Source organism: Gallinula chloropus (genome assembly GCF_964237585.1).
Source record: "Gallinula chloropus genome assembly, chromosome: 1".
Taxonomy (NCBI): Eukaryota; Metazoa; Chordata; class Aves; order Gruiformes; family Rallidae; genus Gallinula; species Gallinula chloropus.
This window is the reverse complement of record NC_140085.1, coordinates 67,123,375-67,178,169: the sequence shown is the minus strand read 5'-3', so window position 1 is coordinate 67,178,169 and position 54,795 is coordinate 67,123,375. Positions and strand designations below refer to the sequence as shown.

Genomic DNA, 54,795 nt, shown 5'->3' with positions numbered 1-54,795 from the left:
TGAATTGCATTAACAAGGGAGTGTATAGCCCTCTTCAGAGTCGTTACACAGACAAAACATGGTGTTGCCTAAGGTAAAATGGTATCACAAATTATTTTTTAACTGTATAGTACTTATTAAAACAAGAATCCAATAAATACATATTTATTAACAACAATCTGCATATAGATCTTTCTGAGTTGTGCAGGGCATCAGCGCCTGCGGCAGGATGGAAGCACGGTGCGTCCTGCGCTCCAGGGCGGTTTGTGGCAGCATCACAAGCCATCGCCTCCCATTCCTACTTCAGTCCTTCTCTTTCTGGTGGGAGCACTCGTGAAAAAGGACAGGTCCCTGAAAAAGGACAGCTCCCTCATGGCATCACAGTTACAGGGTCTCTTTCTACTGAAGTTACTGTCATGAATTGTTTTGTTTTATGCTCTTTTCATAGATTACATGTGGTTGCAGGGGTTGGGTTTTGGTGGGGTTTTTTGCTACAGGGAAATTTATTTATCAATGCAAAGTATTTTATCTGAAGTGGTGCTTCAGGATACTACTACTGGAAGATTTACTAACCTTCCCACCTCCCATCCAATTTGGTTGGTTGGTTGGTTTATTTTCTCTACTTAATACATTTGCAATTTGTGTTCTGGTTTCAATCTTGGCATCTGTCAAGAATTACGTAATTTTCAGTCACATGGCCTTGAGTCCCATCTTAATTTTCTGTGGGGTTCCAGTTCATGAGGGTTGTCCTGCATTTCTCTATATTTTTTTTTTCATTTTTCCTCAGTGAATGTTCCATAAAGGCAATTAGAAATATCTCTGAAAGGGAAATAGTAGAAGTCCTTGACAGTGTGTTTCAAAGCTACTGGGTACCCAACCTGCAGAAAACAGGCCTCGCTGATAGGTGGAGGTTACTTTTTGTGTGTTCTAGGTTCTTAAAGGACACAGCCAAAAGTACCCAAATAGATTTAGGGGCTGCAGTTGTTACAGATTTTTTTCTCTTTCTGTTAGTAGCAAAGAGGTTACCTGTGTTATTCCAGCTGCTTTCAGCCTCAGAAAACTGATTTTTTTCTGAAAATGGCATTCAGAGTTCCCTCCTTGCTTTAACTTTAACCATTGCTACTTAAAATTGTCTGTGCAACAGTGGTGTAATGAGACGTGTTTTGGCTTCAATTCATAAAACCATCAGATAGTTTGTTGGTCTGAGTTTTAGAAACTTCCTGCTTTAGAACTGCATCTTTATTAGTAAAAAAGTACAAGATGGTTAAGAAAGAGTTTACTCTTTGTAATCATGTCAACTTTGCTGCCAACTCATCAGTCACACCTGTGGGTAGGTGCCCTGTCTGATCTAGACATCACCTCTTGCTTCAGAAGAGCAGAGAGTTTTTCCAGCATTGATTTCAGGTATTCCTAGAGCTGGAATCAGCTGTCGTTGCACAGCTGTGAGAGCAGTTGGTGTGCTTTGCCCACAGGGACCCAGGTTGGTTATAGGTGTCATCACAACACTGCAGAATTTCACCAGCCTGAAGCCACTGTGCTCCAAGACTGACACAGAGGCTTGATCTGAGGCAAGCTTAAGAAAACCAGCTAAAAATGGTTAAAATGTAAGGAGACAACTGTGTGAAATTGCTTCAACTATTCATAAAGCAGACAAATGTACCACCAGACTCTTCAATGTCATGAATGCATCTTTTACTTCCTGCTCTGTTTGAGAGTACTGGTAATGCCACAGAAAGAGAGGAGGAAATCACCAGACAAATAGAGCAGCAGAAACCTGCAGTGTCAAAGGACACTACTGTGGACTGGCGGAATAAATCTGTGTGTCTGGGGTGTGCTGGGTTTGGCTGGGGTAGAGTTCATTTTCTTCACAGTAGTTGGTACAGGGCTGTGCTTTGGATTTGTGCTGAAAAGTGTTGGTAACACAGGGATGTTTTCGTTACTGCTGAGCAGCAGCTTACACAGAGCCAAGGGCTTTGCTGCTGCTCACACCACCCCATTGCTGAGTGGGCTGGGGGTGTGCATGGAGTGGACACAGCTGGGACATCTGATCCAACTGATACCCTCAAAGGGATATTCCACACAATACAGAGCATTATTTCAATTATTAAATATTTGAATAAGATACAAAGCAAGAGCAGGACTCGACCTTGGGACCTACAAGGAACATCTAGTCCAGCTGCCTGATCCCTCCAGGGCTGACCGAAAGTTAAAATGTTGTTAAGGGTACTGTCTGAATGACTCTGGAACATTGACAGGACTGGGGCACCAACCACCTCTCTAGGAAGCCTGTTCCAGTTTCTGACCACCCTCTGGGTAAAGAAATGGTTCCTAGTGTCCAGTCTGAACCTTCCCTGGTGCAGCTTTGAGCCATTCCCACACATCCTATCACTGTATCTTAGGGAAAAGAGACCAGTACCTCCTCTACTTCCTCTCAGCAATCTGTAGAGAACAGAGGGGTCGCCCCTCAGCCTTCTCCCAAAACTAGACAAGCCCTAAGTCCTCAGCTGCTCCTCACTGGACATGCATTCTGGACCTTCCACCATCCCTGTTGCCCTTTTCTGGACACATTCAAGGACCATCACATCCTTCTGAAATGGTGGGGCCCAGCACTGCACACAGTACTAAGGGTGAGTCCACACTAGAAATACAATGCAACTGTTGACTCTGCTGGTGATGTAAAGGAATTAGATAGTTCGATTTGAAATAATAAATGCTCTTCCTCAAAATAAGGTTTTATCAGGGTCCTGAAAATATTTTTTTCTTCATCCCGGTTTTCTAGTCTATGTACAAAGGTAAATAGTGACAAACAAACATTAGAAAAAGATGAATTTGAGTCATTTTATAGAATTTTAATTTGGGATAGCTAAATAATCAGTTGTAAGGATTGATGAATATAAATTAATGTCATAGATTATATAGTGTGTGAGTAATTTTTGTGATAAAAGCTGGTGATTAGAGTTTGAAGTGCTTGCTACAAAATATTTATCTACTTTTAAGTTCTTTAAAACAATTTGTTTAGGTTTTGTTTCTGTGTTCAGACTCAGCCCTGCACTGCATTTCAACAAAAGTGATCTAAAACTTGTAAGAGAAACTAACTGTAATACTTCCTTGCCTGGGGATTAGACAAAGTGCAGAAGAGATTCTGAGCAGTTCATGTTCCCAGTGTGGAGGCTGGATCCATTAATCCTGTCCTGAGAGAGGCTTGTCTGAATCATCTCTGAGAGTGATGGAGGGTGCCCAGCTTCCTCAGGTGATCTTCTCCAGAACTTGGATTTGGCAGGGCACACCGTTGGAAAGCTTTTCAGTGGTGGTGATGAGATGAGAGCTTTTTGATGCCTCCTGTAGGCTTGTTACGCTCTCCTACATCTCCAGGTATAAGCTGATCTCTTTAAGCTTGGTGGAGCTGGAGTGTCATTGAAGTCTAGCACTGACATGTTGTCACACTGTTTGAATCTCTCCCTGCAGTGTAATTCATCCTCAAAATGTTGTTAACCAACTTGTGGATATTGTCTTAATACCATTTTACTAGTCTTTTTTCTTTGTGTTTCTCTGTCTCATTCTCCTGCTTCTGGTAACACACCTGGGAAAGCAACAAGTGAGAATATAAAAATTTTGCAGCTGAGAAATTCCTGCAACATAAATGAATAGCAATTTTTAGTGAACAATCAGTTCTGTCCTTAAGCATTATCTTATACAATATGGTATATGCAGAGGATGATACTGAGCACATCTCTACTAAATACAAAAAATCACTACCTACTACTAAATTCTTAGTCAAATCCATATACTACTACCATCATGCCTGATCCATGCCATTCCAAGCCATTACTTTAATGGCTTCATTGATTTTTTTTGCTTGCAGATTCCTTGTCTATTTACTCCTGACATATTTACTTTGTCATATTGCCATCGTAGGACAAAAATCACCATTTCACCTTCTGTCATTTCTGAAAAATTAGAAAAATAATTTACTTTTGATTCTGAAGCTGTCAGCTTGTGAACAGTTCATTATATGATTCAAAAGGTCTGAAACCCAACCCTCATTTCCCTGGTCTGTATTGGTTATTCTCAGATATTCCGTTAATGTGAAATTCTGTACCTTTTGAGTAGCTAAATGATGATGTAACTTAATGCTTTACTCAGATCCAGGGGATTTAAAAAGGGAAACAAACCTTCTCCCATTATTTTTTTAATAGGAACAAGAATGTCCAAATACCATTTTCTGATATAAATTGCATCAGGAATTCCATGCGACTCTGTGGGCTCCTCTTCAATATCACGTCTTTCACATTTGATCCTTTTTGTTGTCTCAGCTTTCTTTTACACAACGAACTGGTAACGTATCAGTGCAAACCACAAAGATGAAAAGAACAGTTACCACTTCCTGTGAGCCTCTGTGCAGAAACCCGCTCTTTGCATTTTAAAACAGTTTGTCCTGCTACTTCAAAGAATTATTGGTCTGTCTCCACTGTGGCACCATTCTCTTGAGAGGAAGCCAACAAGCTGTGAAAAAAACAGATATTTGAATAAAGGCTGCTTCTGCTGTGCTGAATCTTTCACTCCTCAAACACCCAGTATTCACGATGCTTGTGCATGTTTTAAAGAAAGACTTTGAGCAAGCACTCTTCCCCTACATTTGGGATATTGAAAAACTGAAATTTCATTTTCCTAACTTCTTTTTCCCACTGTTTTTTTTTCTTTTAATTTTAATTGGTTTTGAATATAACCCTAATCTCTCAAAAGTTAAATACTAGTTTTCCCTAGCATTGGCTGAATGAGAAAGGACTCTTAGCCTGACTAATTGGCATTGCGTGTTAAGGACAGAATCTACATGTTCCTTTGTGTATTTGAGCTTCTCTCTATTTGATATTCAGGCATCTCACCAAATTTTTTACATAATTACAATCCTTGGGGCCAAGGCAATCATATTTATGGTATCGTTAAAAATTATCGGATTCTGATGAACAAAGGAATCATCTGAAATATGAGACAATAGAACTGATCACGCATGAAAGACAGATGATATTTATCTGCTTGGAGACAGACCATCGTGTAAAGTAGAGCCAAAGGTGACAGATTATTTTTCTGTTTCCCTCCTTGAATAGATGAGAATTATTTCTTGGGTACTTCATGGTTTTTTACTTCCACTAAATCTGTGCAAATCTTCCTTTGATTCTATTATTTTTGCAGGATTCATTAAACTGAAGGATTCCAAAGAGTTATAATCTGGTTGTCCTTCTAGAATTAACTCATAAACCCCATCTCAGCAGGAAAAAAGATATGTGCATGTTTCCTATAATGCAAACAAAAGCTTGTAACTCTGTAGATCAACAATAGAGGGCAGTACGTTAGTTATTATTTCAGTACAGTAGAGCTAAATGGTTACAGTTTCTATTTGCAAAGTGTAGGTGTATCAGAGAGCTGGATGACATATATGAGGACCAGAAGATGTAAGTACAAATAACGCACTACAATGAAATCAGGAAAAAAAATAAACCAAACCAAAAACCAGGCAGTGAGACTGTTAGGTGGCAGTTGCCACTGTAGTTAGCTGTTCCTCAGGTCTGCTGTAGGGTTTTTGAATGTATATAGTATTTTGGCAGAAGACAAAGTAAGGCATTCAGATATCTCTAGGTATAGGTATCAGGTATAGATATCTGAAGGCATTCGGTTATCTGTACTGTACTTGCATCAGCAGTGACTGGTGCTTCTCAGTTATCAAAAGCCTAGCATTTGATTATCCAGTGACAGCGAGTCTTAGAAAAGTGAGATTCCACTCCAATTCCTATATAAAACAAATATGCATTGATGTGAAGATGATTTTATAAATCTTTTCCATATTTGATGTTTGTTGTTCATTGAAAACAACTGTTTTGTAAAATAAGCAATTATCATTTAATAAATAAAATATTCCATTACATTGCAGTACTAGTACCCTCACAGATCTTGCAGATTTAAACACCAAGTAAGTTTTGCTGAACAGGAAAAAAGAAATACTTTATTCTAACTATCTATTTTCCAACTGTCTCTTTTGAATCTAAAACATCTAGTCTAGAAAAATAGATGGGAACTTAGCATTTATCTTCTTACCTTTTGTCAAAGTATGCCGATGACACAATTTTATTCCAATACATTTTCACAAAGAGAGTAATAACATTAGTAGGTATTCCCTGCGTTACTTCATTCAGTTATAAGCTTTAATGCATAGTTCTTTTGCAGAAGTTTGCTGTAATTTTTCTCAAGCAGTTTTACTTACCTCTACTGGGTAAAAATCATATTGATGTAATTTGTGAATGCATTCAAGGTGATTCAGTTTCTCTGGCATCTTTTCATAGGAACAAAGTTACCTATGAGTCAGGAAATGTAAGAAGAGACAGATCTGTTGTCTTTTCTAAGTTGGGAAAAGGGATGCATTCAGCACAACCACAGGCAGAAGACTGTGAAGGGCTCAGAAGTGTCCTGGTTCTGGCCAGGCCAGAGTCAACCTCCCCAAGCAGCCAGCACAGGTGAGCGGAGTCAGCACAGGCTGTTTCCACACCACCTGCCATCACTCCCCCATAAAAGGGGCTGGCTGGGGAGGGGTGTTCCTGCGTGCCTCCAGAGCAGTCTGAGTGTGGTTGGGGTGTTGGGTCAGTCCTTGTATTGTGCAGCACTCTAATCATTTGGTCAGTAAGGTACCCTGTGCTATCAGTGGGTGTGAGTGTAACTGGCTGTTACTGTTTCCCTTTCACGGTGACTTTGTCAGTAACCTGTCCTTATCCCAGCCCAGGGAGGCTCTGTCAGTTTCTCTCAGGGAGCCAGCGAGCAGCATGTGGTGCTCAGCCCCTGCTTGGGGCTGACCTACCACAAGAATTTAGTGATACGGATTTAGTTTAGCACTGATTCAGAATGCCATAGTGCTTTGCCTATATTGAAATTACGTAGCATTTGACAGCTCTTGCCCAGGTCCAGATGGTATTTCATCATTCAAATCCTCCTCCATTCCCTGCTCTCCTCTCACAAGGGCCAGTTGCAATGATGTGCTTACACTTGAAGCAGTGCAGGGAAATCGGTCTTCCTGTGCCTTCAGGCAAGAAGATTGTTAACACTGACTCAGCTCTACAGAGCAAGGACGCAAGCTTTTACTTTTCTTCCCAATGCAATTACAAGAGGGAGAGTATTTCAGTATTAAATGAAAGCCCATTTAAAAACAATAAAGTGGTCAAAGTTTTTAGGCTGTCACAGAATTCCCAGCTGAGAATTATTTGCAAGCTATGAGGCAGTATCTTGCTCTTTTCCTCTTGATGTCTGTCTTTCTCACCTGATATGGCTGCCTCTTAGACCATGAGAAATTAGGAATTCAGAGTATTGATTATTATACTTATAAAAATCCCAGCAAGAGACCACTTTGCTGAGATATTTCTGTGCTCCCAGTTTAAATGTCAGACAGTAACGGCAGTGGCAAAGCACAAAAGAGATGCTGCCAACAGGGTACTTCCATCAGTATTTCAAGGTAGCATAAACCAACAACTGCTGCTGAAAGAGGCACTCAAAATACCTCCCTGACCCCTCCACTTGTCCTTAACCACAGGGAACATTTCTGCCACTCTGTGGTGGCACTGGGACCAGCACTGTTTAGTATCTGTTGGAGACAGGGACAGTGGGATTGGGTGCACCCTCAGCAAGTTTGCAACAGCACCAAGCTGTGTGGTCCAATTGACATGCTGGAGGGAAGGGATACCATCCAGAGGGACTTGATAGGCTTGAGAGGCTGGCCTGTGCAAGCCCCGTGAAGTTCAACAGGGCTAAGTACAAGGTTCTGCACATGGGTTGGAGCAATCCCAAGCACAACTACAGGCTGGACAGAGGATGGACTGAGAGCAGCCCTGAGGAGAAGGACTGAGGGTTTGGTTGGTGTAAAACTCAACATGCACCAGCAATCTGCACTTGCAGCCCAGAAAACCAACTGTATCTTGTGCTGCATCAAAGCCAGCGTGACCAGCAGGTCAAGGGAGGTGGTGTGGTTTTGTCCCTGCAGAGAGAGGGGCACCATGCAGCTGCTCACCCTTTAAGGGCAGGGTGAGGGTGGTGGGAATTGAGTGAGGGGGAAAGAGAGGGAAAAGAAAACCCAAGAACCAAAACCTCACAGGTGGGGATTAGGATGGTTTACTGGGATAGCAGATAGATATAATAATAATAACAGGACTTTATAGCAAAACATACAAGACTGGTGATACACAGTGCAGTTTCTCACCAAACCACACAACTCAGGCTGTAGAGCTCAGAGCCTCCCAAAAACCAGACCATCCTCAAAACTGCGCATCCTAGAGCTGCCTGATCCTGCCCCCACCAGCCCCCCTTTTATGCTGAGCATGATGTAATTGGCATGGAATACCCTCTTTGGCCAGGTCGGGTCACCTGTCCTGGCTGTGTCCCCTCCTTTCTCGTTAGTAGAGCAATATGAAAAACTGAAAAGTCCCTGACTGCTTGGCAACAACTAAAAACTTCAGGGTGCTATCAGTACTGCTCTCATCCTAACTCCCAAACACGGCATTCCACCTGCTGCCAGAAAGAAATTAACTCTATCCTAGAGAAATTAACTCTGTCCTATAACTAGGACAGGAGGTGACTCTTCTCTGGGAAGACGGTACCTGTAGTACTGCATCTGGCTCTGGAGTTCCCAGCACATGAAAGATACCGAGATGTTGGAGTGAGTCCAGAGGAAAGCCACAAAGAGGGATGCAGCACCTCTCCTACAAAAACATGCTCACAGAGTTGGGCTGCTTCAGCCTGGAAATCATAATGTTAGATTTACATAGTCTGTAACCTTTAGAGTTTTAAAATTCTACTGATCCTGGACCACTTCAGTACTCATTGAATTTAGTCATATCTTACATTGAATGCATCAATTTTCTGCAGGATATGATGTATGCTAAAGCTCTGCATCCATATATTTGAAGACCTAGCAGATTCATCATCTTTAATAATATCTGGCGGGGGGTGGGGTGTGGGGGTTGAGCAGTTTTAGGTGGAACTCAAATCCCTTGTAAAGGTTCTTTGGCAGTGTTTACATGGCTGTGCAGAAGTAACTGTGAAGCCACTGCCAGCCGGCAAGCTTTGGAGAAGCAGGCCAGCTGGTATGCTTGAGAGAAAGATCCTGGAGCGAACACTTCTGAACTCATTTTTCTGCCACGTGGATGAGTCTTTGTGCCCTTGTGCCTTGCCTGGCTGCCCACACCCATTCCATCTCCCCTCTGACAGATCCCGGCAGCCAGCACTGGGTGGTCATGATGGCCCAAAGCCTCTTCTTGAAAGGTTGAGGTGTACCTGTAAAGCAGAGAGAGATGAGATAAATTTACTAAGAGCTGGCTGCATTTAAGCTACCTGCAAAGGAACTGTAAATGTGAAGTGGAGAGCTGCCAAAGTTCCTGAGAACATTTAAATCAGCAAGATACAGAAGTAGGACCAAATAGTTTTGAAACCGTCATTTAAAGAAAAATCCTGGTCTGCATGGGATATATTTCCACCTCTAATTTACATGGTTGTATATAGGAAGTCTGACTTTCCTCATTTATCACCTTTGTGCACTTCATCTTCATTAGCCTCAGTGAGGTTGTAATAAAAAGGTGATAAAAGAGTGTATATTCTCTGCTAAACTGTGTACACTCTGGAGCACAAGTGAGTTTGTCTCTGCTGAGATCAGCTCCCACTTCCCCTTTTTTCATTTGCTTTGATTCATCTTTCTTGCCAAAGAAATTTGGAGGCTGATTTTTCCAGCTGCTCCTGCAAGAGCAGGGAGATATGTTATTTAAATGATGTGAAGCATTCTGTCCTCCACACATCACAGCCAGCCTGTTCCTAAGTGGGAACTCTGCCTAACTCCCAAATCTTGATCCATATAATTTTGAGACGTGCAGCCTAGCACGTACTACAGTAGCTCCCCTGTAGACTCTTCATGCTTCCTGTGCACCTCCCTGTAAGGGAATAAGGATTTATGAGCAAATATTGGGTTTGTTGACATGAGATATCGTTTGCTACTCTTCCGATCATGACACTATTCTATACTCCGTGGTTGAGCTTGCAGGGGGTGTCTTTGACACAGGGTAAGAAAATGAGCGTTATCATGTGAAGTGTAAGATGAGGCTGTGGTAACAACAGTAAAAAGACAGGTCAGTACAGCCGTTGTGTGTGAGATAAGCAGTGAGACTGCAATACCACAGTCACAGAACTCTTCAGGTTGGAAGGCACTTCTTGAGATCATCAACTATTCTTTGTACAATAATATATAATGGTTAACAAAATATCTCTCCTTTGAAATCCCCCTAATATTTTCTGTATTTATAATGTATGTGAAGAGAGTACTATTAAAAAGTTTTCGCCAAATAACAGGAAGCTCCATTAGTAAATACTTCTGAAATCCCACTGGGGCGTGATTTCTAGCACATTCCTCCTCTCTAAAGAGAATGTGAGGCAAAATATATGCTTAAAATCCTGTATTTAAATTAACAGTAGCAATACATGTGCCAGGTATGGACTTTCAGACCTTATCTCTAATACAGGATCTTAACACATTAACATCCAGTACGTGTACTGAGGTTGTGTTAGTACCTGGGTCCTGCAAAGGCTGTACGCACTCACCTTTGAAGCACATAGAACTGCTTGCATACTGCAAACTGTGTACTGAAATGTCTTACTGAATCAGTGCTGCAGACTGCTAATTAACATTAATCATGTCTCCCCCTGAGAGGTGTTGCCTTCACCCCGTGTTACTCAAGTCATAGTTGACTGCTCAGCTTGACAACAGCACGTGAAATGCAGTCTGGAGTCTGAAAGCCACTGCTTCCAGCGGTGTCCAGGCACTGAAAAATGCCTCTCTAGGGACCAGTGGTTACCAAACAATGATGCACATCGGTATCAGTGGTGAATCAAGGAGGTCTGCCTGGCTTGCTCTCTCAGCCCCTTTGCCAAATGCCTTTGACACCCCAAGGAGGCTTCAGCAGGGACGATAGTGCTGCTAGTATAGGGGTCAGTTCGTTTCTTGTGCCCCTTCTTCTTCATGCTACAGCACTTCTGTCTGCAGCCATAGCGCTGTGCCTTTACAGAGGCTCAGTGTTGCTGCAGGTCTGGGGAAGGAGGTGTACAGGGACTCCTAAATGAGGCATTGGTAGGGAGGAAATGGGAGTGGACAGCAGTGAAGCACTGCACACCTGCATTTCTCACATGCCCAAGTGCCTACAGCATTTCTGAAAATTGGCTTTTGGCTACTAGAACCTGTGTAGATCAGTGGTGGAGATACCTGTTATAAGGTGGCAAACATTTAGCCACTGATGTAGATGCTGCAGTGGCTGAGAGCACAGTGAGTTTTAACTTCCAGGAAGGTGGTTCAGCTCTCAAGGATCCTGGACATGCCTGGTTGGGCACTCCACACTGGACCATGTTCTGCTCAAACTCACTTTTTACATACCCATTCAATTTTCCACAGGTGCACATCTAATTATGCCCTTGTAGGAGGTATAAGTTAAATTTAGCACAGACTCGGCAACTCTTAATCTGCTATTTTCTGAATGTCAATAATATTTGCTCGTGCAGTACACTGATGTCAAGTCACTGATATGCACTGGAACTTGTTGAGCTCGAAAAGAAGCCAGTGCAGATTCATTTAGCTGCCTCTCATCTCCTCCCAAATCAATTTAACTTTTCCAAGTATCTAAAAACAGAGTCAGTTTTCCCCCTCCTGACACCTCCAAATTAATTTGGCATGTATTGTAACCTACACTAAGAAGACCAGAGTTATTTGGCATCTTTTGATTGTCAGGTTCATCAGTATTGCGTTTGTGAAAGCTAGTGGAGTCATGACAGGTTTCTCGATGCTTAAACGAAACCTCACATTTCCCTTGTTGACTTGCTTAGTTCATAGTGACTGTGAATCAGGATCTGGGGAATGATCCAGCTTCCACTAGGCTTCATAAAAAAGTTACTAAATTTCATACAGTTTCTCCAATTTCCATCACTTTCCTCACCCCTTTCAAGTGCTAAATTTGACTGCTGGAGACAGAACACTTCACTGATGTGAATTGGATCAGGATATGAAGGCAAAGGCAGAACTGGTTCATTAGAGACCTTACAATACAACCCCTTCCATTTATTATTTCTATTGCTCTTATCTCCTGCCATGTGGAACAAACTCTGTGAATCTCTAAAAACTTTCTCAAGATTTAAGATTCTGTGTGTTTTGTAAAAAAAGTTTTGGTATTCAGATTTAATTTTTGTTTCTTTGGTTTTGTTTTTATTAAAACAGTTTTGGGTTTTGACATGTGGGCATTTATGTTTTGTTATCCAGTTGCTCCTGCTTGCCTGCCTGCCTTCCCTCCTCTTCTTCCTGCCTTCCTGCCCGCCTCTTTTTAATTTCCAGAGGAAATAGAAATTGAATAAGGAAAGAATATAATTTCAAAGTCTCTGGGGTCCTGAATCTTTTTTTTTTTGCATTAATACTTCTTAAAATAAGGATAAAATAATAATATTGTTTCTAAAAACGATTTTTTTAACATTAAAAAGATAAGAAATTTAGCTAGTATTAATTCCAGTCTTTTCCAAAAAGCAGATCTGGATTTTTGATTCCAAACCCAATATGGCTTTATTGTCATAAGGCTTGTGTTGCTCTTCTGCTTTTTTCAATTCTTTCTCTCACTTTGAGAAAGATTTTTGTCTGCATTTTTTCTGCTCTCTGTGTAACATGAATTGCTTTATCATTCTAAGAAAAAGGCAAGGAAAATAATGAATCGAGACTAAGTGTTAGCTATTCCCCCATGGAGCCTGTCAGGAGTACAAAAATAGAGTACAGCATGCTGAATAAAAGATCACTGAAGTCTGTTCCCTTAATATTCTCAAATTAAGCTGCTCCTTCTGCAAGCATTTGTTTTGCTGATGGAATATCTAAAAGGCTGCGAGGGCACATAGAGGATTAAAATCTAAGCATTAAGAACTACCTAGAAGCAGTCATTCCAAGATTGCAAGTAGTTTTGAGGGCTGAGAGGAAGCTGTGAGTGAAATGCTCGGGAGGACTCCGCATTCTCACTGAAACTCTGAATTACCTTTGAATTGCCTTCATTAGATGGTTTATGTTTATAGCAGGAGAGCTAAAGCTATGGCTGTGTCTTTGAAAAAGGGGAAAAAAAAAAAGAAGAAAGAAAAGGAAAGCAAATGATGCACCTCGTGGTGCCTCATGGGATGGTTTTGCAATCACGCTGAGCCTAATTGACGAACATGTTGTGCTTGCACTAAGTCCTCAAAGATTTCATAGCACGTCAGCAAAGATGCTACTATTCACAGTTCTGTTTTGGATATTATTTGGCTTGTGTCAATGCTGGGGAACGGTGGTAAAACATCGTGTGATTTGATTCCAGCCAGCTCACCCGTAAAATTCCTCAATCAGCCCATGGTATTATTCACAGAGAGGCACCTGTGTGGCCGGGTTGGATTAGATGAACAGTAGTGTCAGGTTTAAATTACGAGGAGAACTATTTAATGGAGACAGATTTAAAACATGGAGCTTTGTCATTATGGGGAAAGAAAGAAGCAGTGAGAGCTGCTGTGATTTCAGCTTCTTCAATAACTCTTGTTTACAAATGAGAAGAAATAGAAGAATCCACCCTAAGGTAATAGTGGTTGGCATTTGTTTTTATCGTTTGATGTAGAAATGCTTGTATTAGGTTGTGACATACCTGTTGTGGGGAATGGAAAATAACTATTATAAAACAGAAAGAAGACAGTCTGAGCAGTTGTACCATCTACCATCAATTTCATATGATATTTTTGTTGCAGTAATCACCGTTTAAGTTTGTTTGGAGAAGGTGAATGAAAACATTAACATTATTAATGCTGCAAAGTTAAGAACTGTTTAAATTTATGAATTACAGGAGTAGCTTATAGGTTTCTGCATAAATGGTGAACAAATCATTAATTTGTGGAATCCTAGAGTTCTTCAGTTTCTACAAAATACTTTTGATTGACCTTTTTGTTTACATGAGAAGCTTTGTGGTTTATTAAAGCTATATGTGTGTTGTAGGCAGATGGTCTATTATTTTATTTTGGAGGAAAAAAAGGTGTTCTACAGAAATCTCCATGAGTTGTACAAATCCAAAGTCAAAAGTTGTTCCTCTGTAAAAATGTGTGTTTCTAAGTTATAAACCTAACATCTGATCATTTTGTCTAAACTGACCTAGAGGATAATCAACATGAGGGGTTGTTCATTGATGTGCTACCAATTTTATACCAGTATAACTCCACTTCAGTCATGAAATTGTGAAATGATGCCCCTGGTATTCCTCCCCACACAGCATTATTTAGGAAGTTTTGTGAATGTGTAGGTGCATGTCTGAGGTCTATATTTTTGAGGAAGGTATTTAATCGGTGTAGTTAGGAGCTATACAAAGACTGAGAGGCTTTGATTCTTCTGGACTAGCCTCTTCAGCTTCCCAGTTGTCATAGGGCTGACACAGTTGTTTCCCAATGTCTATGTGCAGATTGGTAGAAATAGCAGGAGGTCTTTCTGGAAAGGAAGATCTTGAAAGGCTTTCAGAGCTTGATAGGAAAGTTAAAAATTATTTTCCATCATGAAAATAATCTTATTTGCCCATCATCTTTTTTTTTGCCTGTGGCTTTTCAACAGATCTAGAGGCAAGTTTCATCTGTGCACCCTACTTGATTTAAATCAGCTTGTCTGGGCCATGTCCAATTCCTGCCTCTCATGTGATTCCTCTTCAGTTTGTGAGTCCAGGAATAGCCATATTCTCTGCTCTTGGAATAGTCCTAAGAACAGATTGATGCTTTAGAAAAACCTGTTTGAGCATTGATTTCTAGGCTACTTCTTGTTTGCCTAGTCTATTTCCTAGAAATGATGCTGCTGGATAGGTCCTGGTGGCTTTATGTAGTTAAACAGCTCTTTGGAAAATCCCCATGTACCCAAATTCTATTTGAATTCAGTAGTGGACCCTTGCTCAGATGTTAGGAATTATCTCCAAGGCTATGGCAGTTATAGCCTTAGGTAGAAAATGCCTTTATTTCCTTCTACATAAAATTGCGTTCCTGATTCTTATGTAGCTTCTCAGTCCCTTTACAACTGAACAGCAATATTAATGTGTTTTTCTTGTTTGTTGTGAGAAAGAGCAGATCCTAGCCATGGTATGAATTGTTAATAAACTTTTAAAAGCCCACTTCCTGGCAAATAATTTAAATGTTAAAAACTTGACTTCATCATATCCAAAGCTCTTGTGCTCTTCTGGGGAAGACACATTCTCAAGAAGTCAAAAACTGTGCTACTGGCTTTTCCCTTTCCAGCAGACTTGGAGTACTTGGTTCATCTGGTGCTCTCTCTGCTCAAGTAAATGTATGCAAAACCTTAAATCACCCATCCTCTTACCACTGCTTTTGCAACAGTCTTATTGACAAAGTCCATATGTTTTATTACAGCAAATAGAACAGGAGTCATTTAAGAATTTTTCTGGCAGCTCCACTTACATTATTTCTTTTTACTTCAGTATATCATGACTGAAACTTAACAGTGATTCTGGCAGGTTTCTATTGCGTTGAGAGCATTGTTGAGAAATGTAGAAGAAAACACTGCTTCTCGTGTTATCAAAGATTAACTGGTTCTCTTTAGGTATTAGAAAAGCATCAGGCTAAAGACTGATTCTATTGATTCTATTCCTGCATGGCTTAGCACAGAAAATTTGAATATGTTTACAAGAATGTCATAGAATTAAAATGAAGAGAATAGAAAGCATCACAAAGACCAGAAACAGATGAAAGAAAATTAAGTAGAGAACTTATTGGGGGACAGTTGAATACATGGTCAGATCTGTCCTCTGCTCCTTTCTGTGTATGCTGTCCTTGGAATGCTGAGTTTGAAGAGTTAAAACTTGAGGGGAAAGGCATGTGACCCAGAGGGCTGTGAAGCTATGTAAAGCTGTATCATAAACCTTCTAATTAAAAAATATAAACAAATGGCCACACTACAACAAACCAAAGGAAAAGCAGCATACAGCTTTCTGTCACATACCCCATAGTACAGCTGGTCAAAACAACACTGAGTGCTATATAGGAATTGATCACGGCAGCCACCCGTCTATGTAGTACGTAAATGTGGTATCAACAGTGAACTGCTCTGATAATTTCCAGTATCACAAATCCATATTTTCATATATATGCCACACACGACAGGAGTTAATTCCCTTCTTTGAACCTTTGGGAAAATTGCTGAGAAATGCTTGATATACCTGTGGGATACCAAGGTTGGAGTATAACTAGCTGTACGCGCTCGCGCATGCCTGTCTGTATCTGTTTGTGTGGTAGTGATTTAACTTAAAGACCCCTGGTGCATACTTGAGCTGTTTGAGTTGTATTCCAGTGCATGGCATCTCCATGCCTTCCCAGGGCTAAACCTGCCCTGTTGGCATGATGGTCTGTGTGGTTGTTTGGCTGGAGAATGGGGAGTTTCTCCTGTATGTGAGGTATAATACTTGGGGGGGATTTGTTGACTAGAGAGTTGCCAGGCTTTGGAGAATGGAAAAGTAGGAGTGATGGAAATGGGAGCAATGTGTCTTTTAGGATGGTGCACCTCAGCAATTATATTGGGCGAGGGCATTGCCTGGACTGCCATGGATGCAAAAGAAGAGGTTTGATCACAGAGTGAAAAATGGTGCTCGTCCAAGGAGCATCAGTGAGAGCGGCAGCCTTCTAGAATAGCTTCTGTGGGTGAGCATGCATTTCTTCTTTGAAAACCCTGGTTTCTGAGTGAAAGTAGAACTATTCTGGGTTGTCAACAGCTTTAAGACCAGCAGGGAACATGCCATTCCTTGTCTGCATGAAGGAGGACAGCACAATGTATTTTTGGTTTTAGATATTCCTCTAAGATGGTGGGGGGATAGGGACGCCTCCATCAGTCCTCCGTCACACGCACACAACTCCCAGAAGGGGGAGAGGAAAGGCAGGATGGCAGCTAAGCTCTGTCTCACTATCCACACCAAAATGAGAGCCTCATTATCTCACAAGGCAGAGAAGCTCTGATGCCAACAAGAACCTCAGACCAAGGTGCCACAGTTCGGTCTTCAGTAAATGAAATATAATGTCCAGTGAGAAATCAGTCCTTGAGGTATTAATTTATTTTTCATTTTCCAGGCTGGCAGTCCTAGTGAATAGATTTTACTCACTGTATAGCAAGGTTGCTGTGACAAATTTTTGAAAAAATACAAGTTCAAGTGTTTTTTGGTTTCACAAGCACATGAGCTCAGTGAGAAAGAACAGACTGAGACGACAAGGAGAACAGCCAATCCTGTTATATTTGTCTTTCTTATTACTGACTTGCCATGATAAATATGGAAAATTATATTTGGCTAGAAGGAGGCTGAGAAAGGGAACAGATGGCCACCAAAAGAATACTAGAGCAGCTAATAGTCACTGGCATATTTCCGGGATAGAAATTTAAATCTGAAGCCAAGCAGAAGGGTTATCCATTTTTTTTCTGATCAGGGTACTGTGTACGAAACTGATCCTGCTATGCTCTGACTAGATGAAGGTGGGCTTCCTGCAATGCATTCACCGAATGGAATAAACAACCTCTGTCCTGCAGTAATCGCCTCTTGCAGTTATGCTGACAGAAATAGTTGACAAGGTGGGGAAAATGCTTATGTTCCTACTGTATTTTGAGTGAGTGAGAGCGTGTTTGTTATGGGTTTTTAATATGTTGCATGATTTAACACCTAAATTGCATTCTCTCTATGTGCTCTACAGGCTTTTATTTTCGGTTTTGATAGAGGACAGAGAGATGAAAGTGCCCATTTAAATGAGGAGACAATAGAGACTGTGTTTTAAATACTTGTCTGTTTCATAATTTCTGAAACTCCAATGTATTTCTGATTTCTGTGGTCAACTGGGAACTGAAAGGAACCTGATGTTATGGGAATTATGAAGAATGTGTCACCATTTCTGATTTTTGCTGAATGCTGTGTGTTTAGTACTTGGAACTCCTTATGACTGCATTTCTGTTTCTTGAGTGATAATTTGAATTAGCAAGGTAAAGACCAGCAATACATGACTTGAAGGGCTGGAATAGCATGAGATAATAGTTCCGGGACTGAAGTGCAATATTGGATCTGTAGGACAGGCGGAGTGCTATAACAGTAGGACAGCCAGAAGTGAAATGGAGTGGAATAGTAACAGTTGTTTCAGTTTTTCTTTAGAGTGCATCTGCCAGGATTAAACCAGTCACACCACCTCAGCTGCAGATCCCATTCTAGAGGTACAGGATTTTCCTAGAGAAGCAGCTGATGGGTCAGCTGGATCAAGACCATAAAACAAGTCAGTGTTGAGGACTAAATGATCGATTCACCTGCTTTCCATTCAGCCACCATCAGGACTGTTGTTGGCAAAGATCAGTTTTTCCATTGGTAAAAGATTGTTCTATGTACCTATTTGGGGTAATGCTATGAGGGTTGATCAGTTATTGATTTTTAAAGTGTTTTGAATAAATTTGCCAAACAGTACTGACGAACTATAAACCCTTGATAAAGAGGCTATGAGAAAGAGAGACATAGAGAATCACAAATTTTCATGATTTAAAAAAAAAAAGGCACAGCTATGGGCTGACAGACTGCTTTTGCAGTGTGAAAGGAGAAACGTCCATCACAAAATCTTACTAATCTTTTCCTTGCGAATGGAAATTAGACAGATTCTGAATACTGGCAGCCCATTTTGGTACTCAGTCATCTGCTTCCATAGCTGTTGCTGAGTTTAAAGTCATTTTATGAGTTGTTCATGCTCTATTTGTAAATAAAATGTATTTTGAATTTTATATAGTTGATAGAGACATCACTGCATAAACTTTTAAAATTATTAGTAAGAAATAAACCACCGTTTTGGAGTGAAGACTTTACAGTCTGTACATGTACGTGAAGTCCACTGTTTCTTTGGTTTTCAGTGATAGCTGTTTCTCTCTAAAACCATGTCTTTCTGCAGGCTTCAAGTTAGAAAAGCACAGAGTGGCTAAGAAACTGTCTCTAAATGGAGTGTAATGTTTTCATCAGCTCCAGAAACTGAAAAATAAAGCTAGCTGGGAATAAAGTATAGATGAAGTGTGGGAAAAAGTATTATATGCACTAAAATTAGTAGCGTTATTAAGACCTGGGTTGGTGTATCTAGAGGAATTATGCATGTGGATCCCAGGCTCATCTTCATAACAAATGTCATTCTCCTTTGAAATGCAGGATATATAGTGTGCACACACAACATTTGTAAAAATATTCTGGGACTGGCTTTTCCGTAGATCATCTCTGTGAGTTCACACTGGAGGACTGTCATGGTTTAGCCCCAGCAGGCAGCTGAGCACCGTGCAGCTGCTCACTCACTCTTCCCCCATGGTGGGATGGAGTGATCAGAAGAAAAAGGTATACCTTGTGTGCTGGGATGAGGACAGTTTACTAGGACAGCACAGGGAGAGGGAAAATACCAACAACAGACTTTATAAAAGAATACACAAAGTAGGTGATACATAGTGCCATTTGCTCACCCCTGGATCCCAATGTCCAATCCATCTGCGAGCAGCAACTCCTTCTCCCCAGCCAGCCACCTTTATATACTGAGCATGACGTCATATGGTATGGAATATCCCTTTGACTAGTTTGGGCCAGCTGTCCTGGCTGTGTCCCTCCCAGCTTCCTGTGAAAATGAACTCTTTCCCAGCCAAAAACCAGGACAAAGACAGTGACCGCAAGAACACTGGGATGCACTGAGCAAAGTATATCATGCTCGAGGACATTCATATGTAGAATGCAAGTGGTTCTTTCCTGGGGCATTTTTTGTGGTGGCTCTGGGGATGTTCTGGAATTACAGCACATAATCTCTTACCCTTGGCCAGCTGATGTACCTCTCCCTTGGTCTTGGTACATCTCCCTTTCCTAATATTCTCCTATGCTCCACAGATATTCATCACCTTTCCTCTCAAACTGTACCCAATTAGCATAATAAGGTTAAACCCAAAGCTGTTGTTCCCAGCTTGTTCTCAATCTGAAGTACACCATTTAAGCTTGCAGAAGGAGTTTCTTATTTCTGGGTTTTTTCCCTCCCCTGAATTTTCAAATTAAGAGAAAGAGAAAATACCTGCCACGGACACTAACACCTCAGTTGTCCAAAGGGCAGTTTCTAGCAGGTTCTCCCACCTTAAGTGGTTTCTTCATGGTTGGTGGTGAGACGAACCTGACATGCAGGTTCAACAGTCATGCATAATTTCCTTCGTCTGAGTAGGTAGATACATACATAGAGTTTTTTCTCCATATTTAGTTTGGAAGTATCTTCTAGAGGTCTCTAATAAAACCTCATCTCCAAGGATGGAGATCCTGACCCCTCTCTGAGCATCTATTTCATACTTACAGAGCAGGATGCATCAGAACTGTCCACGTACCTTCAGCTTTATCTGCACCTTTGCAGCAATGCAGATGTGCCCTGGGTATTTTCATACTTTATTTATTCCTAATCTTCAGCTCACATCCATAATATATTTTTGGCTGAAACTTTGTTATTTTGAAACTCTAAATTAAATTTCCTCACTCATGCCTCTTGTGCTTCTAGAGAAAATACTGCTGTTCCACCCCTTCTTTAGTGGAACTAACATGTCTACCTTGATGAAGAACCTTTTTTTGACAGTGAGTGGAATGGCATTGCGCCTCAGAGCCCAGGGACAAGGCAGCAACTTTAACCAAACTCAGTGGGATTCACTCCAAACTATAGTGCAGAGCTCCAAGCTGCTGTAGCCACAGAATTTTCAGTACGTAAATTATTGTCAGGATCTCTGCAATTCAGTAACAGCCCACTATTGGACGGAAATATACAGTGCTACTTCTCATGTTCATCTTTATAAAAAAAGCTGCTGAAAGCACTAGTAGAATCTTAAAAATTATGAGTTGCTTAGCATCTACTCCAACTTTGTTGTTGTTGTGGGGGTTTTTTTGGGTGTTTGTTGCTGATATTATCTGTTCATTTGAACTAATGGATTTTTTTTCTACACCTCAGTTAATTTAAATCTTGATTTGTGTTTTTATAAAATCTGTACAAGTTGAATCAGTTTAATGTTGCTATTAGCAATGGATGGGCTCACAATCTACCTTGTGAGGCACTTTAAAGCTGTCCTTCCAGGCAGACTCGCATCTGCTTTCAAACACATATTTAGTGATGCCACAGGCCCTCCCCCGCCTTCCCCTCCACTGACCACATGGGCACATCAAGCATGCTGAGAGGCATAATAGGCAAAGCAAGCTGTCTCTGCACCTGCCCACAAAACAGCTGTTCAGCTGCAAGAGGAATTGGTAGAGCGTAGAGCGTTTTCAGCAGCTTTTGTGGTCCTCTCTCATACGCTGTGTTGGCACAGGCATTGCCACAAAGGAAAGAAACACAGAAACCATAGAGAGATTTCAGGATTACTTTTTTTCCCAGAATAATTTTATTACAGCATCATTTCATGTTTGCAGTCTTCCCACGTGGATGCGTTTTCTCAGTCTCAACTGACTGTTCAAGAGAGAGATCATCTGGGATCTAACAGAGTCTTCCATCAGGTACGTGACTCTTCTGCTGACTTAAAAAAACAACTGAATGCTTGCTTTGTAAGAGACTTCTTATAAGTCAATCCAAGCAGAGTGAAGTCATCTATTCCCTGCACTCTTCCATTTCCCCTCTAGCTGTATGACTGTCCCAAGTGCCTGTTTTGGCTTTGCTAGCTGTTCAGTAGGATTTGAGGAATTTCTTCTTCCCAGCCACTTTTGTTGAAGCTTTCATGAAAGTCCACTGGAATCTCTGTTTTAAGCTTTTAAAGACTTTACCATAGTATTGGAAAAGAAAAATTATTTGTTCGAGTTGGTTGGATTGAGAGGATTGTTTCTTTGCTTTTTTAAAAAAATCTAACTTCTCTTTTATTGTCAAAAGGTTAACAGATATATTTCTCTCCTTCCACAATGATAAAAATTTCACACATTCATATGGGTTGTAGCCTTAGCTCTCTGGACCTTGTTATGCATTTGATAGCACATAGTTGATTAAGAAATTAAAAATCAAAGTAAATTTAATAAGTAAATTAAAGAAATTGAAAATTCTTTATTTTTTTGCCAAAGAAATAGTCTACCTCAAAAATTTTCTTCATTGATAAGAGTGTGATTTCTCTCACTTCATATATCCAAGAATATTCGAGGTCCTAACATTCATAAACACACATATTTAAATGACTGACTTTAAAGAATGAGCAAAGAAATGTTTTGCAAATGACAAATGGGAGGAACCCAGAGGAAAGAGTAATGATCTTGGAGTTTTCAAATTAGTATAAGCATTAATTTATCGATCACTTTTCCTTGCTAATGAGGGATGCCACAAAGGGGCCTAGGCAAAGTGAACTCCCTGGGAAATGAGGAAGAAGGAATATTGAGAACCAGTTCAGGGAAGACCTCTCTCACTGTCTCCACTCTTGATGTTTGGCAGCAGTCCAATCCCAATTTCTCTTTTACCACTGGGAATAGCTAATGATGCTGCCTGCCATTTACTCTTCCTGCCTGCTTATTATCCTACATATGCTTTATTTTCCGTGGTCAAAGGAGTCCTAATGCCTGGAACAGCTGTTGAATTTCCAAGCCCAACCACCTTTTCCAGTCGAAGCAGAAGCTTCTCTAATGCTAGCTGGAGATGCTCTTGTGGGGAAACTTCCATGCCTTAAAATGTGCCAGGCTGACTGTTTACCTGGACACCCTCCTCATGCCCATGGGCACATCTGGGAGCAGTGGGAGAGTATCTGCTCTTTTCCCCATCGCCATCAGGTGTCAGAGGTGAACCACACACATTTTCCAAGGTTTTAAATCCCTCTGTTTTAATGCATACTATTTACTTATGCTTTCTGTTTAGAAAGTCAGTCACGGCGTTCTTTCCCTCCCACATCTGGAAGGTCCAGCAAAGCATGGTTTGGTTGCAGACACTGCAAACCTTCCTTCTCTTGAAAGCAGCCTGCCTCAGATAACAAATAAGAGCTTGCAGAATGTCCTCCCCTCTCTTCAGGTGAGTTATAAAGCTTCTAGACATCTTATGTTTGATTGGTTAATCAGCTTCTCTCTGGTTCTGCCAAGAGTGTGTCGGTGGCAAAGTGTCACAAATGTGCTTGCATGTGAAACACACACACAAAATAATTTAGTCTGGAAGTCCCCACTTAATCCATTTTGTTTGGGAAATCAAATACTTTTAAATTAGCAGCTTGCTACTACCACAAATTACTTAATTTGGTTATGGAAGTGTATAGTATTGGGTGAAGCTACAGGATACCAAACAGCATAAATGATAAGGTGGAATGGGTTAGTCTCCAAAATTATTTAAGTTTTCTTTAAAGCTTAGTTCTGTGGCCTTGATGAGTCAAACCTGCAGTCAACTCCTACAAAAGCCCATGATTAAGCTTTGCATTTTAAAATTGACCACCCATCCACTTTATTTCTGTGGAAAGACTGGAGCCGAGTGTTTTACAGAGGTGACTTTCCTCATTCTTTAAATGGAATTTATAGACTTCCATAAGAAGCTATATAAACACCAATAAGAAAGTCTTTTGCTTGGCTTAGGGGACAGTAAAAATTCAATAGTGAATCACAGAATCATTAAGGTTAGAAAAGACCTCCAAGATCATCTAATCCAATGACCCCCCCCACCACCTACATTATTTACTAAACTATGTCCCTAAGGACCTCATCCAACCTTTTCTTGAACACCCCAAGGAACAATGACTCCACCACCTCTTTGGGAAAACCATTCCAGTGTCTTCTGAGATGAAATTTCTCCAAATTCCTAACCTGAACCTTCCCTGGTGCAACTTGCAGTCTTTCTCTCTTGTCCGATCACTAGTTATCTGTGTAAAGAGGCTGACCCTTCAGCTCACCACAACCTCCTTCCAGGTAGTTGTAGAGAGTAATAAGGTTTCCCATGAGCCTCCTCCATACTAAATAGTCCCAGTTCCCTCATAAGACTTGTATTCCAGACCCCTCACCAGCTTCATTGTCCTTTTTTTGGGCCTCAATGTCTCCCTTGTAGTGAGGATGAGATAGCAAGGATGATTACGTGCTGTCTGTTTCAGAGACCTTCTTTGTTTACCATTCCTTAGAAATAACTCTGCATTGCTGAACTGATGGAGTGTGTAATGGAATGGGGACAGAGCAAAGTCCTCAAGCTGGGGTTCAGCAGGATGGCAGTAGGACTGACCTGGGTTAGCACAGACCTGGACTCAAGCAGTTAATATTGCAAAAGAATCTAGCAAGTTTAAATGCAAGTATGGGAAGAATTTATTATTAAATGAACCCATTTTCATTTGCACTAACACATTCTTATCCTAAAACTCACAAGCACCAAGATGCATGTATCCAAGTGGTACCAGTCAGGATTTCTTGCAAGGACATGGTGGACTAGTATTGCCCCCCCAGTAGGTCCCTATCATATCACCTGGGTTCTTATCTTGGCAACCATGAATTGAATATAGCTTTTTTGCATATAGCTTTTGTACCCTTCTGATGCTGAGAGAGACTGATATTTTGTGTCTCTATCCTGTCCCACGTCTGTGAGTCATCAAGACTTTCTCAAAAGATGAAGAGTTATAAATAATGTAAGGAATAATTTAGGTTGGAAGGGACCTTGTCATGGTTTAACCTCAGCTGGCAACTAAGCGCACAGAGCCTCTCACTCCCCCCACCCCTGCAGTGGGATGGGGGAGGAAATGAGAAGAGAGAATGTGAGAACTTGTGGGTAGAGGTAAAGACAGTTTAATAAGCAAAGCAAAGGCCATGCACGAAGCAAAGCAAGACAAGGAATTCATTCATCACTTCCCATAGGCAGGCATCTCCAGGAAAGCAGAGCTCCATCACACCTAACAGTGACTTGGGAAGACAAATGCCATCATTGTGAACATCCCCTGCTTCCTTCTTCTTCTCCCAGCTTTATATGCTGAGCATGATGTCATATGTTATGGAATATCCCTTTAATCAGTTGGAATGAGCTGTCCCCACTGTGTGACCTCCCACCTCTTTATGCACTCCCAGCCCACTCACTGGTGGGGTGGGAAGCAGTCTTGGCTCTGTATAAGCGCTGCTCAGCAGTAACAAAAGCATCCCTGTGTTATCCACACTCTTTTCAGCACAAATACAAAACACATCCCTGTACTATCTACTATGAAGAACATTAACTTTATCCCAGTCAAAACCAGCACAGATCTCCAGATCTAGCCCAACCTCCCAGTCCAAACCTGGAGCAGGTTGCCCAGGGACTTGTCCAGCTGGATTCTGAGTATCTCAGTGATTGGAGAGTCCACAGCTCCTCAGAGACACCTATTGCAATAGTGAACCAATCTCACGATATAAAATGTTGCTTCTGATATGCAATCAGCATTTCCTGTGTTGCAACTTTTATCCGTTACCCATGTTCCCATCTTGCCTTAGGACTGTGCAGCTCTGAGAGCAGTTTGGCTTTGCTTTCTCTGTATCATCTTGTCAACTGCAGACAGCAGTAAGATCATTCCTAAAGCTTCTTCTTTGGCAGGCTGAACAAATGTATTTCCTGTAGCCTCTCCCTGTACATCATGTTCTCCATGCTCCTCACCATGCACTGAATATGGTCCAGTTGGTTAATATCTGTCTTCTCCCAAGAAACACCAGACTAGACACAGCATGGTCTCACAAATGCTGAATAGAGAAGGAAATAATTTCTCCTACCTTGCTGGCTCTCCTCTTGCTAATGCAACTGCCCAGGATGTGTTTGGCATTCTTTGCAACAAGGGCATGCTGCTACCTCACGTTCAAGTTGCTGTCAGGCCTTTTTCTGCAAAGCTGCATCCTTTCAGTTGTCCCCCTGCCTGTCCTGTTGCATGGGTATATTCTGTTCTGGGTGCAGGACTTGGCATTTGGTTTTGATCAACTTTAGAAGATAACCCGTAGCTCATTTTTCCATCCTGCTGAGGTGCCTTTGGATAGAAGCCCTGGTTTCTATCTGCAGATTTGAGGGTGAACTAATGCATTGGCCAGGTCATTAATAAAGACACTAAACTGTACTGGCTCTAGTATTGACCCCTGAGAGATGCTACCAGTGGCAACTGGTACCCAACTAATTGCCACTGATCACAGTCCTTGGAATGCAGTCAATTTTCCATTCACATTATGATCCATTTGTCCAGTTCATAACTCACTCTTTGGGCTTCAAGCTTACTGTAGGAGACAATGTCACAGGCCTTGCTGAAATTAACAACATCCACTGCATTTTTATCATTGGCTAAGCCAACCACTTCATCTAATCCAGGTGTTCAGACACTGTTTGTTCACCATTTATGTTGGCAAATCCATACTGGCTATTCCAAATCAACTTATTGTCTTTAATTTGGTTAGCAATATCTTCCAAGAAGATTTGTTCCATAGCCCTCCCAGGGCCTGAGGAAAGGCTGGCAAGCTTGTAGTTCCCTAAAGACGACTTCTTGCCCTTTTTGAAGGTCAATGTGATATTTGCCTTTTCCAAATGGTCAGGAACTGGTCCTGATTGCCACTGACTTTCAGAGATATTAGTGAGCTACCTTGCAGTAACATTGGCCAGTTTCTTCCACAATCTTAGGTGCATTCCATCTGGTCCTGCAGACTTAGGTATGTCCAGCTACTCAAGTGGTCCCTAGCTATATTCCTGTAGTTCGGGTAATGCTTCTTTACACAAATGCTATTTCTAGACTTAGGGACTTGGGAGGCCTGAGGACAAAACTTACCAATGGAAACTTACCTACTGTTCTGTGAATCTGGCTCTTTTTTATCTGCAGCCCCCCAACATCTCTTCATGGCTTGAATTCTCTATACTTTGGGTTTTTTTTTCCCATTCTGGCAGTCTTGAGAATCAGCATGTGCTAGCATCTTGATGACCTGCTGATATAGGTGACATCTGCATAGCCTTTCTTCTTCAATTTGTGCTTTCAAGTGCTTCCACACTGCCCTGGTTCTGGCCAGGCCAGAGTTAACCTCCCCAAGCAGCAAGCACAGGTGAGCTGAGTTAGCACAGGTGAGCTGAGTTAGCCTGGACTGTTTTCCACACCACCTGACACCACTTCCCCATAAAAGCAGCTGGTTTGGGAAGGATAGGGGCCTGGTGCCACCAGGACAGTCTGATTGTGGCTGGGGTGTTGGGTCAGTTGGTCCTTGCCATCAGACAGCACTGTGTGACTGTCGGATCAATGTGTCAGCACTGGGTGTGAGTGTAACTGGCCATTATTGTGATACATTCACGGTGATTTTTGTCAGTAACCTGTCCTTATCCCAGCCCATGGAGGCTCTGTCTGTTTCTCCTCCAGGAGTGAGCAAGAGGCACGTGCTGCTCAGCCACTGTCTGGGGCTGAACCACCACATACACCCACCCAGACTCATTCATTCCCCATTCATACCAATCTCGATGTTTCTGTTGCCAACGTGTATGTGTGCAGATCCCAACCAATGTCCCTGCAGTTCTGTGGGTTGCACAAGCACTCTCAAGGATTCTAGCACAACTCTCCAGCGTATGTGCCCACATAGAAAACTGAGATGGATAGTGCCTTTTATATCATCTTTCCCACACTCTGTACTAGGAGCTCCAACCCTAGCTCATGCAGGTTACTGCAATTTAATCAAATCATGGCAGTTTTTAGCATTTGTAGAGTGAACTTTCTTCTCTAATTATTATAGAGATTTATCTTTCCATGGCCTAATAACCTCTAGTGCTCTTTGTAGAACTTGCTGTCTGTGTAAGTAGGACATTCCAGTCCCCAAGCACTCATGTTCTATCTCAGCGCAAAACTGACATAGAGATCACTCAAGAAGCCCAATATGTCTTGCGTTTTTGTCTTTGGGAATGTAGCATTTTAAAATATATTTTTATACATACTTGTATAATTGCAGATCAGCTGAACGTTTTTTAAAATACCTGAAAACAAAATTTATCTTTTTTTTTTTTCCTTGGCAGGAAAATGGGACTCGAGGTGATTTTTCTGAATTTAACCTTCCAAACAGTCTTCCTGAGAGTGACACCAGAACCCAGACAAAACAATCAGAACTGGAAAGTGCCAACATGGGTGTCAAACTCCCTATGACAGCTTCAGGTAGGATACACTTTAAAAACTGAAGTGAGAAACTGCCTGCACAGATAGGGAGTGCACACCGTCAGGATACCCAGTTACCAGAGGTCCCATACTAAAAGGTCACTGAAATATTTAAAAACAATTTGGAGGAAAGGAATATGGATGGGGTCAATGATTTCTAAAAACCCTACTTGGGGATATATGCAATAATAGAATGAATAGCCTAACACAAATATATAAATGAGAGAAGTATGCATTATGCAAAAGAATGTATGTTTGTCTAAGATTTGTGACAGGTCATGTAGGTGACAGCAATATTCCATTGATAAAACACTTTTCCTGCTTGTAGCTGTGTCACATTTTATCTATGTGGGCTAAGTCGCATTTTGGGAGTTGTCAGATCTAGAAAGTTTCTGTCAGAGTTGGTCTATTCTTAGAAGGAGTCTAGAAGGGGAAAAAAAAAGGTGGCCTTTTGCTTTGAAATGATTTAGCCTCCCCCCATTAATGGAGGAAGATCTGCCACTGTTTAACAAAACACCCACATGCATGCCTAAAAATCAGGTTGATTTGTAATGCTACTGTCTGATTATTTATCTAGATTTAAATGATGTAAGTGGGGGATTTGAGGTAGCAGAAATATTTCTGTGCAGGATGAAGCAGAACTCAGAGTTGGACCACATTTAATTTCTAACTTCATGCCTCTGAACTTGACATTTTTTCTCAGAAAAACAAGTACTTATAAGCTTTGGTTAACTAAAGCTTACTGTCTTTTTATAAATATGACAAATCAATAAAAACATACAATTTTAAAATGAAAGCTATGAAGCTTGCTGAAGCAGATAGAAAACAGATGGGATTTTAAAAAACATCTAGGTACATAGTTTTGCTCAGAATCAAATAATTTTCACCTAAACTCTCTTAAAAGTCTTGTTGACAGATGACAAATGTTAGCATAACACTAGAAAAAGAAACATAAATTCATGCAAAATGTCAACATCATAGAATCACGGAAATGTTGGTTGTAAGGGACCTCTAATAGTCAGCTACTCACTCCTGTTCTATGTGACATACTGTACTGATGTGCTGTTTCATTGTAAAAGCAATTTGCCATCCAGCTTCTGACATTTTATTGATTTTTGGTTTTATATTGTTCTTTTTCTGATTTAGAAGCCTTGAAAAATTTTAGAAACCAGTTAACAGTCTATGAGCAAAAAGAAATTTTCAATTATACAGAGCTATGGTTTCTTGGGCTGGAAGCTAAAAAGATTGAAGGTTTGCCTGAAATGCAGAATAATAGTTGTTACGATGATGAGCATGGTTCCTACTTAAAGGTAAGCGGAAAAATTGTGGTTTAATTTTCTGAACAATTAGTTTGTAGTCACTATTTGCCAGCTCTTAAGTAATCTGAGATAAATGTTGCTTCTAGAAGATAAATATTTGCATAGCAAAAACATTAGTACCAATCAATTTAAAGCTCAGAAGAGAATCCTAGAGACTCATTTTGCATCAGGGCTGATGCAAGGCATGTGGACTAATGAAGCATGCACTTGTTATTTTCTCTGTCTCCCTTGTTTAATGTAGACTTGACTTGCTACCAGTCCAGCATCCTTCATAGACAGTCGACTCACACATACACATGATCCATTCTAAAGCCTGGTCTTTGTCGTTCTATATGAATCTGAACTATTTCTCTTCTTCTGAAGGTTTTACATGACCACATTGCGTACCGATACGAAGTGTTGGAGGTGATTGGGAAAGGGTCATTTGGGCAGGTGGCTAAATGCCTGGATCATAAAACCAATGAATTAGTGGCATTAAAAATCATAAGGAATAAAAAGAGGTGAGAGATCTGTTGAACTTAAATCAGTACAAGCAGCTCTTTATTGTATAGGCAATGACAATCTGGGATAGTGTGAACAAAACAAAATAAAATTGTCAGGCTTTCATTAAACAGAGTGAGAACAGAGAGAAGAAAGATGATGTCAGGGACTCAGAATTGGCCTGGTTCCAGGCAGAGAGACACGGGCACAGTTTTTCCAGACTTAAAAGGAAGTCTCTATATCTGTGACATGGTTAATCCACAGCATGGATAACGAGCTTTGCATGACTGACAGCTGAGAGCCTACATTCCCCCTCAAGACCCCAAAACCACAGGAATATGCTGGAAGGGGGCTCCAGTTGCTCATTTTAACCTGAAAAATTCTACACTATGGCGCTAAGCGTCCTCTTCTCTCTATGTCACTGGTTAAAAAAAATTAGTTGAGTTTAACCTGAACCAGAGTCGATGAAGCTGATGAGGATGATGCTGTGGATTCCAGCAAAAGAGTTTTAGCTCTTCAGTTTTCCCCCTTAGCAAATAAATATGAAGATGCTTTTCAAAACTGACTGTCTTATTGTGGTAGGTGTGAAATGTGGGCCTGTTCCAGTAAACAGAAGCATTCCTGTGGATTTTAAAAGTATTTCACTCTGGATGCTCATTTGATACTGATTTTCCTTTGAATATTTTTTTTTCAGACAAGTCAAAATAACTACTCTTAAATGCTATATAAGGCCAGCTTATTTGGAATAGTTAACAACCACAATGAATCAAAGTTACAGTTAAGAGGGGTGAATGATGAACTTGTAATCATTGTCCCATATGTTGAGTTTACTTTAAGGTTTTGGTGTTTGTAACACTTGTATTGATGCAAATTCTAGATGGCGTTAATGTTATCATTCCCATGTCCTGTGACATTTCAGGTTTCACAGCCAGGCTTTGGTAGAAGTGAAGATCCTTGATGCTCTTCTGAAGAAGGACAAAGATGATACTCACAACATCATCCACATGAAGGAATACTTCTATTTTCGCAATCACTTCTGTATTTCCTTTGAACTGCTAGGGTAAAGTACACTTTTCTTTACACAGATCTTAAGCAACATTGTAGATCTTGTGCTTTACAAGCTTTAATCTCTTACACCTTCTTTGGAAGAATTTGCTTCTCTTAATGATACAGGAAAGGAATACTGTTTAAATGCAGACTGCATAACTGAGTGTTTAGTCACCAAAGGTGAACTGAAAAATGGCCAGCTCAGACTTGACATGATGACATGGTCCATCCCTTATTTTCCATGCTATGTATTGAAGTCTTCTTCCCTGAAAGACCTAAGTAGAAAAGAGTAAAACAATTATTTAATCATGGGTAAAAATAAGGATATAGAAGTATGAGGAATATTAATTAATTAAAAAAATTAGCTGTTTTTTGCTTTCTGTTAACGTGTGCTGAGGGACAGATCTTAGGAGGAAATCTGGAGAAATTTCAGGGAAATCAGATCATTGTATTTGACAGCTTTCTTGTAATTAGGCCATCAATCTGGAATTACAGAGGTTATCCATGGTTCCTCATCCTTTAAATTAAAGCCTCGTTGCTACATGTGTGATAGCCCTTCCTGAAGATTCAACATCATATGGAAGGCTTGATCTCCAACAGACCTAAGTTTATTGTGTCACTGTTCATGAGGAGTAAGAGATGACTCCTTGTCTCCAGGGAAGACAGAGACCAGTCTTTTCAGAAAGCTGCGATGGAAACTCATAGGAAAACTTTCATGGGGTAGCATATATTTTCAGCTCACTGTGGAATACTTGAAGACTGGTTGCCATATAAAAATATTTTTATTGTGTAACTTGTGTTGCTACCAAATTACAGTGAAAACCTCTTAGTTTGTGGACTTCTCCATCAAGTCCTGATAACTTCATTTTTTTTCTGAAGGAATGAGGCTTGCCTGATACTAGTGGATACACAAGCAAGAAAGCTACAGTGGTTTATATCCTTGCAGATGCAAGGTCCTGCTGAGGACGTGCTTATTCATCCCTTCAGTAGCCACCATCCCTGTTAACATTTCCTCCTCTGAAGAACACACACACACCAAACACTCAGTCCTTGTCAGGGCACAGCCCAGGCTGGGGGCTCCCAGGGCTCTGGCACCAAAAGATATAGGGTCTCTCTCAAGTCTGTCAGGGCAGGGCCTGGCAGCGAAGAGAAGGGCAGCTGGGGGACACTGGGGCATCCCCAGCTCTGGGCATTGGGCATCTCCTCAGGGACAGGGTCAGGCTGGGCCAGAACATAGACCAATGGGTGGCTTGGAGGAGCCCATAGCAGGGCTGTGGGGAACTGGATACTTGCTGTCGCTGGGTAAGGTCTGGAGGCCTTGGGGGTTGAGCTCAGGTGCTGGGCCATGGGCAGGAGGAGGCAGTCCTGGGGTGGTCTGTGCAGTGCCCTTGAGGTCTCAGGGCAAGGCACACATATTCCCAACCATGCTTGACGAAAGTGAGTAACATCCTATAATGCAATACTGGAAGGAGCTAAGATATGATTGTGACAGAAGGTATATAAAAATCTAATGTGACCTGAATTTATGTGTGTATTTACCTAGAATGATTTACTGCTCATTAATAAACTAAAAAGTTTTACATAAAGTGCCAAGAAAAAGACAAATGAGAATGAAAGGAAATGGAAGGAAATCTATTTCTCTCAGGTCCTGAATGATAGTTGTTCTTGGTTGAAAACAGCACAGATGTATAACATAGCACTGAATTTATCAAACCAGCAAGTCCGCTGGCGTTACGTCTTCTTTAGATCTGGAGGCTTAGATGCAGATTGCATGCAGAACAGCATTCTCATGGAGGGAAATGGCTAAGTCATTTTCTTCTGCATAAACCCTCCCTCATGGAGGGAGACAGGCTAAATACTCTCTTAATGCACTGTGAGCTAATCATGCTTTAAAAATACATTCCCTAATTTCTCTTCTGCTTTCTGTCTTCCTCTTCTTCCACCCCCACAACCCCCGCAGAATAAATTTGTATGAGTTGATCAAAAAGAACAATTTCCAAGGTTTCAGTTTGTCTTTAATCCGACACTTCACTCAGTGCGTGCTGAGATGTTTACAAGTGCTCTACCAGGAAAGAATCATTCACTGTGATCTGAAGCCTGTAAGTACAGTCATTTTGTAACCCATTTATTCTGTACAGAATACATTAGCTTCACCCTGGTTTTTTATTGATCGAGAGGGACTCTCAGAAGAATTCTTACAGCTCATTAGGATATTTGTACAGAAGACATACTTTATTTCAGACTGTATTAGTACTAGAGTTGAATGAATTTTTCCATTGCTTCAGTTCATTCACTCTGATATTATATATGATTATCTGGATGCCAAAATGTATGCAAATATGAATCAAACTTGGGTAATGACGTTTTGCTTACAGAAAGTAAATGCTCGTGTAAAATTAAGCTTTTCAGTACAAAGAACATTATAATGCAAGGCAATAGTCACAAGGCAGCCTGGTTTAGGTTATCCTGTTAAGTTTATTTAATTTTATATGAAGAACTATAAAATGAAGTAGCCAATAAATGAGAAAGTATCTACTGTACAGTATTTAGGGTACTCACCTGCCTCTGGAGGAACATCTGTGATCCAATTCATGATGCTGTACCTGTTAAGCATTCATGCTAGATGAAACCTTTCCTTTCTCCTTAAGCCCCAATCTTAATTTTTTCAATTTTCTGAGATTTCTGAAATATTTTAATTCTATTTTCATTTCAAGTGAGCGTTTCTCTTAGTTTCTTTTCCAAAACTGTAAATGAACAAAATATCAATCAGTCAATCAACTCTCAAATAAAAAACAAAGAATCATAGAAAGGTTTGCCCCCTTAATGAAGGGGTCTTAAATATTATCTGGTTCCAACACTCCTGCCATGTACAGGGATACTCTCCGCTAGATCAGGTTACCCAAAGCCCTATCCAACCTGGCCTTCCACACTACCAGTGAGGGGTAATCTACAGATTCTTTGGGAAACCTCTTCCAGTACCTCACCAACCTCACAGTAAATAATTTTCCTTGCATCTAATCTAAATCTACCATATTTTAGTTTCAAGCCATCATCACTTCTCCTGTCACTCGACGCCCTTGTAAACAGCCCCTCTCCGTCTTTCCTGTAGGCCCCTTTAGGTATTGAAAGGCCACTGTAAAGTTTGCCTGCAGCATTCTCCAGGCTGAACAAGCCCCACTCTCAGCCTGTTGTCATAGGAGAGGTGCTCCAGCCCTTTGATCATCTTGTCCCTCCTCTGAACTTGCTCCAAGAGGATGAAAAGTAAAAGCTAAAGATGAAATTCTGCTCTCTTTTCACTGTTCTCATATCTACACTCAGAAATCTGAAGTCCCACTCTGCCTGTACGCACTGCAATGCCAACCTCTTTGCCAGAATAGTTTACAGTGAGATATGAAGGCTTGCATATTATCAAAATATCTTAATCAGAAATAATTGGCCCAAGATAAAATCTGTTTCCAGGCAGCCACTGACAAGGAACAAAGTTGGGAAGATCAGTGATCATAGTCTGTATTTAAACAGAGTAACGTATTAAAGAACATTTAGTGAGTTAACAAAAAGAGATTTGTTCTCATTCTCCAGTTGTACAGTTTCATGAATTTAATTTATATTGCCTGAAACTCTTGTCTGTTATTCCATCTGCCTCCCATGTTACTTATCAACACAAGGTAGAGTATGGAGTTTCTCCTGTCTTCATTCTAGGTAATCACTGCCCCCAAGAACCTGGTTTTGCAGTTAATCATCTTCCTTGCATTGTGAGAAGTTGAATATTAGGGACAAGAGCCCTACCATTGAGCATGAAGGGCTGCAGAGAGAGGATGCTTCTTCCCATATTAGAGCCAGGAGCATCTGGGTAGCAGAAGTCAGTCCTTTGCCTTGACTATCATCATTAGCAGCTGCTTCCTCCTGTCACTCAGTATTACGAGTCCACTAATTACCGAGGAAACTACTTTGTCATTATTTGGCATCAACATGGGAACTGTTCAGTCCTTCAAAACACTGATGTGTAATCACTTTAAAACTGGTTGATAAATGTAGCTCTGTCTCTGCTGAGAGGTGGAGAAGACTATGATCAAAAAGAAAATAAAAGGAAAACTTTTGTTTAGATAGATTTTTAATGAGGATAAAATTCAGCTCTGCAGAAGAGAGCTAATAAGCTGTGTTTACTCATCAGTGCAAATATTCCTGAGCTGGCTGTGTAGAATCTCAAGCTGGAATTGTAGGCATGCAGTGCTGTACCCATCTGCACTGAGCTAATAATCGATAGGACCCAACCATTTCTGTTCATCACTACCTTGTTCATTACTACACTGTTTTGAGGTGGAGAGAGGTGTGCTTACAGAGTCTGGAGAAGGCTGAAAGCAATTCAGGGAAGAATTGTAAAATATGACCTGTTCACGGGCCAGGGGCTTTCTGTGGTTACAAAAGAGTGGTTCTAGTTAACTTAGCACAGCATGCAAACAGATCAAGTTTGCCTTTTACTAGATTAAGACAAATTTTGGGGTGCTCACTCTGCTCACACAGCAAGCATTCTCACTGGCTGGTACCTTGGTAGCACCACACTGTACAGTGCAGTGGCTTGGGTTGTATCTGAGGGACTGGAGTACCTTTACAAATCTACAGTCTGCTTTGGTTAACTCCACATTATTGGATGCCTACAAGTTAGCAAAGCTATCCTCAAGGAAGCTGACATCTTAAGCTTTTATTATGTGAATAATTGTAAAGCCAATGTGTTATGCATTACTTCTTTTCCAAAGTATTCACTAACCTAATGTGGTGTTAATTTTTTTTTCCTGTGATTTTTTTTCCTCTTTAGGAGAACATATTATTATACCACAAAGGCCAAGGTTCAGTTAAAGTTATTGATTTTGGATCAAGCTGCTATGAACACCAAAGAGGTTTGCAGAAAAGTCAAGTTGATGTAATTTTCTTAATAAGCTTTCTTAATTTTAAATAATGTGGAAAAAACCATTTATTTGTTTGAGCTAATCATAGAATAATTTAGGATGGAAAAGTCCTTTAAGATCATTGAGTCCAACCATTAACCTAACACTGCCAAGTCCACCACTAAACCATGTCCCTAAAGCACCACATCTGCACATCTTTTAATTATCACCAGGGATCTCAACCACTTCCCTGAGCAGCCTGTTCCTGTGCTTCACAATCCTTTCACTGAAAACATACTTCCTTATATCCAATCTGAGCCTCCCATGGTGCAACTTGAAGCCATTTCCTCTTGTCCTATCACTTGTTACTTGGGAGAGGAGACCACCTGGCTACAACTCCCTGTCAGGTAGTTGTAGAGAGCAAAAAGGTCTCCCTTCAGACTCCTTTTCTCCAGGCTAAACAACACTGGCCTCCCTCAGCTGCTCCTTATACACTTGTGCTCTGGACCCTTCACCAGATTTGTTGCCCTTCTCTGGACATGCTCCAGCAGCTCAATGTCTTTCTTGTAGTGAGGGATCCAAAGCTAAACACGGTACTGAGCAGAGGGGGATGATCACTGCCCTAGTCCTGCTGGCCACACTATTCCTGACACAAGCCAGGATGCTGTTGGCCTTCTTGGCCACCTGGACACACTGCTGGCTCGTGTTCAGCTGGCTATCAACCAACACCCTCAGGTCCTTTTCTGCTGGGCAGCTTTCCAGCCACTTTTCCCCAAGCCTGTAGCATCGCATAGGGTTGCTGTGACCCAAATGCAGGCCCTGGCACTTGGCCTTGTTGAACCTCATACAGCTGACCTCATTCCACGCCTCCAGCCTGTGCAGATACCTCTGTCCAGCCTTCCTACCTTCAAGAAAAGCAACACTCCCACACAACTTTGTGTCATCTGCAAACTTATTGAGGGTGCACTCAATCCGCTCATCCAGATCACTGATAAAGGTATTAAAGAGAACTGGCCCCAGTAGTGAGCCCTGGGACACACCACTTTTGACTGGCTGCCAACTGGATATAACTCTATTCACAACTCTTTGGGCACGGCCATCCAGTCAGTTTTTCACCCAGTGAAGTGTACATCTGTCCAAGCCATGAGTAGCTAGTGTCTCCAGGAGAATGCTGTGGGAAATGGTGTCAAAGGCCTTTACGAAAGTCCAGGTAAACAACATCCACTGCCTTTCCCTCATCTACTAAGCAGGTCACCTTGTCATAGAAGTGGATCAGGTTGGTCAAACAGGACTTGCCTTTCATAAACCCATGCTGACTGGGCCTGATCACCTGGGTTGTATTGCATATGCCATTTAATGGCACTCAAGGTGATCTGCCTCACTACTTTCCCCAGCACCAAGGTCAGACTGACAGGAATAATATAGTGGCTTATGCTTGTCATAAAAATCTAATGAACCTTTCAGCCAGTGGTGGTGGAGATAAATGGTAGGAGATAAATAAGCTCCTCACTGGTAGGAGATAAATAAGCAATTACCATGCTTTTTCTTTGTCCCAAGGCTGATGAGCCCTTCTACTACTGTTGAAATCAGAAATGCACTTGCAGGAGTAGATAGCTGAAATGGGCATATGAGGATATTCCCAATATTTCACTTAACAAAGAATTTATCAGGTCCAGATATCCTTTCCCTCTGAGATAGTTAAATTGTAATATCCCTTTTTGGATTAATACAATGGGGAAAACAGGAGTGGCAACTATGCTACAAGTTTAGAAATTCTGATGTTTGTTTGGTTGGGGTTTTGGTCTACCAAAGTTTTAAGCAGAATGTGCAGGAGATTTAAAAAAAAAGTAAGGGAGAAATTACTGTACAATATGTTAAAATAAATCCCAAACAAACAAACAAAAATCCATTCAAAACAAGTAAGAAATCTGTTCTGAATTCTATTAATTTAGGAAAACAAGACTAGTATTAAATGGCTCAATTTTTTTTTTTTCTATGAAAGATTGGTATGTAAGCTGAGCCAACTCTGTTTATCTATATTTTGGGATTCAGCCAGTTAGATTTAGAGGCACCCAATTTTATAACAGCAGGCAATAATTTTAGGTTTTTCCATGTTTATGTTGAGTGTAAACTGAGACACAGCCCAAAGTACTTGAAGAGAGTAACAAATTGAAACAGAAAACAAGTGAAAGGAATGATGAAGCATCTCTGAGAGGACTGCCAGCTGAAACAAGAATTGGTGCAACGCTCAAAGTCTTACACAATTACAAACTAGAAAACATAGTCAGATATTTATTTGTGACAAGAATGACATAAAGTAGACAGCAGTTGTGCAGTTGGTCAAATGCACAAGGGCACATACAGCCACCACAGTACTCTGCACAGATCTGGTGAAATCCTACATTGTGCATCACAACTTTTCAGGGTGATTTCCTTCCAGAAATATGTTGAATATATGTGAATACAATGAAATGCAGTAATAGAAATGAAGTGACCAACAGTGTGATAGGAATGAAAAAATAACAGGACTGTTAAGCTGTTGTTTGAATGACAAGAGGTAAAAGAATTATTCTACTCACTATGATGAGTACCAATCTTGGAATGAGATCTTTTGACATCTGCTGTGGAGCTGTAACGTGTTAAGGGGGAAAGCAGAAGGCATTAGGAGATGTTCCATAGGTGTCAGTGAAACAACTATTTCATACAGTTTATTGAGGCAAGGAGAACACCTCCAAATAGGAAAATGAGCATGGACTAAGCTGAATCATAGCATTAGTAGAATAACTTATTTCAGTAAAGCTTGTTGAAGAACAATTTCCAATTAAGGTAGTGCACAGCATATCACTTATTGATTTTAGGATAGAATTAAAATGGTTTTCAGAGCCTATGCAAGCAATCTGTTAATGGCAGTGAATGGATAGAGTAGATGTATGATGCCTGAACATATATTTCACTTTTCTGTAAAATCTGGAATACACATTTTTGTTCCATTTATGATATTTTTCTTCTTGTCTGATTTTCTGGTTTGATGTAGTGTACACCTATGTTCAGAGCCGGTTTTATCGCTCTCCTGAAGTGATTCTTGGTCACCCTTATGCTATGGCTGTTGATATGTGGAGCTTAGGCTGTATCATAGCTGAGCTTTACACAGGCTACCCACTGTTTCCAGGGGAAAATGAAGTTGACCAACTTGCCTGCATCATGGAGGTAACTTCTGGCATTGTCTTTTGAATTCCATAATTTTTGATAAACTATACTGCCAGCAACAAAGAGAAATGTCAAGAGATTATGAAATATATTTTTCTGTGGTCTGGCCTTTTAAAGGGAGGTTTATTACAGCCAATGGGCTCTTTGAAAGGATGAGTTCTGATATAAAACAGTTATTTCCATTTCAATTGCCAAATAAGACTTTGTACACTCACTGTCTCACTTCAGAAGGAAACATTATAATGTGGTTAGAAGTTGTATGGAGAAGTTAGAACAGAAGAAGCATATCTAAGTGGAAGGAGAAGAAAAAAAATTTATACCAGGCTCATTTTCTCTTAGAAATCAAATATTTGGTGGTTGAATTGGAAATCCTTAGTCCAAACTAAGAGATAAATTTGCTAGCATTTGATTAGTCTGCTGTATCTTTGTGTAGAAAATCTTGAAAGCCTCAAAGGCTTGAGTAGAACCTCTCTGAGTGGCCTGCTCAACTGCTGTTCTACTCTCCTGGTGAAAAGGTTTTTCCTACTAGTCACCCCGAACTTCTCAAGCCACAGTTTGTGGAAGCTGCCCCTTCTTACAATGTCTGCCCCTACCCAGGAGTTTGTCTCTGCCATCTTTGCAACGGTTCTTTAAAGAGTTTTAGGAAAGTACTGCGACGTCTCCTATGTCAGATTACCTATCCAGTGCAAATGTTAGCATAAGTGCAAAACTGACCCATGAAAGCAAGTTACTTCTTTACTCCATACCAATCACTAAACTGCAGTCTGATGTTGAACTCAACCTCAGGTTCTGATCCTTCTAGTGCCATGTTAGCTTGTACAAGGGTTTTCAAAGACAGCGTCTCTCCATGTGGCCACCTACATGCGTCATTAAGAGATGCTTGTGTTTAGAGTCTTCTGTGATAGTGAAGATCCCAGTGTCATCCCTTATAAGATCATATTTTCTATGTAAGAAATCTCTAAGGAATCACTAATTCCATCAAGAATAAGTGACACACGAAGAAATTATTTGTGGACATTTCACAGTAAATGTGTTTCGTTGAGCTTCTTTTCATATGGAGGAGGGTGAAATACTACATCTCTCCTGCCACTTGTTATGTATGTTTGTGAAATGAAGAGTAACTACATGACTTTATTTTCTGTGTTGAAGGTGTTGGGTCTTCCACCAGCTGATTTTATCCAGGCTGCATCAAGAAAGAGAACGTTCTTTGGTAACTGCTTCTGATTGTTTGTCCTAGTGGGATTCCTCCCTGCTAGTTAATCTCTAGTTAATATCCCTTGTTGAGAGTAGAGTCAGAGAACCTGACCTGCTCCTTAACTGACAGAACTTCTCTTAAGAAGAGGTATTGAAAAAAATCAAATGGGCAACATGAAGCCTGCAAATGAACCTGGTACTGTGCTCTTCATCTCTTACGGGGTTCTCATTGTCTAGGGAAGGGATTGGGAAATCCACTCCACTGTTAGTCCTTAAAAATATTATTGCTACAAAGAATACAGTGGACTTTGAGAACTAATATACTTTAAATTCATTCCTCTGTGTAGAAGTTGATTTTGGAAATTACACAAAATGAAAAAAACAGAGTGTAGGATGCACTCTCTAGGTTGTAACCAATACTGTTTGCCACAATACTAGTAGGCCATCAATCCAACAGGGCAAAACTGGAGTTAGTGGGATGGATATGGGCACTGTTTTTTGCAACTCTCTTAAAGATTTGATGAGGATTTTTAACATTTTTTTGAGCATGTCTTTAATTTTTAAGATTCCAAAGGTTTTCCTAAATCCATAACTAACAGCAAGGGAAAAAAGAGATGCCCAGACTCCAAGGATCTAAGCACAGTGCTGAAAACCCATGATGCTGGTTTCTTGGACTTTCTGAAAGGATGTCTAATGTGAGTTCAGAGTTTTGACTTATATGCAGCAGGCTAGTTTTGACTTTGGTTTCATTCTCTTGTGCCTTTAGAATTTTTGTACCTGTTGGATTCTTCTGTGGGGTGTTTTGTTTGGGTTTTTTGGTGGGATTTTGTTTTGTTTTGTTGCTGTTGTTTTTTTCCCCTCAAGGTGGCATTTAATAACTATTATTATTCACAGCTTATTGCAGGGAGGAATCATTGCACAGAAATACTATATGGGATTAACCCAAAGTACAAATTAAAGCTGACATCATCATAGCTAAAAGCAGAACTTCATCTGGTGCTGGAGGCTAAACTCTAAAAGCTATGATTTTACCCATTGAGGTCTTTGTATTAAATCCCTTCTCTTTTATCTGAGATAAAGGTTCACTCAGATAACATAGATTATGGCAATGCAACACAGATTATGGCAATGTGTCAAGGTAGTGCATATCTGGAGAGCACAGTTGGTTTTACTCTTAAATCTAACTCCCGCTCCGGAGGGAAGGAAGTCTTCCAACTTCCTCCAGGAGGGGTTATACTAGCAACTGAGGGAGCTGGCTTGGATGTCTTGACTGTATTTTCTGTGTTAGGCCTTGGGAATAGCAATCAGGTATATGATATGATGTGGTATATATATGAAAACAGTTCTGCTTCTTTGGACATCTGATCACAAAGACCTTGCCTCTGCATGCATGTTCCCTTGCTGAACTCTTTATTTCCAATACACCATGCACCTCCCCCTTAGCAGAGAACTAAAAAGGCAAAGTACATTCAGCCATGTCTCCATGGTATTGTTTGGTTGCTGCTTCTTACCTGCAGTGGCTAGTGTGGAGAACTACTTAGCAGAGTTACCAGATTGTTGTGTTGTAGCTTGCCCACCGATTGAAACTCTTTCTGTCTTTATCATAGTCACACTTATTTCCTATGGACAGCAGGCACATTTCACATTTCAAGAATTATTTGGTAGACTGTATTTTTCTGTTCTCTTGATTGGAATAGATTTTTATAAAATGCTGGAGATCAGAATGCGAGAAGATCCCGTCACTTCTAGGATAAACTGTTGAATTTCCTCCAGTCAAGGATTTTACTGCTGAATACCTAGTATGACAAGAAGTCCACAGCTGTTTTCTTAAAGGAAATTTATTATTTGCACATTTTTGTAGACTGCTAAATGCAAGTAATATGTAATGGTTAACAGTCTCCACACAAACTATAAATCCCACAGATTAACTAGTTTTTACCTAGTATCACAGAGTAATTTAGGTTGGAAGATACCTCTGGAATTCATCTAGCTCACCCTCCCACTCAAAGCAGAGCAAACATTGAGCAGGTTGCTCAGAAGCTTGTCCAGCTGGGTTCTGAGTATCTCCAAAGAGGGAGATCCATGGCCTCTTGGGGCAATACTGGCCTCTTTGTTCTAATAGTGAACCTCACTGATGGTGAAAGCGTCAGCGGCCAAGTGGGTATGTGTTTGTGTGGGGGACGCGACTTCTGACTTAGTGTCACCAACATATCATTTATTATCACAAGGTAAATGGGAATGTTTAATAAACAAAGTATTGTGAGAGAAGCAAACCATTTCGTGGCTCAAACCCAATCATGTGTCTTTTCCAAGGCAGCCAGGTTGCTACACACCTTACTGGGTGGGACTCCATGGACCCTGCTGATGAGATTTAATTCTACAAATAGGTCTTTTTACTTGGGAGATGGCTACTAATGAGGTTTTATCCATCAAACTAAAAGACTTTTGTCTAGTTGCTGTAAATACTGGCCTCTTGCATTGGTGAGCTTGGATCCTAATTTGTACTGTTTAATGGCAGCAGCATCCTGTCCCATACCTTCTCTGGTGTTACCCATATCTTATGCAAGGATGGTATTTTGTGTCTTCTTTAGCACTGACTGCAAGTTTCTTTCCAGCAGTTCAGGAGCACTTTCCTAAATAAACCATGCTAACTTTTGGTTACATTGAAAAAAAATCATCTCTCTGTTTCACAAGAAGGTTGCTTTTAATGTTCTCTGATGAATCTGCATGAGTCATTCATCCTTTCTCTTTTGCTGGATGAATCAGAACCTTTAGAAAATAATTTCAGTGAGGCAACAAAACCTGTAAACAACTCATTTCAGGTCAAAAAGGAAAAAAAATATATGTTGGAATTGTTTAAATTTTCAAAGGAATAACGTGAGGTTTGAAATGAAAACTCTTTATGAGACAAAAAGTATTGACTTATTTTGTCTTTTTCAGTTGCCAATCTGTGTCTGTCCAAAGCAGTCCGATTCATTTGCCATGACTTCACAATTTTGTTCAACTTGCACATACCATTTTTGTGGATGAAAACATCAGACCAAAAGAAATTCACTCAGCTTTTGTGATCACAAGAATCTGTCTTTTCCCTACATTGTTTCTGTAGAGTTCTGGACAGCACTGTGATTACAGAAATCAGAATGAAAAAGTCTGCAACTGACACAGATTAATTACAGGAGTATTAGAGCTGATATAAATGCAGTACGAATGGGAATGCATGTGTGTTTGGGCATTGGAAGAAAGAGCCAAGCAGGGGTTGAAAGAAGGGTATGTCTTGGTAAAAAAGGACATTGCCCCCACATGTAAAACTGGGGAGCATGTTGCCTGTGTGACAGCCAGGAAGTCTGCACTCTGGTGAGGCCACAGCACAGGTGACCAGTAGTGAAAAACGGTGGTGACTGATGTACTGTCTAAAGACTAGTACATCATCACCAATCAAGAACTCTAGATAAATGATAAGGACTCAGTAGCTGACAACCCTTGTCCTCTGTGTGACACACAAGTGTCTTGGCCACAGGTTGGTACTTGTGAGTGTGTGGGCATGAGAAGAGAGTGAATGAAACCTGCAAGAGGATGAAGTTGATATAGAGAATTTGGATTAAAAAAAAAAAAAAAAAGCTCATCTTTCATTTCCATAATAACATCTCACATGAGTTTTGTTACACTATGTCTCTACGGTTAGTTTCAGGGGTAGTTAAATAACAAAAGACTTATATTTAATGGATTACTCTTTGTCTCAACTACATTCCTTTTCCTGGAACTTGCACTGACAGGATGAAACACATTTTCAGTAGGCTCCCTACCCCAGTAACACCATGAACTACATATGAAAGATGGTTTGATGCTGCAGGGAGCTTGATCGGCAAAGCACACAGTTCTGAACTAAATAAAAAGTTTTGAAGGATGGGCAATATCACATAAAATTTTTCCCTGTTTTTCAGTTATCTTTCTTTTGATTCAAAAAATGTCCTCATGACCTGACTTTCAGAAGGCAATACTGAATCTTTTCACTTAAACTAATTTTCAGTGAGAAATAGTTGAATAACTTTTTTGTCTACCACCGATTTAAGGTGGGAGCCTTCCCTGCGCATGACTCCTGACGAAGCAATGAAGCATGCATGGATCCAGGAACCAAAAATATACCGAGCAAAACAGAAAACACAGACTTCAAGGAAGCTGAGTGATGGCTTCTTCTCTATACCAGAGAACAAAAAAGAGGATATTGGTAAGCATGTGCTACCTGGAGAACTAAGTGCGTGTATATGGGCATTTGGTATTTCTACCTGAAGCAAGGTCAGGTGACAGTACACAGTATGCAGATATGGATGGTCATTGGAATGCCAGGGATTTCTCACTTCTGTAGAAACATATTACTCATGCTTTATAGCAGTTGCCAGCAAGAAGGCTGCCAGTACTAAAGATTCATACAGAAAGGTCTTTTCCCTACTGACAGAAAAATATTGCCAGTATATGACACCACACTTTTAGAGCAAAGGAATTCATCTGTGGTGGTTGAAAGATCCCAAAGAAAATTTTCAACAGATTTCTTGTGAACATTTGCAGTCTTTGCCTAACATTTTATTTTTTTTTTATTATTACAGAAAATATCTGGAAAGATACGGCTGACAGAGTGAAAAGTGAACTGGCTGAAAGACTGACTCCTGCTGTGCCCTCCATAGGCATAACAGAAAATGATGTGCAGAACATAAGGAAACATATTATTCCAGAGAAATTCTTGGATACCCAGATGGAAAGGCCTATAAAAAACGATCAAGCAGAACACAGTGGTGAAATAGCTCTTCCAAAAAATTCTCTTTTTTTCCCACCAATTAAGTAATACAGAGCACAAGTGATGATTGGTTCCATTGCATACCTGGCATATTTTGTAGGTATTATTTGTACTCAGGAATATAAGCTGTATCTGTCTGTATGCGGGCTGTGCACATTGTAAGTATATTTAATGTTCATTTTAACTTGAAATGGTCCAGGTAATCAAAACAGAATTTGAAAACCATTCCTTTTCCTCATCTGTGTCCTTGTGATCAGAGATCCTTCACAACTGGCAGCAATAAAATGGAGACTGTAGAGGAGAGTGGCTTATTCTTGACTTTCAAATTTTAGATTTTCCTGGATCTAAAGGAACTAATACATTGAGTAAACAATCTGAACCCTTTCACTTACATCAGCATTAATTCAGAATAATTATTCATGGATAGGATTACTGAATTTACATCTTTATAGAAAACAAGATAAACCCCGCACCTTCACTTACCCCCTTCTCTATCTCCCTCTTTAATAGTGAAGCACTAAATGGAAATCATTGTCACACCTTTTTAGCAGATTTAGAAAGGTAAGTTACATTCTTTAGCTCTTTGGCCGCAACAAAGAAGAGTGGTATTCTGGGCTCACTTCTGCAGGTACTCCCCTTGGTATTCATATCAACAAGGGGGATGGATTAAAAGAAAGTGTTTTGATTCGGAAAAATTGTCCTCCATAAGAAGTTTAACTTAATACTCTGAAAAAAACCCCGATTTCTATTACGCCTCTATGTTTAATTCATTTGAATATTTAGTTCTTTGGACAATAGGCTGTCTTTTCACTGCTTTTGTAAAGCAACCACCTCATTATGAGACCTAAAATTTACTATGGCTTGTAGATACTACTACGATTTAAAAAGAAATAATGAGGAAATTGTCCTACAATGTGCAGCTGTTACTGTAGCAGTGATACTGCATCAGTCCCAAGAGAAATAGGTGTTTGTGGGTGTTGAGAGTCACCATAACAGCAAACTCCCACAGGTTCTTTGCGCAGAAGGAAAACCCAAAGGACAGGAAAATGGTCCTCATGCAGGACTAGTGTAACAGGGAGTAAATCGGTCATCTGACAGGGCACAGAGGTGACTGCATGACAAAAGGCCTGTAGCAGGTGTGCTCACCTGATGGATAGAAAGTCGATGATAACGGTCGACCCAGAGAAAATGGAATGCACAATGCAGTGCAACTGTTGTCTTGGTTTCAGGCAAATCCTGAGACTCATTAAGAAACACCTGGACGATGAGTGACTAAAAAAGTGCAATAGCCCGTTATTGAGCGTAATTGGGCAGTGAATTGCAAGGGTATTTTGGCAGATAAATATCATCCTGCAGTGATGCAGGCATTACAGGCATTACAAGGCCAGCTTGCAGTACCTGTATCTCTGGCTTCAGAGAGATCCCTTTGCAGCTGAACCCTCCTGGAGTCTATAAAACGCTCCCATTCATCACCAAAATGATGTACCAGTGAAAGTGAGTTCTGTTACGCATGACATTTCAGTGGTTGCACAGAATACCTAGGGTGGGTGAGCTTCTTGCATAACGTGGGCAGAGTCCTTAATGCATTTCACAGAGAAGGAGTCTCCCCCCCCCACCCCCGGGGTGGGAGCTGATAAAGGAGTTGGACTGATGTCAGTTTTAGGGAATTTTCAGACAGGTTTTTGCAAATATTTGGAAAATACTTTGGCTGTTTGCAAGTAACACAGAAGATACAAAAAAAGGGTTTATGGTAAGTGCAAGTGTTTGATGTGGATTAAGGACATCAAGACTACCTATGATGATTCATGTAACATGAAAGGTCAGATTCGTATGCCCTTGGAACTATAATTTGTACTGATTTGATTCACTGGCTGCTCATTGTCCATCTCTGCTGTGGTACATTCACTTGACTGTGGCACATTAGGCTGCTCCTAGTTAAAATATCTGTCTTTTCACAACTGTCCACTTGTGTATTTGTCTGCTCTACCTTAGAGGCAAAGTTCGGGGACAATTATACCAAGTTGTTCTTGATAGTGTTGCTTAGTCTTAGTGAAGCTATAAATGTTTAGTAGATGGGCTTGTGTGCTAGAGCCACTTTTGCTTCACAATTCACATTTCAGTAGCTTTCTGTAGTAAGCAGCATCATATTGCTTCTCATGACATATACTGAAGGGTTTTTCAAGACATTCAATGCTGAGGCAAAAGTCACAAAACCACTTGAGACTGTCATTCAGTTTGGTTGTCCTGTTCACAGAAGGCAGACGCATGGCAGTTAACTGTAGCTAACTGCCTGCCATGTATCCCCTGTCTTCCCTTCCTTGCTGACCTGCTGTTCTTCTTAATTCCTTCAGCCTTCACAGTGATTTCCATCCTCAAAATCTTTCCTAATTGGGGGTCTTTAAGACACCTCTTGGACCTTTCTCAGAGATGACAGAAATAGTTAGAAATTACTTGGCAGGAACATCTAGCCCTCAGATATCATCGCTCCTTTCACATTGCTCTGCAGAAACAAGTAGATCCACCAGATATGGGTAGTATCCTCGTCTCTGTGCTGTAAGAGGTCAACATTCAAAACGTTGAGAAGTATCCTCTGACTCCCGCCCTGCTTGAGCCACCTGCAGGCTCATGAAGAGACACTCAATGAACTTAATTACTGAAAACAGAAACGCTGAATTACTGAACTGAAACCCCCAAACCATGCATCGTGTTTTGTTTCCAAATGCTGCACTGTCATTTTTTTTTTAACCACATTTGCCTAGAAAATGATGTGGTTGTTTTCTTGTATGACTCTGCACATTGGCTGGCCTATCTTCCAGTTGCTGCCCTCCTTCCCTGCTAGCTCTTCAACTTATTAACAGATACTAACTGAGATAGGCAGAAGAACAGTATTCTTAAAAGTATTTGCTTCTATATGGTGCAGCCGACAGAGCCTGTTAGTGAGGGAAAGGCAGGAGAAAGTAGTCATGGTCAGTTCTGCTGGCCACCCAGGGAGCACGTGCATGTTTCTGTGTAACTGTGAGGATATCCTGCTCCTTGACGAGGAGCTGGGCCAAATAAAGGCCACTAGAGGGTGCGGAACATAGAGAGAGACGTGTATTTTACAGCAGAGATAACTGATTTGGGGTGTAAGGCTGCAAGAGGTATCGTGGTATAGAGAAGTGGTGGGAAACCGTGTTGAAGAGAAATTGCAGGAACCAGCACTGTTGCAACAGTAGCTTTACAGGATGTCAGACACATATCTAGAAAATCAAGCTATGACAACACAAAGGCTCAGTGAACAGGCTGTTATACCTGCTTTGCCTTTGAAACCTCATGAAGAAAATGTTGTCTGTAAAAAGGAAACGCTGATAATGCATGGTCCTAGCCCTGCTGCCTTTCTGGAATTGAATGCATTTTTCAGTAATTGCACCTTACCACCCCTCCTAGGAGGCTGCCTAAGCAAAATTGCTATAGGTCAAACGCAGTGCATTGCCAGAGCCCTGACCAGACCACAGGGATCCTAACTCCAATTTTTCCTTGTGCTGGATCATGAAGTTAGTTCTTTTATTCAGGGCCAATAAAGATATAACCTGTAACCACCTTGAAATAACGCAGTCCCAATTTGTGTAACTTTCTTGATGTTTCAATGCCATCTAGTGTCACTACACGTTGCCTGTACACAACTTTGAATGCAATGCTAATGGCTCCTCTTCAATGGGCCCTCCATCTCATAGATCAATGTGTGATGGTAGTAAAGTCCATGGTTTTTATATGGGACATTGCAGCTCTACCTCGGAGCAGGGTGCTTCAGGGTTATACACCAACCCAAGTAACAGGAAAAAAAGCACCCTATGGTATATACCCACAGTGTACACATAACACGCTATGACTCACGTAACATCTGAATGAATAAAGAGGGTTCATCTACCCTGGGACAAGATGCTAACCAGGGGTATAAAGTATTTGTAATGTTGGCTTTTGTCTGTTTATCAAAACCTTAATGTTTTCCAGGCTGGACAGATTAAAGACATTTGCATTTTTTCAGTCTACAGAAGGACTTGACAGAAAAACTGAGAGATTGGTCACAATATTTCCAAGTCGTTTTTTTCTTAAAGCAGAATTGTCATAGTAAAATCATGGGTAGGCCCAGTGAATTGAAGAATTGCTATAATTTGCGACAGGGAAGATCTAGGAAGGTTTAAGCTCTTAGAATTAATTTCTTCCCAATTTTCGTCTCTGTGACATTGTGCTCCAGGGACAGAACTTGCATGCTGTGAGAAACAATCACTTGTTTTACAGGAGTTCTGTATAGACAAAGCTCTAAGAATTATTTCCAAGGAAACATCCAGTCTTTTCTTTTACTTTATTGGAACTTCTTTGCACCAGCACCAGTATCCAGATGGCATCACACTTTATGGGAGGGACATAATGCAGATTCTACACAGGTAACTAGACTGTATAACTAAAAAAAAAAGAGATGTCGCAGACGTTCTTTAGCATGTAATCACATTGAAACTGCTGGTTCTTCACATCCAAAAGATTGACAATGGAATGAATTGTTGCTTCTTCTAGGAAGAAACAAGCAACGATAACTGAGTTTCCTTAGTTGGATCCTGTGAGTTTGTATGGGAGGTAGACAGGTTCCAGCTTCATCCCACATGGTGGGAGTGATGTGACAGGGAACACGTCATTCTCACCATTCCATGTCTATTTCCAGTCAAGGTACTGCTCAAACAACCTCTTTGCTTCCTCTCATAATCGTCCCACTAGAAATGAATCTCTGGTTTTGTTACCTGGCCAGTTCTGGGACCTCTGCAAGTAGAGACACTCCTGATTACTCCTGGTCTACAGTGCAAGAGCTTATGATCTTAACATGGCTACAGGTGTGCACGTGCCCTCCTATTATGTGAGACAGCAAAAGCCAATTGGTCAGCCTGGGAACTCATCATCTTTGACTCTCTATCCTTCCCAATGCTCTTAGCTATCAAATGACAAGTCTTTTTTTAAAAAATGATGTAGACACTGCACACATTTATATCTTTTCCAAAAGGCCTTTATTGATAACCTGTGATGACCCTGTCTTCAACAGTACTTATGTCGCACCTTGGAAGCTTGGGAAGGGAAAGGGGACTAAAAAACTACAGTCCAACAATTCCCCCTTCCCTAAATATCCATCACATATTCTTGTACTGTCTTTTTCATAGCACATTTTACAAATTACTTAATATAGAGAATGACAACGTCTTTATCATCAGTTTTGTTCAGGGCATCTGGATTGCTCAGCCTGTGAAGAGAGGGCTTTTCACAGCTGCAGTGGGACAACTGCAGGGACAAGAATATCTGTGCAATACTGCTATGGAAAACCAAGCTAATAGTAGTAAAAGAGCTCAGGAAAGCAGCTCATGAAGAAAAAATTCCCTATGCTGGCACCTCTCCTTCAGGATCACGCGCTTTACTCAATAAAGAGCCTACAGCTCCTTTGCTTCTTGCTATGGGTTCACCATATGATTTGGTAGAAGCAGTTGTACAGATGTGTGACAAAACCTGTCACCTTAGCACCATCTTTCACAAAGTCTACAGGTTTTGAAACCTTGAAGATCTGGGATGGATCCAAGCATGGAAAAGGAGGAATGTCAAAAAAACGCAGCAGTGCATGGACCTGAATGCGAGGTTGCCAAAGGTTGAAAGGTGTCACTTTGTTAGAGTATCTGTCTGGGCATCAGTGTTCAGTCATTTTAAAACCTGGTGGTTAATTTTATTCCAAATAGTGAGCATAATATAATAACACATCGTATAATGTCTTAGAAGGGAGTATCATCCGTGTCAGTATGATATAGTACTGTGCACCACATTGCAAAGGATAGCAATCATCTGAACTGCAGCAGCTCATAGCGCAATATAATGTTCCATAACATATTTCTCAGATGAAAGTAGTCCTGTACCATCTAAAGTCCTCCTCAAGGACACAGTGATTGGGATGGATGGATGGATGGATGGATGGATGGATGGATGGATGGATGGATGGATGGATGGATGGATGGATGGATGGAGATAGGCAGGGACAAGAAGCACTTGTCATACTTGAAACCTGGGCTGCTGAGAATCAGGAAACAAAGTTAGCAAATACACTACAGCAGCCTTGCTTCAGGTAAGCTAATTTAATGCTTTTCATTGGATAAGCTAATACACCACTAGCCTACACACTCACATTGTACCAATATGCCTTGCACAGAGAATAGGAAATTCTATAATTACTGCAAGCAAATTCTATCAAGCAAATCTTGTTCTGTGTATGAGGCACAGGGTTGAACTGCCTGCACTTACTTTAGTCTTGAAAACCTTGGTTGCTCCACTGACACCCCCTGCTTCTTACCAACACTTGCAACACATCAGTTTTCACCCAGGGCATTGCCTTTGCCACTGTCCTCTCACTTCCCATTCACTGAAATCCTCCTTCTATGTTCCCTTCATTAATACAGCTTAGACCTTTTAAAGGAGGGCAATGGACTTATGCCAAAAAACTGAATACTTTTTGAGTATGTATTGACGTGAGGCAGAGGATTCAGCTTCAAGCCTTATTCCAAATGCTACAACACATTTTCCAGAAGCTGGATATCAACCTACCAAATGTCCTTTCTGCTTTCTGATTAGCTTATTTGGACAGTTGTTTCTTTTATCTAGTTTTTTTTCCTCCAGTTCCTAATTCCACTTGGAACTGAAAGCCTTTCCTGAAAAACTGTTGGCATTGTGGCATGTCTCTGTGAAAAGCCGTGGTTTCAGTATGTCCACATTTTTGGAGGAAAATATTTCATTGGAAAAATAAATGACCAACTTTACTTCTTTTACTATTGTTCCCTTTTCTGTCTAATGGGCAGTGGTCTTCCCCTCATTTTGCTCTAAAACAAAATACAGCATATTTCTATATTAAAAAACCCCAAACAAACACAAAAAGTCAAGAAAAAAGTAGATTTTACTGTTAGTCTGAAGATAGCTGCAGTGCAGTTGTGCTTAACACCTTGATAAAATGAAGGATAAAGTCAGAAAATCGTAATTTAAACCATTGTAAATGGCAATATTTAGTTTTGTTCCTATCACCCATTTCAGCAAAAGCATCAACATTATTAGAGGTAGTCTCCTTTACTCTTACACATGAACTGGCAGAAGTATCTGTGTTTAAAATGCTGCCCTCCTCTCTCATTAACCCCTCATTTTGAGGGGATATAAACCTGTGCTCCTGACTTGCCATTGTCACTGCAGGCACTAATCTCTTGTCTGAACACATTAATAAATAGCTATTTCAAGTGGCCTAGATACTGAAGGAACTTGACACACAGCTGAAAGAAATGAGCCAGGCATGGCAGGAAAGTGTTCTCCTGGAGTGGCAGGTGAGGCCAGGTATCTCAAACAGCACCAGACATCTATGTGTGGGCAACTGAGTTAGGTCTTCTAATTCAGGGCTCCATTGACAGTTTGTGAATAGGGATGCACCTGTATATGTTTAGACCTGGATGCTTCTCTTAAATGAAATACTTCCCTAAAAGCCTCATAGTTCATCTTCAGCAAGATTTTGAGGTTGTTTCACACTAAGATTGAATTCGTGGGTATCAGAACTGAATCTATTGAAACGAGCAATTGGTTTTTTACTAAAATAATTAGTAGATATTTAAAAGGCATAGAGATGCTTCTTAAGAATGTCACTTAAGTAATTTTAAAAATGACTTGGTCTAAGTTAGTCTAGGATCCCTCTGCCATTGATCATGAAGGAAACCTAAATAAATACCTTTAAGTGCATATCAAAGTTTGACAGCTTGTAGTCTTTGACATGAAAGTTGCATTTCTTTCCACATTTCCAAAACAAGACTGTGACATTTTTGGTGGGGTTTTTGTTTGTTTGTTTGTTTTACTTGAGTATTTTGTTTAAAAGTGTCCTAAAAGAACAGGCAAAGGTGTTAAATGACATCAACAAGAGGTCAAATATTACTTCATCTGGTTATAACAGGAATCCTAAAGTTCCTGTCCTGCACTGCAAGAGGGAGTTGTTGAGCTGGGGAGACATGGGGGTGGTAGTTTACTGCGTGTCAGGGTCCTGTGTGATGCTGGCGAAGGTTTTCAGCAGTATGGCCTTCAGAGTTGTTTCAAAAGAGTACTGGGCATAACATTTTCCTTCTCCTGATGTTGTAGATCATTATAATCCCCAAAGAGAAAACTCGAAGTAACATCATTGCTTTCCTGTTCTCTCCATCTCTGTCTGCCTCCTGCCTGAGGCAGATCCTCAGATGTGCCTTTGCACCCTGTGGTTTTGACTCTCCTCTTTCTTTTCACACTTGTCTCCTTTATGAGGACTTTGCTTTTTAAAGGAAGCAGTTTTCACCTTCTTTCTTCTAATCAGGTCATCTGCATTTTCGTAATCTTCTTCCGCATGTTGCTCACTGCCAATCTGTGGTATCTCCCTGTTCCTGGATATCTCTCCCACACTCCTCAGCAGTTGCACACAAACACCACATCCTGCTCTATCAAAGAAACTGTGCAATTCTAATCTCTGTCACACAGCTAAACCACCCTTCCTTGTAATCCCGGATAGTCATATATTCCAGCAGTGTCTCAATTGCACCCCCTAATTTCACGTGCCACTCCATGTGAGAAAGGGCTTTTCTGTTTAAAAGAGTGGAGAACTAGAAATGGTGAAAATTTCTCACACCACCAGTTCTGAGAAACACGTTGATGCAGTTGTGCAGATTCCCTTCCCCTTTTCCCTCACCACTTCATCATTAAACCTGTCAGTCGTTGTCCCCATAGAGGGGCTGACATCTGTCAGTTTGGAGGTCCCAGTGTCTTGAAAGACTCACTTCCCCTGAACAGTGTTGTGGGTCTCTCTGGAGCAGAAAAAATTTAAAATGTTGGCACTGTGTTACACAATTCACAAAAGAAACCCTAAGTATACTTGCTGGCTACAGCAGGACTGCTAGCAAAGTAACCTGGATTCAAGAAATCTGTATGCAATTTGATCTGTTTAAGCCCTGTTCCTGAAGATCTGATTAGACATCTCTCCTTCTCTGTTACTCATCTGTTCTGTGAGCACTTGTCTCAACAGATTAATACAAATGGGCTTTTCTGGGCAAGTAAATAGGAATAAACTACCATGACCTTCAAAATCCATAGACCTAGGCTATATTCTGCAGTGGGTTATGCAACTGGGCAAATATGAGATGAGATGCACAAGGCACTTGCTGGCAGAACCAGTTGGAAACCTGCTGAAGCTCTTTTGTTTTTCATATCATTAAGCTGAAAGGTCTTAGGGTGGGAAAAAGATGATGCCCTTTTCTCCTTCCACTCACTCTCACTAAGGCATGGTGCATTGGGCAAAGGCATTTTTCTTATGTTCTTATTCCATTATAGTCCGTAAGCCTTTTATATGCACCACAGTAGCTTCCTCTGATAAGCCATGGCACTAAGGCTCACCAGACCATTCCCAACACACTTGCCAGTAGTCATCACCTCTGACAGTAGGGTCTCATAGACAGGATTCATTTCAGCATGTGTAACAGAAAGGGAAGTTAGTCAGAAAAGCCGCTTTACCTTGGTGAGGAGAGCCAGCTTTCACCCACACTTAGTACAGGGCAGGAGACAAACACTTTGTTGCTTTTTTTGGTTGTGTTGTATCAAACACCTCTTAGAAATGTTTGAAGATGTATATGGGATGGCTTACTATGGTTTCACTGAGGCAAGGTGCCAGGACATCTTATGTAAAGTGTTGATCTTTCCTACATGTGAAATTGGATATAGAACAGCCAG

At 40.7% G+C, this 54,795-nt stretch overlaps 1 protein-coding gene across 1 annotated transcript; it reads left to right on the top strand.

Moving 5' to 3' along the window:
- Window positions 1-17,602: 17,602 nt before the first annotated feature.
- Window positions 17,603-45,072, top strand: DYRK4 (dual specificity tyrosine phosphorylation regulated kinase 4; the record flags this gene model as incomplete). Its single annotated transcript, XM_084269098.1, has 14 exons — window positions 17,603-17,626; window positions 21,474-21,557; window positions 22,888-23,037; window positions 27,970-28,105; window positions 29,252-29,415; window positions 29,788-29,924; window positions 30,824-30,964; window positions 32,912-33,050; window positions 35,765-35,846; window positions 38,869-39,041; window positions 40,191-40,251; window positions 40,801-40,930; window positions 44,306-44,460; window positions 44,837-45,072. 14 exons carry the CDS (start codon window positions 17,603-17,605, stop codon window positions 45,070-45,072), a joined length of 1,812 nt encoding a protein of 603 aa, XP_084125224.1.
- Between the last annotated feature and the right edge of the window lie 9,723 nt (window positions 45,073-54,795).